This window comes from Epinephelus lanceolatus, chromosome 9, assembly GCF_041903045.1.
Source record: "Epinephelus lanceolatus isolate andai-2023 chromosome 9, ASM4190304v1, whole genome shotgun sequence".
NCBI classification, from domain to species: domain Eukaryota; kingdom Metazoa; phylum Chordata; class Actinopteri; order Perciformes; family Serranidae; genus Epinephelus; species Epinephelus lanceolatus.
Window position 1 is genome coordinate 7,245,529 of NC_135742.1, and position 60,948 is coordinate 7,306,476.

At 39.6% G+C, this 60,948-nt stretch overlaps 1 protein-coding gene across 2 annotated transcripts; it reads right to left on the minus strand.

Annotated features, from left to right (window-relative positions):
- Positions 1–13,594: 13,594 nt before the first annotated feature.
- ypel1 (yippee-like 1) lies at positions 13,595–58,929 on the minus strand. Of its 2 annotated transcripts, none has more exons than XM_033619255.2 (5): positions 58,445–58,929; positions 44,243–44,527; positions 21,440–21,483; positions 17,222–17,330; positions 13,595–13,888 (listed from the first exon to the last, which is right to left on the minus strand). In XM_033619255.2, the coding sequence occupies exons 2-5, from the start codon at positions 44,357–44,359 to the stop codon at positions 13,799–13,801; spliced, it is 360 nt and encodes a 119-aa protein (XP_033475146.1). In that variant the 5' UTR covers positions 44,360–44,527; positions 58,445–58,929; the 3' UTR covers positions 13,595–13,798. The 2 variants fall into 2 exon arrangements, with proteins under 2 accessions (XP_033475146.1, XP_033475145.1); XM_033619254.2 differs by lacking the exon at positions 58,445–58,929 and adding an exon at positions 55,061–55,245.
- Positions 58,930–60,948: the final 2,019 nt, after the last annotated feature.

The window sequence follows — 60,948 nt, forward strand, 5'->3', positions numbered from 1 at the left end:
GGTTACGGAAAATGAATACATACATATATTATAGTAAGTCAATTAAAATAATTAAAGCCATCAGATGCTCTGCAGATTTACAGATATATATTTCATCTCAGATAAAGAGGATAAAGAGGACCTGGAGAGTTAGGCGATACTTCTGTGTGAATTTGTCTTTATTAGTGACATTTTTCACGTTAAACAATTTGCAATTGTTAATGTAAGAATATAGATCAGAGCAGCCTTGCACATCAGTGCAGTTCAGTACAAAATAACACCAAACATGCCACCATGTGCATGCATAAGGGCTCTATATTCATGTCCTTTTTTTTTTTTTTTTGCTTGTGCTACAGTGACAAAACATAGGACAGCAACAAATTAAGCAACCTCTCATATCGCACCTTGTACAAAGTAAAGTTAATTTTATTTTTATCCTTTTTTTTTACCCTTTGATTTACTTCATGCACATTAAATGCACCTATTTTTTGCTCTGTTTACATGTTCATGTTCAGGTTTTCCTGCATCTGTGAACTTATCATTTCAAAACTCTTTTCTGTAAAATGAAATGAGTGCTGACGCTACAACATGATATATGTAATTTCATTTTTGGCTTAATAAAAACACTTGGGGAAAAAGCAACAAATTTATAGCAAAGACGAACAATTGTACACATTAAATTAAATTAAAAAGATAATCTTCTGCATGTATGAAAGACTTTAGTGTGCAGCTTTAAATCTATTCTATTTTTCATTTATCACATTTTTTAATCTGTGAAAGAAGTAAATTAAAGCGTTGTACAGTGAATGTGTGTGTGTGCAAACGGTAAAATCCAAAAAATAATTATAACCTGAAGCTTAGCTAACTAACTGGTTTTACTGCTCTACCGTTCTTTCTCACTGCTTTGGATCATAGTTACTGTCACTCCAACCTCCTGCCCCGTGTCACCTTGACAGCCTGAACATGACGTAATCCAGTCGAACCAGGGTCTACATGTACAGTATGGACACACGGGGGTCATGTTCAAGAACACAGATGGATAAGAAATAAAATATGCAGTTGATTTATTACACAACAAGGCAGGGAGTGTGAGATAAATTAGAGGCTGACAGGCTGCTTTGTGCTTGAAGACAAGCCAGGCACCTCAAGGACATCAAAACACGAGACTGTGTGGGCATCAGAATCACAAGTGAGGAGTCGGAGAGAAAGTGCTGTGCAGAGAGGAATCATCTGAGTATGTACTACTGCCATAGCAACTCCGGTCCATACAACAACTTTATCAAGTGATTCATGTTTTATTCACTTTGCTGCTGCCAGTCTCATTATCTGAGTTTACTGATGATCACAGAGCTCCAAATGAATTTACAGTTATGGATGTTTTCAGCGTACTCAAGTTTCAGAGCTATTAAACATGGAGTCATGAGAACATAAATCAGTTATGAGATCAGCTGTTGTGATGGTGACACCTTCACGGGTCAGTGAAACCAAAAAACAAATTGTCACTTGCCAGTAATGGCATCTAGTCCAGTCAAATTATTTTTTTATAGAGGCTCAAAGCTTTCCAGGCATGATAGATATCTGACAGTCATCTCTGTTTGTATTTCCATGTTAGGCTAGTGTGTACTTCCCAACGTTTTGGAGGTTAGTGTTGTACTTTTTACTCTACTACATTTATTTGATAACATTTGTTACTTGTGTGTATATACACTCACTGGCCACTTTATTAGGTACACCTGTTCAACTGCACATTTCTCTGCATCTTTCTCTCTACCAAGAGAGATATGTATATGTATTTGTCTTATTTTTTAAATTTATATGTGCAAATAAATAAACAATAAACAAAAACATGGTTGTTGGTGCCAGACGGGCTGGTCTGAGAATTTACTGGGATTTTCACCACAACCATCTCTAGGGTTTACAGAGGATGGTCCCAAAAAGAGCTTCAAGATGATAGAAAGGCAACCACTGGTTCCAACCAAGGTGTGCAGAAGACCATCTCTGAAGCAACAACACCTTGTCCAACCTTGAAGCAGATGGGCTACAGCAGCAGAAGACCACACCAGGTGCCACTCCTGTCAGCTAACAACAGGAAACTGAAGCTACAGTTCACACAGGCTCACCAAAACTGGACAATAGAAGACTGGAAAAACGTTGCCTGGTCTGATGAGTCTGGATTTCTGCTGCCACATTCAGATGGTCAGAATTTGGCGTCATGGATCCATCCTGCCTTGTATCAACAGTTCAGGCTGCTGCTGGTGGTGTAATGGTGTGGGGGAGATTTTCTTAGTACCAACTGAGCATGGTTTAAACACCACAGCCTACCTGAGTATTGTTGCTGACCATGTCCATCCCTTTATGACCACAGTGTACCCATCTTCTGATGGCTACTTCCAGCAGGATAACGCACCATGTCACAAAGCTCACATCATCTCAAACATGACAATGAGTTCACTGTACTCCAATGGCCTCCACAGTCACCAGATCTCAGTCCAATAGAGCACCTTTGGATGTGGTGGAACGGGAGATTCTCATCATGGATGTGCAGCCGACAAAATCTGCAGCAACTGTGTGATGTCATCATGTCTATATGGACCAACATCTCTGAGGAATGTTTCTAGCACCTTGTTGAATCTATGACACCAAGAATTAAGGATTAATCTACCTGTGAGGCGACACTACTAACCATTGCACCACTATGCTGCCCTAATGTTCTCAAATAAACAAATCCTAATCCTAATTATCATAAATAATAACGTGTTTCTACCCTTATAAATGAAGTGGTCAAAATAATAGAAACACCTCTCAGTATGAAACAACACGACTCAGCACCGCAAACCGCAGCCTCCAAAATAAATGAATCATCCTGGAGGTAGAATTTATTGCAGGGCTGTTGTAAACTGTATTAGTTTTGGTGAAAGGCATAAAAAATGGTCTGTGCATGTGTGTCTAATAAACTGACAACTGAGCACAGATTCTTAAGGATTCGATGTGATGACATAATCATTTAACTTCTCATATAAAACATCAGTGAGAGGCCACATGTTCTCCCCAACATCACAGAGTGTAACAGCTTCCTGTGATCAAATGAGAAATATTTCTGTGTGACAGCCTTTTTTGCCAGATGCTCAGTTTCAGTGTGACAGTCTGATGTATCCACTCATGCAACAAATTTATGTTTTCTGTTTCTTCCAGCGACCTCAGGCTAGCAGAGTGGGCAGGTGTGAAGCTGGTTACCTTTCAGAGTGAGCAAGAACTAAAGCAGACAGAGGATGGAGAGATAAACAAGCTTAAAGGGACCGTTCACCGCAAAATCAAAAATCAGTGTTTTTCCTTTTACCTGTAGTGCTGTTTATCAATGTAGGCTGTTTTGGTGTGGGTTGCCGAGTGTTGGAGATATCAGCCGTCTTCTCTCTAACATAATAGAACCAGATGGCACTCAGTTTGTGGTGCTTAAAGCGCCAAAAAGAATATTTTGAAAAACTCAACAGCAATGTGTCTTTCCAGAAATCATGACCCAGTTACTCAAGATGATCCACAGACCTTGTTGAAAGCACTTTCATGTACAGTAGGAACTAGAGATGTCCCGATACCATTTTCCCCCTCACAACACTGATACCTGAACTTGTGTATCGGCTGATGCCAAGCATTGTTGTAATGAAGGGAGCAGGTTAAACCCTTTTTGTAAAACATGAACATGCCATACAGAGAATAAGTGCCACAGAACTTTCTTTTATTATTCAGTTGACATTTTGCTAACAGGTAACATTACACTACTGGAAGTCAGCTCTCCTTCTCGGCTCTAAAGCTCAGTTCAGACCAAAGATTCACAACATCGTTTCAGAACGTTGCAGAGAAAAGTTGTGGCGGTGTGAACTGGCCGGTCTGAGCTAGACTCAACCCGGCTGATGGTGTCACCTGCAACTCTGATGGTCAAATCGCCAGCAGCTGGTTTTAGAACATAAAGCATGTCAGCAATCAGCTTGTAGTGAAGTCCGCTGGTCAAGTCAAAATGACTGCAGACGGTGTGTTCGCTTGCTCTGTCCCTGCTGAGCCCTCTGTGTCCGTCCGCACAGTGTGCCTATGTGCTTATGCCCCGCCCACACTCACATTCTCTTTGACTGATTAATCGGCACTGCCTTTTAATATTATTATTACTTATTTATTATGAATACAGTCCACGTGATGCTCGTTTTGTTTCTGTTTTTTTATCATTTCATCTCTACTACAAATGCAGCTGTAGCCAGTATCTCACTATCACTATCCTCATTCATATTTTAAGAAGCTACAAATTATATTCAGCCACAAAATAAACCTGAAAAGCTGGAAAAAAGAGCAGAAGTACAGAGAGTTGTTGCATAGAGATGATACACCGTCTCATCTAGTTGCACTGGTGTGAACCATCAGGTTTTTAGAAAGTTGCAGAACGGTGCATTGGAAGTAGTTGCCTGTGTCAACTCATCTTGTTACGAATCTTTGGTTTGAACAAGTTGACATGACAGCGCGTGATGTAAACATTAATGGCATCCTCCTCAGCTGAGATGTAATGTTAGTTCAATTGTGCTAGGTGACCTAGCAGTAGATGCATGCTTCCCTCTGCGCAGTGATATGGTCGGCAGGTGTAGTTTGGTGTAAAGAAAATAGTTCCTGCATGAAACTGCTCACAACCACGTCTGTGGGTTATCTTGAGTGACTGGATCATGATTTCTATAAAGATACATTGCTGTTGAGTTTTTAAAATGTATATTTTGGCACCACAAGCTGAGTACCATCTAGTTCCATACATTGGAAAGAAGGCAGACATCTCTACGGCCGATATCTCCAACACTCTGCAACTCACACCAAAACAAACTAGACTAATAAACTGCATGACAGGTAAGAGGACGAATGTGTATTTTGATTTGGGGGTGAACTGTCCCTTTAAGGAAACAACAAACCCAACAGGTGAAGATAATTTTTTAGGTGCTAACCTGACAGTGCTATGAAGTAAATATGTAGTCAGTTTGTGAGGTTTATGTTTTGTTTTTGGCACAAAGTCTTTTTAAACTCCATCCTCCAAAAGCTAATGGATTATTTATGGTTTTTATGCATTTCTATTTCTGTTTTTAGTTTTTACCTCATATAATGTGTGAACTTGCGAACCCCCCAAAGGGTGCCCAGCTTCTTTATTTCGCACGCACACTGCTCACACACATAAACAATGAAGAGTTCTTCTCATGATACACAATATTAATATTCAACCTTTCACTTAACTTTCAGCAACTGCAGGTTAAACAGAGTGAGAACAGACTGAGAAGCTCCCGGGAAATCAGAGGTGAGATTCAGTCATCACCTCGAGCCTTCACACTCTTCAACTGAGATAAAAATATGAAGCTGAGCAATTTTATGAGGTAAGACGAAAAACATTTTATCCATCTTGTGTTTGGTCTCATATTCCAGTCCTGGTTTATTTGTGTGATAGATGTTGTAATGCCAGTGAATTTGTTTCTTTATACACCTAATATGTTATTTTTATTACACTGCATCTGACAGTGTCTTTACTTGTTTTAAAAAACATGGCACAGTGATGCAGTGGTTAGCATTGTTGCTTCACAGCAAGAGGGTTCCTGGTTCAAACCCAGGGTGGGGACCCCCTCTGTGTGGAGCTGCATGTTCTCCCCGTGTCAGCGTGGGTTTCCTCCAGGTGCTCCAGCTTCCTCCCACAGTCCAAAGACATGCAGGGTAATTGATAACTCTAAATTGTCCGTAGGTGTGAATGTGAGTGTGAATGGTTGTCTGTCTCTATGTGTCAGCCCTGTGATAGTCTGGTGACCTGTCCAGGGTGTACTCTGCCTCTCGCCTAGTGTCAGCTGGGATAGGCTCCAGCCCCCCTGTAACCCCTAACAGGATAAGTGGTTATGGAAAATGAATGAATTAATGAAATGAATGGTTTATAAACTTTGACACTTCAGATCAACACATCATGACTCATCATATTAGTGACAATAAATTGCCAGAAAAACATTGCACATTATTATGTGGCGGATATGTTGAAGCTTTACACTTCAACAACACTGTGGTTGACGTGGTTGGATTTAGACACAAAAACCACTTAGTTGTAGTCAGGAAAAGATCATGTTCTGGCCAAAAATACCCAGTTTTGGGGCACTGTCCCTGCAGGAACAGCAGCAATATCGCTGCAAAAACAACCGCTTTTCATTCCACTATCTCGCAGGAAACATTGCAATGTTTTGGTAGAAAAAAACTCAACTTTTCATGGCACTGTCTCAGCTGGAAACAGAAACAGGTCGCTACAAAACACCCATGTTTGGTGCCTAAAAAGCTGCTGTGAACACAGCAATGACTCACTAAATCACAACCTGTTTGTTGGTCTCTGACAGTGGTCTGCAGCTTGGCAGGCGTCTTGCCTAGGTCACATGTCATCCACCATACCCTCCATCTCCTCATGACAAATCAACTCATACACCACATCACTTTAATTGTGATACGTATGAAACATGTAAATGTAACATATTCATGGTTTGCGGAAACGTACAATGCCAACATTTTCTTCTGGGCTGCAGTAAGTCTTAGAGAGGAGGTTGTTTTGAATGGTTTCTCATTTGTTTTAGGAAAAATAAATAGAAATACATCAGAGGAATGCAAAAAAGTTGAAACAACTCAAGATGAAAGCTGATTAGTTTTGTTCAGGGTAAATGCAGATGTTTACTAAATCTCTTTTTGGGTGAGGAGGAGGACGTCTGGCTGCAGCTGACTTCTAGGTCAGTAAAAATGAGAAAAAGAAGCGCCATCAGTGGAAACTCTGCAGGTCTCTCTGTTTTAAACTAATTACCTGACAGTCTGCCAGCCTGACACTCTCCACTCTCAGTCTGAGACTCACACATCAGTAGGGCGACCAGTGAATTTCATGCTCCACTGATTGTTTTACATATAAAGGGCATTTTCTGACATATTTTCTGCCAGGCCTGTACTATTTAATCAGACGTTTGGCCTCTGTGGTAAACTGACAAAGTTAATTGCATCTCTCTTTCATACATATCACAACCGACCACTTCCTCTTTTCAGCTCTGTGTTCCTGCAACAACTGCTGATGTTTTGTTTTCATTATGTGTGATACTCTTGTGGCTTTCCACATTTTAATGCTCTCATAATGCAAAACTAATAAAACTTGTGACCAATATTTGGACAGTTTGTTTTTGTTTCTTAAAGGTCAAGTGTGTAAAATTGAGGGGGATTTAATGGCATCTAGTGGAGAGGCTTGAACGTTGACACCAGCTGAAACTTCATCCGGTAAGATTTCCTTAAGTGTTTATTGTTCAGGAGGTTTTTACCAGAAGGCAAATTATTTGCAGAGGTCTCTTCCTCTCCAAAACAAACAGACCCCATAATTTAAAACGCTAAAACAGAGTAAAGCAGTTTTTCGTTACAAGTCAGTGTTTTTCTGATGCTGCTCATTGCAGAGATGCTACCAACATGAAAATGCAAATGGCCCTGTCTAGAGCCATTCAAGACATATTTGTTCACTCTGGGCTACTGTAGAAAAATGGCAGTACAACATAGTGATCTCTGTGGACGAGGACCTGCTCCCTATGTAGATATAAAGGGCCACCTTCTGGGGTAACAAAAACATGCCGATTCTTATTTTCAGGTGATTATAAATGAAGGAAACATTCTTATTATATCATATTCCATTTCTGTCGATTAATCCCCCTAAATCCCACACACCGGACCTTTAAGGTAGAATTAGTACTCAAGTACTCAAAAGAAAAATACTGTTAAATTGTACTCAGTACGGGGCGTCGGTGGTTTAGTGGTAGAGCAGGCGCCCCATGTACAAGGCTGTTGCCGCAGCGGCCCGGGTTCAACTCCAGCCTGTGGCCCTTGGCTGCATGTCTCTCGCTGTCTCTCTTCCCCCTTCACACTTCACTATCCTATCAATTAAAGGCAAAAAAAATCTCAAAAACTGTGAAAAAACAAACAAAATTGAAGGTACAAATAAGTGAAAATATTCACATTTCCAATTTTATCTAAAATCTTTCTCCATATATATATTAGATTTTTCATATTTGAGATTTTACCTTTTTTTTTTACCATTTTTTTGTGTATATATTTCAAAGCAAGATTCATCTGAACATGAAACATAAAATACATGTCTAAAGATAAAACATTTATAGATAAAAAACATTTCTTTCCTAATATTAATCTTTTCCCAAAAATGAACGATGACTTCACGCAATCCACGACTTAATGCCATTGAAAATTTATTGTGATATCTGATAGTTTACATTAGAGTGAAAACAGACATGTGACATGGCTTTACTAAGACAGAATGCAAAGCAATGTAGTCAAATAAAAAGCATATAATATTTGTTTTTAAATTTAGGAAAAAAAAATAATAAAACAGGCACGACATATAGCCATTATAAATACAACATGCTTTAGACCTTAAACTGTAGTTTAACAGTCCTAAGAAAAGAACTTGTACAGTCTTTTCCCCTGTATACCCATCCTGCCTTTGATCAACATCCTTTCAGGTTTTCAGAAAGTAACAGAGCTCAAAAAGTAGGTAGCCAGTGTCACAATAAAAACAAAAATAACAATTAAAAAGTAAACAGTTTTTTTCTTTTCAGCAGCAAATATCTACATTTTTTTCTTCCAGGCTGCTTTGACGCTGTTAAGTTCAGAGAATCAAAACATTCTACAGAAACACAATGTCATACGCGACAGGATTTCTCCACTTTAATTTTGGTATAGCAGTTAAAATCTCCAGGAGTCGCTCGACCCCTGGTTTCCTTCCTGCCCACTGACACATGACACTGATGCATTCGATAGAACCTGGTTCTTATTTGGTACAACACCGGCGGTGACACTGGCAACTGCTTTTTGTTGATTTGAGTTAGACTGACTGATCGAAGGGAGAGTATAGAGGCTCTGCAAGCGACCACTGCTGACGCCAACGTGGAGGTCCTTTGGAGGAACTGGCTGTGTGCATGTAACCAGTAACAAGTCTGTCTACTGTCGGTCCATTCAATAACGATTTAAGCTGATGTGAATGGCCTGGTACCACATTGTTTTGTTTCCAAATTTAGCTACCAGTGCCTTTTTCTTTGCTCCATAAGTCTTTTTAGTTTTAACTTGGTAAACTTTACCAAAACGGCTGTGTTTCAACATTTTCAGTCAGATATGTTCATCATATCGGACAGTGGAGGCTGGCTGACCAGATAAAAACTGCATCCAAATTCAGAGGCTGCAACCTCTGTGAAGGATGCAGCCCTTGAAAGTGTGTCCTTCAGAGGAGCTGAAGGCCAGTGTAGCCTCAGGGACATAAAACCAATGATGCATTCAGGCGCTCCTCGTCTACTCCTCAAGTCAATTGAAAATTGACAAAATAAGCACAACACAAGGTCCATTCTGCAGCTGTTCTGGAGCTTTCATTGGATCACACAATCTTCTTCAGCAGATAGAGCTGCCCAGAGGAGTTACAGATGTTCAAATTTTCATTCCTCTGAGCACTTTACAGACTTCTGTGGCCCTGATCAGACAGTGTGCATGGTGCACACTGGACTGCCCTAATCAGACAGGACACTTTTTGCAGTGTGCTGCCTCTTTTTTTAATATTGCTGCTACCGAATCACCTCTCCTTAGCTTAACTGCTACGGTGACGTAAACTCGCAGATCTGTATCTTAAAATCCGCATAAAAAATGGACAGGCAGAGGGCGCTCAGGGACTGGACACTGTTACATGTTAGAAAGTGGCTGAGGCAAATTGTTCAGGTATTTTTTACAGCTTACCTAGGGCAAAGACGACAGTAAGCTAATGTTAGCTTAACCATATGCTACCGCTTGTTGCCATCTTCACCACAGAAGGCCCATCTCTGAGTTATTCAACCCTAGGCGTTCAAAGCGTGCCCCCAAAAAGGCAAAGCGCCTGGAGCAGAAAATTATGAAGCGCTCAGCAACGCAAAAGCAGTGGGATAAACGTCTAACTATTATTGCAAACAATTACAAAGACTCACCCCAGGTTGCTAAAACGTGCTCTGTCTGATCGGGACCAAGCCAGACGAGTGCTCAGACAAACTGTATATTTGAACATCTACACATGTCAAACGCTCCATAACAGCTACCCAATGGACCTTGTGTTAGATTATTCCAACAACTGCTGCTTCCAAGGTCAAGAATGAACTTTCAGTCTCAGTAGTTTTCAAGTTTATCACCAGGAAATGGCTGACAAAGTGGTGAATACCAAGTTGTAAACTCAGGTCATGAAATGTAGCCAGTTAACCAGCACTGATGACCACAGGAACACAAATAACAATGAGTTCATGTTGTACTTCCCAACTTTACGAACTGACAAAGATCGCTTGAATGCATCATTAAAGAGTAACGAAACACCAGGCTGAGAAGTTTTGTCTTCTCCTCTCCAGCATCACTGATGGTTGTAGTCCGTAATGTGCTCAGTTGCACCTGTAACCACACCCACCAGTGATGTCATGGGGTACTAACACACCCTGGAGTTCACTTCTACATCACTGCAGCCAGGTTAGTGAACAACAAGACTTTCAGCTGCTGCGCTGCTCTTTAACAATGAATGTGCAGTTGAACTTCCTGCATTTGAAGGAGTGTTTAAAACAGAACAGACCTTGTTTGACCTGTAAAGAGTGTAGAAATGCAAACTTCAAGGGATGCAGTGACTTAGCCCAGGAAGCTAACGTTATCAAAACAATCAATCACATAGATTCAGGGAAGTAACAGTTCATTTTCGGTCAAAACCAGCACAGAAATTCAAAAGTTCTCAGGAAATACAATCAGATATTCACAACCAGTGTTGCAAAAAAAAGCTAAGGACCTCCAATATGGCCGCCAGAGGGTTTGTTTCATCGCCTGAAATCCCTCTACACAGGAGACACTGACTGTGGTGGCGAAAGGGTCTTGGTAAAGGCTCTCCCTGCGACATGGTGGGAGATTCCAGCTCGCCCTCAACGTCTACATGGCTCAGCAGAGACCTAAACATCGGCCCTCTAACGGGCTCTCACCACACAAGCTAAATAAACAAGCTAACAGAAAAAAAAACAGGGATAAATCACTTCCAAACAAACTAACCTGGCTCTCGACCTCACAGATCACCGGGAGAGAAACCAAACAGCTGCGAAAGAAAAAAACAAAAAAAAACAAATGGACAAAAAAAAACACTTCCAAACCAAAAAAAGAGGAGAAACAAAAAGAGAAATAAACTGTCTGAGGAAAAGAAACTAAACATTCACTTTTGTGTGCAGGCGTGCATGTGGGCTAATACACATGCATGCACACACACGCACACACTCACACCCAAACACACACACATACAGACGCACACAGCCAGAGGTACAGTGAACAAAAGTGCTTCAAGTTGGGGAAGTAAAAGAACTAACCCAGTAGAAATACGTATAAAACCTTAAATATGTTACTTTATGTACAAAAACTGTAACACGGGCCAATATCTCAGCTGTTTATGTCTTTATATTTTCAAGTAGGTATCACTGCTAACTATTAAGGGTTTGCATTGTCAACGTTTTTAGGATAAAAGGTCGTGTGATCTGACTGACCTTGCCGGCAAAGTAATCAATCACTGCTGATTTTTTTTTTTTCTTTTAAATCTCTCCCATCCCGCCCTGCCCAACCTCCACCTCAACCTGCTGCCATCTTGTTTTATCCTTCCAATAAAAAGTCAAACAACAAGCCCTGGGCATCCTGCACACTCCGATCCTCCTCCTCTATGCTTCACTCTGAGAAATAATATACTGAATATCTGTTTTTGCACCTCTAAATCTTAACGTAGAAAATATAAGTGTGTATGTATACCAAGTCTCTGTTGTCCAAAAACAAAACAAAACAGGGAAGAGCTCTATGAGGATTTTGGTGTTGTTGTTTTTTTGAGGGCCACTTTGAACCAGAAAGGGGGGGAAGACACATCGGTTCACACAAAGGTTTTCGGAGTTATGCACTGCACAACAGAAAAATAAGAGGGGAGGCTGATCATGTTTTGAAGAGGCACAAGATTCATACGGCTTAGAGGCAAATCACAAAGAGAGGAATCACACACTCTAAGAAGGAGAGACGGATAAGCATTTAAAGTGCAAAAGACCTACAAGAGCGGGAAGGAAACGACGGGATTTCTACGATAGCAGCAAAGAATCATCGGAAACTACACTTTTCTCAAGCAGAGAGGAAAAGCAGAATTTGTCGATGTAATTCAAATTAAATGATCTAGAAGCGTCTTTACAGTCTTAATGGAGACAGCGTAAACCCCTCAAACTGTCCAGGTCGAACTTTCTTTCCGTCTCCAACAATCTGTCTGTGAGAAGGCCATTAAATGAAAAAAACAAAAAACAAAAAACAGACGAGAGCGAACAAAGTTTTTGCCTCTAAACTGAGATGAACCAAAGGCCTCTGCAAAGTGCAAACGAAGTAGCATCGTTCAAGTATGTCACTGTGTAATGCGTGACCACACACACACACACACAATGCATATACACACACGGTCATATGCATATATACATATGTGCATGACAGCAAATATATATTCAGAATCCATGTTCCAATATCTACGTACTACGAACATTTTCATAGTATTTATGGATATGTCATCATAGTATGTGTGTGTATATATATTCATATGCAGTTGTGTCTCTTATTGTTTCATTACTAGACAATGGAATAATACAGTCTGCCCTAATGCTTTATGACATGTGGCCACTGATGTCAGGTTCCCAGTCTAGAAAGTATTTCTGCTTCTTCTCATGTCTTTTTCACTTGTGGTACTGCTGCAAAATGGGACCAGCCACAATCGCACTTAGCCAAACACTACAAATATTTATATATCTATATATTTATATGTATATATATATATATATATATATATATATCCATTTATATCCAACAAATAGGTGCTGCTTCCAATGTTTTTTGGGTGCTGAAAAGTACCAGAAAAGGGGGGAAATTAAGAAAATTCGTAAGAAAAAAAAAAAGATTAAAACGGAAAAAAATATCAGGAATAAAATCCCACACTACTGCAATCCCATCCTTTGCCATTTTTTTTTTTTTAAAAGCAAGATGCTGCTACATATTTGTAACTACAATAAAGTCCCTTTCCCCTCCGCTCCTCACCTGTCCCTGATTGCTCATTTGGACATTAGCAAAGAAAAGCATGCTCAGCTAAAGGCAGAGATACAACGAGCCAAAAAATAAAAAACAACTAAAACAAAACATGACAGACTTGACAGGGAAATAAAATGCTAACCAGTAACATCCATCTGCCATCAAACCAAAACCTTACCAAACCCAGAAGTTAAAACTAGAGCAAATAACATTAAAATAATTATCATCCGTCTCGCTGGGTGGGCGAAATAAAGAAAACAAAGATGTCCCATCAGTGAAGTCTATCTCCGTTCGCATAGTGGTCGCCATTATCACCACAATCACTTGTAAGCGTGGTTCGGTGGGGGGGGAGGGGGTGAGAGTGAGCGGGTGGGAGGGTCAAACCCAAAAAGGTCCGGCGCTGCGAAGGAGAACACACAATCTTTAAAGTAACGACTCCTGTGACGTGATTTTTCAACAGTTGCTCCACTTCCTCGTCGTCGGGTTTATTTTTTTTTTTTTTAAATGTCATTTGTTCTGTTCAGTTTCACGATGAGCAGGTGGGTGTGTGTGCACGTGGAGGAGGCAAGGGGGTGGAGGTTGTTTTTTTGTAAAGGGGGTTCGGGAGGGGGGGCAGGGTGGTCGATGGTCGTCGCTCCACGCAGTTCAATAAAGAGCATTCCAAGGTCAGAGAAAGAAAAGAGGAGCGTCACTCCCATCCGTTGTCCTTGATCATGTGAGCCAGCTCGATGATGAACTTTCCCTCTTTGTACTTTTGACTGCTCTCAAACGCGTGTTCCTGGTAAAAATAAAAACAGAAAAAAGAGAAAAACTTTAGTGACAAGCAGCGGTGGACTGTACATTTACTCAAGTAGTGTACTTGAAGAAGTATTTCACCACTGGAAAGATTGTCCTTTAATAAAACTGGGCTGTCTATGAAGTAGAGAGACGCAAATACTTTTGAAATTGGTGCTACATGGGGCGTTGGTGGCTTAGTGGATAGAGCAGGCACCCCATGTACAAGGCTGTTGCCTCAGCGGCCCGGGTTTCGAATCCAGCCTGTGGCCCTTTGCTGCATGTCATCCCCCCCCCTCTCTCTCCCCCCTTCACACTTACCTGTCCTGTCCAATAAAGGCAAAATGCCCTAAAAATATCTTTAAAAAAAAAAAGAAATTGGTGCTACATGACCAGAGAAAACAGAGATAAAGTGCTGTGGCATTCCCTTTGCCCAAGAGCTAAAAAACCTACAACTCCCAGAATGCACTGCGATGCACTGGACCAATAAACGCTCCTGCTGGTTGGTGATGTAATGCAAGCCCGTCTGTTTGCCATAATGGCTGCCGGCTAACAAACAATCTCGTATTACAGTTTAACGGTAAGCTAAAACAAAAGGCAACACAGTGACAGAATTTTGGTTCAAATTTGATCAGAACTGCTTAGATTTACTGTTTGAGCTCCATTTTTTTCAACCACCATTTTCCCTATGTAGGAAACAGTTCACTTCCTGTTCACAAACTCTCGCTATTACAGCTAAACAGTGCACTAAAATATATTTCTAAAAATATTTTAGGCCAGAAATAGGCAATATAGTCACATAATCTTGGTTTATATTCGATCACTCCTGCCTAACTTTTGATCTGAGTTTGGTCTGAGAGAGACAGAGAGGGGCAAGTCCATCTCTTGAGCCACTTCCATACTCTTTGTGCTCACGGTGGCGGCATGGACCGGGGCAAAACGAAAATGGGGAAGTACATTAAGGCACTGGTTCAAAGTAGGGAAGTTTACCACAGTTTATTTACACATACTACCTGCAGAGTTCTTATTTTATTACCTCCATAAGCAGGCTATGCTATGTTTTGGCTGGGCGTCCATAACTTGCACGAAATGCATCCTGGTACATGTAGGCACTACTGGCATGGCTCCTCAGCTTCCTCAGCCTATATAGCACACACTAAGGAAATAACTGCTTCAGTTGACTACATTACCGTCAACACTGGCTGGACATCAACATAAAAGGTGGCGAATTGTCCCTTTAAGGTCATAACAGTATTTAAGATAAAAAATATTATGAAGAATGCAGTACAATTTTATCACCATAGCCACATTGTGGATTTAATCTCCAACTAGTGTATCCAACTCTTTTTTCAGTTGGCATTTTAATTTCAGGGAAAAATTTAAGACTACAAAATACAGTCGTTTAGCCATGTATACCAGTAAAAATAATCTAATAATTTGAGAGACGCTATAATCACTTAAAATTCTATACAAAGGCGATTTAATGTGTCAAACAGGGTTATGCCCATTGTAGCATTTTCAGATGAATTTGATGAAAAACAACAAAAATCTTAAGGTCCTCAAGGTCCTCTTACAGGCTTTTTCTGGCACTTCAACCCCTCAGTTGTTAATATCCCCTTTTACACTGTTAAAGGCGGAAATATCGCGCCATTATGCCGCCTGGCTGTTTTGTAAATAAGGTACGATTGCGAAATGGGGGGAAAGAGTGGTCTCGCCGATTATCTGCCACAGGAGGAAGTAACAGCGCTAAAATGGTGTCTGTATAAACAGGACAGCCATGGGCAGGATGACGTTTCGACGACGTGCTGTGCATGCAACCCACCGCGGGAGATTTAAAAGGCAGCAAATAGCAGTTAGCAGCTAACTCAAACAAGAAAAAAAGCAGCCAAAAATGTCTGCAGATTGGAAAAAACAATAAGATTCAGGAGCTCCTTACCCTCCGAGCAGAGGACGAGATCAGCTGCTATATAACAGGGACTGTGAATGATTGTTATTGCCATGTTATGTCATTGTTTTTGTTTATAAAGTGCTGGTGATGCGTATGTTATGTCACACCAGAGGCCGACGCTGATGCTGCTATCATTTGGATCTGTGTATAAAATGGAAAGAGGAGATTTCATCGCAGCCCTTTAGCGCAATCTCTGTGTAAAAAGGGCTAATAAGAGAAATCTCCCTTGGCCCCATATACAGCATTTTGTTGTGTATTTCAGTCTTGTAATGAATGATCTCCATGACAACTGAGCAAATGAGATGTGGTTGAAAGCTCCTGTAATTGAATCCTAAGTTTAGATTATTGTTGTCAAACTGCTGTTTCGAAAGTAAGTATTAATTTCACTGATTTCTGCGTCATTTCTCCCACATAGAGAAACGCTGTGAAATGCGTCTGTGGTCTTGAAAAAGTGTTTTAGATGCTTTTATGTAAATTATGGAGAAAACTCGAAAATGCATTTATTTTAACACTGCAGAGGAGGCACACATCATGTAATAAAGTATGCAATAACCCAGCAGTGAATTTGATTTCGAGTCAAATAGGCAGAAAGACAAATATACATTTATTCATCCGGCCTCATTATCTGAGAGAAACAGGAAGTTTAGAGCTGCAGAGGAAAACAAAAAGCGCTTTTTAAGAACTGCAAATGAAGCTTTCCTCCAGTGACCAAATCACCTCCTTTCAAATATCTCAACTTCCTGTCTGACAACACATCTCCCGAAGTGCTGTATGATTTCCCGGCATATGTCCCGGTCCTGCTGGGCTTCAGGAGAATCAGGATGTTGTCGTGGGTCTGTGTCTTTGATTATTTGCTCAGCTCTGCTTTGCCTTGTAAACCAGCTCTGCTCTGCTTTGCTTGCGGGGGCCTTTCAGAGACTCTCTAATTGTTTTTGTCACTGAAGGAGCGCCTTTAAGTGAGTCCCTGTCTCATACTTTGTTCAGTTATTTTACACCCTTCTATAGTCTTTTCAGACAATTACTGGGACAAGCCTCTTCAAAATGGCCTGACATTTAATCACTGTAGACTCTCAGAGGTACCAGTCTGGCTGTCTGCAGCCAACCTTTCGGCACTGTAATTATCTCGCGCTCTAGGAGACCACAGAGTGCTCAATCTCTGAGCCTAAATACAACCCTGAGCAAAAAAAAACTGTCACCATGGCTTTAAGAAGCAATGCTTTAATGAGAGCAACCTTGTTCCTTTGACCTGTAATAGCATCATTTGCCCCCTTGCAAAGCCAAGAAACCACATCGTGGTGCAACAACAGAGCAGCTGGCGTTAAGTGGTGCATCAAGAAGCATTAAGGGGGGAGAGTAAAAGGCCTTGGGTGAAAGTTTAAGGGGACTTACATATTTCCAGCCCAGGGTGGTTTTACAGTTTTCACAGTAGATATCAGCCACAGCATGTAAACCTGTGAGGAGTACCCGCTCCTCAGCTGGCCCGCAGCCAACATTCACCCTGCAGGGAAGACAGGAAGTGGAGAAAAGGTCATAGAGGTCAGGCAGAGAAGAAGAAGAGGAGCTAAAATTTTTCACTTAAAGGTCCAGTCAGTGTGTAAGATTTAGGGAGATTTAGTGGAATCTAGTGGTGAGGACTGCAGATTGCAACCAGCTGAAATAAAAGTTACGTGGACTGGTTAGAATTCCTTCAGTGTTCACTGTTCAGGAGGTTTTTAGCGGGAGCTGAATTATCCGCAGAGGTTTCCTCAACTCTAAAACAAACAGACCCGGTGATTAAAGCCGGTAAAAACTCTGATTAAAGCAGTTTCACGTTACAAATGAGGGTTTCTCTGGTGCCGTTTAGCATGTCGGACAAGGGCTGTTAGCCTAGCACCAGCTAATGTGTGCTCATGTTTTCTCTTTGACAACTTAATATCCAGATATTGGGGAGGTTATTACTGACAGCTGAATTATCCACAGGGGGCTCTTCCTCCCCAGAACAAACAGACCCAGTGTTTTTCTGATGCTGCTCATCATGAAGGGGCTTCTATGGTGGCTGACATGAAACCGCAAAAACGCTAATGGCCCTATCTATCTTTGTTTTTCTGTTCTGGGTTTCTGTAAAAACATAGCAGTGCAACATGGTTTAAGGTAGAAGCAGTACACAAGTATTCAAAGTACAAATACACATTGTGAGGCACAGTCCCTGTCGAAGTGTACTTGGTATATGTTAATTATCAAAAAATTGGGTGAAAAAATGAAATAAATCTCCCAAAATTGAAGATACAATAAGTGAAAACATTCATATTTCCAATTTTATCTCACTTATTCTCCATATATGAGATATTAGGTTTTTCATATATGACATTTTATCAATTTGGGGTATTTTTTTTTACACTTTAAACTGTTAAAGAAATTCCACGTGTCAAAAATACATTGCCATAAAGCTTAAAAAAAAAACTGCTTAGACCTCCTAAAAGATGACATTTTTGAGATAATGTTTTATCTGACAACAGTGACATTTTTAGAGCTTATCTTATCTTTTATATCTTCACATAACTGTAAAAGAGGAAAGTATGAAAGTCTCACAAAATGGAAAAACGACATTGCCAATACTTTAAAACTGTACTTAAATACCGAACTAAATAAATAAACACTTATTTGGTGAAGGAAATTAAATGTTTTTTTCTGGATTTTGTTGTATATTTGTACTTTCTTACTGAACAATACACCACTCCCTCCTAGTAAACACTGTGCTCCTGATTAAAGCAGAATTAAAGGAAATGCCACTGACAAATAAATCATTTTATGTAACTGAGCTACATGAAGACATCTGCAAAACTCTTATTTTTCCACCAAATGTATCTGTTCTTAGGCTACGTGTCTTTTTACCAGCAAAGCACCAAAAACATTGTTCAGTAGATTTCACATCGGGCATGATTGGAATGATTTATTTGGACTCCAGCGCCTGTAGAGTGCTTCTTTCACTCAGTTCATTCTGGCAGGTAGGAACAATGTAATTCAGAGTCGAGTGGCACAAAGCAGTTGCAGCGTGACACCTGAAAATGTCTCAGACCTCCAAGGGGGGTGAGAAACTTCTGTGTGGTTCATGAAGAGTGAGAGCCAATGCCCGAGAACCGACCAAGCGAGAAATAAACCACTAAAAGTGGCTCATGGGTTTAAAGAGATGGATGTTAACCAGCAGCTGCTGTAGCATCGACTGACATGAATGTTTTTTGGATGTCTAGGTTCCATTTAACCATCGTTTCAACAGCATTTCAAGGACCTGAGTCACTTTAAAATATAGTCATTTTCATGCTTTTGAAACATTTATATTTAACACAGATTCAGCCCAGTTTTAACATAAATGTCTCGGCCTCTTTTGACCTGCAAATCACCACATCGGTGCTTACTGGGTACATGTGGCAGAGACTGGAATCAGACTGGTTTTGATTCCCTGTGTTGCTACAATATCTTTGCTGCCCCCTCTGCTTTCACACTGGCAATTAAGTACTTAATTAAAAGTGTTTCAAGGTAACCAAGATATCCTACCCAACTCCACTTAAAAGAGGTGGTCCAATTTTGAAACTATGCACATTGTGGCTGCAGCAGTGCACTAATACCATGTCTCATAGGTGTTTGGACAAAGAGGCACCTCAGTTGGATGCAATATTTTTTCCGAGGGTATAAGAAGTTGAGATATTGTAGACTACAAACCCACTGCCATATCATGAAGTCAGATACCTTATATTATATATTACATCCATGGATTGCTCAGTACACCCTGGGTGCATGTCTAATAATACTGTCCAAGTGCGCAAAGAATAATCTATACATTATTTATTACGCTCATGGTATTCCACTCATTATTTCGTTTGCTGATGGGTGAATGACAAATTATTCCACCGTGCATAACCTCTGGGCTCAGTGCTGTTTCGCACACAGCAACACAGCCTCTGATTTGTCAACAGGCTTCCGCTAAGGGCTTATTTGTTCTAAATGCTAGAGATGGAGATGTACAGGGACTTAAGTTCGTACTCTGCGCTATTATGTCTGTATTTGCGCACGTTCTCTGAGAGCAAAATGGGGCAGTACCACTGGTGATCGTGGAGGCAGTGTAGCATAGTTCAAGTGAGATATGACCGTAGGAAACAATGAAGAAATTTAAATAATGACAGAACAAATTGTTAATATAGACTACAATAATATATAGTGAAAATAGTGCACAGAATTTTCTTTCCACATGTCAAGATATATATACTGGCTGCACAGACCACCGCTGTTTTCAATGCTGCCTCCGTTTAAAGGTACAATATTACAACGTCCTCCATCGTTGCCTTGTGTGTTGCGTGTAACTGTTGACTCTGCCCTCTAGTGCCATCTATTGGCTGTATCTATGCTAACGTAAAGGACACGTCAGTATGTTTGAAACGGATGTATCTATTTTCTTACGTAAAGGGAGTTTAAATTAGCCTTAATGGCTAAGGAAAACAACTCCTTTTAACATGGATATATAGATAAATACTCATAAAAGAAATTCATTGTGGCATTTATTTGTTTTTTTTTAAAACACAGGTGATTCATGCTAGATTTATTTGTTTGTTTTTTTCAAACACAGGTGATCCATGCTAGATTACAAAATGTCTGAAAGGCATCTGATCACACCAGAGCACAAAGCTACAACAGTGATAAAGCGGAGGCCATTTAAAGAGGACCACAGCGTTTCAGAGATACTCTAAAATTGGTTAATAGGGTATTTTGATGTTGTATACGACATCAACGACCTTAGAGGGTTTAGAATTTATCAATAAATTACATGGCATCTGATTGGTGCACAGACTTGCGTACTCCCTGATATCTAATCCAGTATTTTAGGTAGTGTCAAAGGCATTGCCCACACTGGTGTTTATATCGGAACAACTCTAATTAGAGGAGGGGTGGTGCATTTACTTTTTATTCTATTTCATTTACTTTTTTACTCATATTAATCCTTTTTCTCCAAATTTGGAGTAACCTATTAATGAAGTATCTTTGAGCAAGACACCAAACCTCAAACTGCTCCCTACATGGGTGTATATATGGGGATTTTGGACAAAGATTGTGTAGCGTTAATCCAATGTAATATAGTTTGTTGAAACAGATACTTAAACATGATAATTGGGAGTAAAATCTGTAGTGACAGATGTGAATTTTACAAGTGTATCCCTTGGTTTAATTTTTGTGTGGCTAGTAAAGATACCTGTGGCTCCACCTGCCTGTACATTGTTAAAATTTTGTGCATGTGCATCAAAACATAATTTTGACATAGGTGTGCAGTCACTGTGTCAGCAACAGTAAACAGCTGCACAGAGAACAACAGCAAACAAGGGTGAACGCAAAGCAGTAGGTGAAGGTAAAGCGGGGACTTCTGATCTCTGGTTTAAACTCAAACAAGCACACCCAGTGTGAACACGGTTTATGACTCCATCCAACAAAGTAGCTGCTTGTGAGTCCACGTAACTTTTATTTACAAGCCCCGGATCACTTGTAAATAACAATGGCTGAACCTGAATAAATGCACAGAAAGAGCAACAAAGCAGAGTTTTCCATTCTGGAGAAATAAACTGTAGGTGTGGGTCTCATACTTACACTGAATTAAACAGGTAGGCTCTTCCTTGACTGCCTTGAAATGACTGAAACGAGAAAGAGAAACAGAGAGAGAACAGCATGTAAGTAGACGATACAGAGCTGCACCACACCACTGAGTACAAGAATGTTAGCAACTGACGCCCTGGGGTGCTTTTCTCCCAGCAACTGCTGTGCATACTCGTTCTTCCACCTTGTTGAGGTTCCCACACACAAGTTTGGCTGGAGGTAAGAAATAAAATGAGGCTCAGAGAGGCAGAGATGTCTGAGCAAGCCTATCATCAACACATTAACTTTAATGATGATGAAAGAGATGTTTCCTGAGAACTCAAGTTGGACTCTCATTTCCTTGTTGCTCATTGTTACATCATACAGAAGAAATAAACTTCAAGATTTCTTACCAGTACTTCACTTAATGCAAAATATTTACTCGAAAATCATTTAACAAGCTGCTGGCATGTTTAGAAACCCTCAAAATGCAGGTGGGAATTTTGGTTTTGAAACTATACTTGCCAAAATCAATGAGATTAGACAAAATCTAGAAAGTCACATGTTTCCCTGCTGCAGACTAAAGACGTCAAGCTTCATTGCTGACAAGCAGCATTACAGATATTCAGTGTATTTGCACAATGACAAAGCAGCTTCTACAGCAGCGTCTAACAGCTGATATGAGAGGAGACTTTGATGCCTGAACAATGACGAGTCTGAGCTTTCTGAATGAAATGTCAATAAAAACACAGCCAAGATGCAGTTTAGTTGGATATTAAGTAAACTGTACGCACACACACACACACCAAGTACAGTACTGATGTTTTAATGATTCTGCAAACCCTAAGTACATGCTGAAAAACCTGTTAGCTCGAACGCACGGAGGGAGGAACAAGTTATGTTAAAGGTGCCCTGTGGCGTTTCCTTCTAAACAAATATTGTTCTGTTTACATTCAGTGTTTCTCACCAAAATGCAGTGTGTGTGTGTGTGTCCTTGAGGTGTAACAAACACGTTCAATGCATTTGCTTCCAAATGAGGCAGGAATTAAGATGCATGTCTCTGCAGATCTACACAGAGAAAGGTGTTATGGGTAATCGCATTTTGCAGAAAAGTCATCCTGCACACCAAAATCTCGTCAACTCCAGCCAGACAAACTCAAAAATGACACTTTTCCTGCATGCAGGGGAAAACTTGTACTTGTTGCGGTTGAGCTAGTTTGGAATATTGTTATGCCAAAATGAAATTTCTATTGTACGAATTGAATGTTTGTTCCTGCATTGTGTGTATTGGTCGTGTTGTATGTAATCACCACCTGCAGACACTGAGCTCAACCTCTAAATGTAAAAAGGTGAAAAAAAGAAAAGAAAAGAATTAGTATTAATAATGAGAAGAAAAGGAAAGAAAAAACAAAAGAAAAATGTTCCCACTAAGGGAGCTGATGGTTAGATAAAAACAAAAAAAAATCATAATAATAATTATAATAATAATAAAAATCATGGATTATTTATCTTTTAATAAATAAAAAAAATCAAAATGTATTAATTTATTTTTAAATAAAAAATATAAAATAAAAATATATATATGTATGAACCTGACTTGTGTACATCCTTGTTTGCTTATTGTCTTCTCTCAGGGCCAAGTGCAACTATTTTTGGTTGCACGTGCAAGCGAAAATCTGTCATGTATGAGTAAATATTTTTAATGGTTGCAACAGTGCACCTGACTTAGCAGGTCTGTCACTGTATGTAGCATTGTTTTCTTCCCAGACCCGCCCTAGTCTGCCTCTAATTGGCTCTGACTCTGATATTCTTCTTCACTGAATGCTGGTAGGGTGAATGTGTGAAATCACACCCTGAACTCCCTTCAAGCGACAAACCAACCTTAGAACAAGGTAATTCAAAATTAAGAAAACTATTAATTGAATTTGTTTGTCAAGAAAATGCAGTGCTGCCTGTTACACCTGGCTCTAGCCCTGAAGGCCCACACCTGACATAACTTGTAGTTTTAACTTGTAGCACTTTGAGATCTTTTGATGAAAAGGGCATTATAAATAAAATGTATTATTATTATTATTATTATTATTAATTGGCAGAGGTAACCGCTCCACCACCCCTCTCCCCTGTCCCCAGTAAGCTGCCAACACAAAACATAATGTAAATAGTCTGCTGTTAACAAAGACAGACAGGACTGTGTGGCTCATTTAAAAGTTTGAAAGATTTCCTCGGTTTGGACTTGAAAAAATGTCTCTAAAAACAACTTGTTGAAATACTATGAAAATCCCTGGATTTCTATGAAAATGGAGCACTCTATGAAAGTACCGCATTTCATTCTAGTAAAAAAATAAAGATCATGGACTCAACCTTTGCTAGTCGAAACCTGAAGAATTAATGGTCAATTTATCATGATATTTATCATTTAAATATTTTATCTTATATTTAAAGTACAATCAGACAGGTGAAACTATAAATAACAGATTTATAAGTTGATACAAAACACAAAATCAATCACATTGTCGTGATGAATGCAGGAGGTTAAATAAAATCTGTCTCTATAAATATCCTGCTGCCCGCCTGCTGCTGAGTCCACACATGACGTTACTGTATATTAATGTAAACAGAGCAGTAAAGCCGTCACAGTGGGTGACGACAGAGCCTGCCAGGCTTCTCTCCTCCGGCCCCGTCATCCTCGGCCGGCAGACAGGCCCCAATCGGCTTTGCTTTTTCCATTGCAAATGAGTGCGGCAGATAAGTTTGTGGCTGCGGTTGAGGGCGCTGAGCTAATACCGCCTAATAGGAGCACCAGCTGCCTCCTTCCCCTCCGCTGACCACAGCCACCACCACTCCTACCACCACTGAGGCTCAGGGGACGATTTGTTGGAAGCATTTGTCAAAACTGTAAAAGTTTTATTCGAGATAATAGGTTTGGCTTGGAACTCATTCAAGAACAAGTAAAAAAAAGAGGATTATTATTATTTTCTCTGCTCCCCTGGTCTGGTCACTGTAGGTGTTGATGTCTCACTGTTACATCCTCCCAGCTCATTGTCTGTGTTTGAAGTGAAGTCTGCACACACGGACAGTCCAGAGCCACAAGACATGTGACCTTTAGCTGCGAGAGGGAACTAGGTCGGTCCCCATGGAGTCAACAACAAGTCCTCTCCACAGTGTTTATAGTCCAGGGAGGGGAAGGAGGGGGTTACTCCATGTGACAAGTGCTGGGTGTCATATCTGAGCTTCACTGTGGCTCAGCCATCAACTTAACCACTGGCAAAAAGGGACGGCTCCGTCTCTCGCTGCCCTTATCTGTTTCCCACAGTCTACTTTTACTTTGGCAGCGTTTTTGTCTCCCTACCCGAGCTGCTGCAGCAAGCTTCACTGTACTGTAGATCACTGGGCTATAAAAACACATAAGGAGGCATGAGGATGCTTGTCACATAGTCCGTTAAGAATCTAACAGCAAAATCCTTCAAGATCAGTAAAAAAAAGACAGGATCATGTTTTTTGAATGCAGACAGCAGCCAGACAGCATTTGGGGGCTGCACTAACCCCCTCCAGACTCCCAACAATCCTATTAGACGGCCCAACAGGATCCTGCAAGGATTGTTTCCAAAATGTAAGAGCAGAGAGAGTCAGACGCAGGCTGGAAGTACTCCCACAGGTTTTTTTCCCCTTTCTTTTGCTGCTTAATAAAACATGAGCAAACGGGGAGTGTGGTTACTGAGCTCGTTTTCCTTAAGCTGCTGCAATTGCTTTTGTTTTAAAATGCTTGTTCCCAAGAAATGAATTCTACAAAGCAAATCTCAAAATCCCTGAATCCTCTTGACCACACGGGACTGAAGGGAACAATACCTCACACAGAGAAATCCGCTCCTTCAGCCAAACACACAAAATACAAATCCAACCCCGAGAGGCAAACATGCTTCAGCAGCGAGTTCTGTGACTGTCTCGCAGACAAACTGCATCTGATTTCACCAAATTTCACAAAAAAAAAGCAGAGGACGGGTGGAGGCATTTTGGCCCTTGTGAAATAAAGATTAACTTAGCTATTAACAAACCTGCTGAGGTCAACTTTTACCATCTGTCTCAACAGATGCCCGCCTGTGGTAGGTGAGGGTTCAACTCCAACTTAAATGCCCAAAACCAAAAAGCTATATTTAAATTCAATTTAAGGGGAGACTTTTAAAGGATTAAATGTCTGATATTTACAATCCTACACTGTGTTCTGCATAAGTTTGAACATTTAAAGGTCCACTGTGTAGGATTTAGGGGGATATATCGGCAGAAATGGAATAAAACAAGTGTTTCCTTTAGTATATAATTTCCTGAAAATATGAATCACTGTGTTTTCGTTATGGAGCAGATTCATTGTCCATGGAGTCCGCCATGTTGCACACCATATTTCTACAGTAGCATGAAGCAAACAATCCAAATACTGGCTCTAGATAGGCCCATTTGAGTTTTCCTGTCAGCCACTGTAGTTAGCTGTCCCCTTACGAGTGTCAGAAAAACAGATTTTTTTAATGTGACACTGCTTTATTCAGTATTTATACCAGTTTAAATCACCGGTTCCATTTGTTTTGGAGAGGAAGAGACCTCTGCAGATAATTTGTCTCTTAGTAAATCTACCCGAACATCTAGATTTTAAGTTAGCACAGAAAAGAGGAGAGCCAAGATTAGCAGGTGCTAGGCTAGCAGGCCATCTCCTACACGCCAAATAGTGTCGTAAAGACACTGATTTGTACCGTGAAACTTCTTTATTTGGTGCTTTTATGGTTTAAATCACGAGACAAGCAGACCTTTACTGATAATTCTGCTCATGGTAAAAACCTCCTGAACGTCTGGATCAGAAATAACCTGAGCACATTTCAATCCCCCATATCGGCTACTTACTGAGACATTTCACTCTGGACTAAAGTGATGGACCAACTGGAGGCCCTCTGCTAGTGTAGCTACGATATAGTTTAATAAAACCTTGCTGACCTTGAATACGCTTGGTTTAATTATGATATTAAAAGAGAGAGTGGTGAGGGGGCAGTAACAAATCGGCTGCCACGGTTACGTCAGTCACATGTAAACCATCAGAGTCTTGGCAAACTTCCAGCTGGAAGAAGAAGAAGGAGAAAAAACCCCAAAAGGAAGTGCGTCTGTTAATGGCGAGAAAAGAAAAGTGTGATCAATCCATTAGAGGGGCTTCCATCAGCCTGATGGGTGGGACGAAGCCAAGGTGCTGAATAAAACACTCAGCCTCCTCCTCCTCCTCTTCCTCCTCAATATTCAGGCTGCATCGTCCCGCTCCAGGACCACGTTCACACTGCAGGCCTCTGCTCTCCAAGTGCCGCTCACACTGCTATCTGATTTCAGGGTGGTGCTCCTATCTGCTGTAGGATGTAACCCATATTATCTGATAAAAATATGAACTGACGGCGATGGTGAAGAGATGCGGCGTGCTCAGGATGACAATGACAACAGATGTTGGATCTGATATTGTGGCTGCACTTCTTGTTTTCAGCATGTTTTGGGAGAAGATGTTGACTGAAATGAAGTCAAGCTGGTGATGGTGTTTTACGTGATGGCCCTCATGCTAACGGAGCCTCGTCCAGTTGACCATTCACTAGTTATTGTACAATCAGGAACTGTAATGGGACAGTGTGAGTGGAGCTGTAATAAGACTGATACTCAAGGAATCAATTATTTTCTGTGGGTTCGACTGCTCTAAAGCTAGCATGCCAGGCTAACTAGCTTACAGTAGAGATCTAGTATTATTGCCAAGGCTTAAGGAGCATAATCAGGGTTCACACGGATTCTTAAAAAGTCTTAAAAGGCACTGAATTCATTAATATAAGAATAAGGCCTTAATTAGCATTAAAATGTCCTAAATATATTGTTCAAAAGTCTTAACAATGCTAAGAAGTGGGATTTTATGAGTCTTTTCTTTGACATTACATCATAAATTCTCAAAGTAATTGTAACATCTATTTTTTTAACAACTTAACAAATGCCTCTTTCATTAAGGTCATGCAGGTCATGATAGCTGAACCTAGACACTCATATTTAATTTCCAACTGGGATTCTCAGCAGAGAATAAATCGTCTGCTTGCTATCACTGGGCCCTGGAAGACATGGGGAAGTGTGAATCCAACAAAAATCGGCAATTCAACCAAGATTTCGCAACATGGCTGAAACCAGTACAAGGCAATGCTCATAAGGCTCGGGGTATAAAAAGATTTTCAGACTCAGCAGGATGGGAATCAAGGCAGTGGAGTCCCACATGCAGAGTGAGAAATAAAAAAAACCATCAACAAACGCCAAGTGTTTCCTCAGTTTTGCTCCACTCACGTCTCCGCCACAAGACAAAAAGCTATATTTTATGTTACAATAAACATTTGCGCAAAACTTTCCCTAATCCTCAATAATTAATGTTGGTTCCTTTATTTTAAATTTTGGATTTTGTAAAATCGGTCTTGATTTAATTCCAAGTAGCGTTAAAAAGTCTTGTTAAGTCTTAAATCTACCATGCCTTGAGCTGTAGCAGTGGCGTAAGGAAGTTACGATGGGCCCTGGTGCATGCTATTATTATGAAGGTGGTAATCACTCATAAGGGCCCATTCTCCAACGAACGCACTGTTGGAGGGCCCACTGTCTTTATTGGCCCCTCTACCCCACGGGCCCCAGTACAACCTCACTGCCTGCACTGCCTAAATTAACGCCCCTGAGCTGTGGGAACCCTGATAATATGTGCTATCTACAGTATTCAAAAATCCCAGAGCTGGAACATTCACTGTGTGGGAGCAGAGATGCCATTAGCAGCTCTGTCCTGTTCTTTATTTGGATTGGGGAACTTTACACTCGTTAGCAACTCTTTACCTGAGACAACCAGTTCATCCTTTTCTTCAAACCCTTTTCTCTCTTATAGGATTCTCAATTTTAAACTGGAGATGCAACGCCAGGTAGCTACAGCTGATAACATCTGCTCATTTCAGCTGGAAAAAATTCTGTACATTTATATTTTTTGGCTAGATACATGAAGCCTGATTTTGTTTATTTAAGCATGAAATTAAGGACCCATTGTTGCAAAAATTCCCATGAATTTTGAGTGGTAAATCCGCCACTGTTATCATTACTATAAACGTTGCAAATGTGCCCTCGTTTTTTCGTTTTATGCTGCTTTTTGCTGATTATAAATAGGGAAAAAGAACAGAACATCAAGACTTTTTAGCTGCAGTGTGAATGTAGCCGGATTAAGACGAGGTCAAGGTTGTGTGCGGCTGGAAGGATGAGTTAATTGTCGTTCAACGGTAAATTATGATTAATTACTGGTTATTTTTCATGCAAAAATGCCAAAACAGTTGGTTGTTTCAGCATCTCTAGTGTGAGCATTTGCTGATATTTTCTGTTTTATGTCAGTATAAATGGAAACTTTGTGCTTTTAACTGTTAGTTCGATGAATAAAAACATTTGACATTTTATAGACCTAACAGCTAATTGATTAATAAGGGAACTAATGGTCAGGTTAATCCAACATTGCAGCAGCTTCAATAACATCTATTATTAATTGAATGTTTTTCAGGGAGTTTTAATGCAAAAACAAAACTTTACCCAGTTAGATCTCCATCAGTAAACTAGTAGTCAGGAGCTTCCCATATTTAGTGAAGTGGTTGAGGGCAGGAGGGGATGAGGGTGGAGGGACACTGTGCCTGTCATACTTCCTTCTGGCCCGTATGCTCAGGTTAATCCTCTCTTTCGGGCTGCTCCATCTGCATCTTTGCTCGCCGGCTGGCATGCCTCGAAGACTCGGCACATAAGCTCGTGGAGGGGAAACAGTTTTTTATACCTGGCTCAGGAGATTTCCAGCACTCAAACTGCAACTGTGGGGAGAAATCTGCCAGAACCTGCAGAGCTCCTCCAACACCTCCCTTTGTTGCACGGCTCAGTAACTCGTTTCTTCTTTTTCTTACTCTGAGCCGAGTAAAAAAAAAAGAAGTTAATAATAAACGTTGAGCTGGAGCTTCACTTTGCAAATTTCACATGAGATGAAAATCGAACACGGACAGGGCGCGTGGCCCTTGGCAGCGTGTAGTGGAAAACACCAGACTACGGTGTCATCTTCTCCTAAGTAACATAATCGGCTTAGAAGGGTTGATGCTGAGGACTGGTGATGCTGCCTTGGACGACTGAACACACAAATGCTAACGTGGCGTGGCAGAGAATAGAGACCTTATTAATAGATCTGTGGGCAGTGTGCTCAAAATCAATATCAAGATATTAATTAGAACAATTTTCAGATATTAATCTATATTTTGATGTGGAAAATATGTTTAAAATTAGCTCAAACAATTGCTCAAACAGAGACTGTATTAACAATTTTATTCTTTAGTTACAGCTTCTTGAGGGTACAGTACGCAGGAACAGTTACTGTTTATCACCAATGAAAGTGAACGCTAACCCCAGCTTTGTCCACTCAGTGTTTCTCCTCGCTATATTTGCTTATATTTGCACTGTGTCCGCCATTTTTGTAGCTTCCTGGTTGCTACCTTCCTACAAAGACCCGATCTAACCTGAGCACTGTGCCTAAGTATGTCCAAAACACTGCTAAATGATGAAAATAAGAAAATACGGACAAAGGGCAGAGTCTCTGCAGATGAATACACCACCACACTCCTACAGGGGTCATTAGTGATGACAGAGATTACTTTTGTATGAGTCTACACAAGGAAAAAGGAAAATCCTGAATAGTGTGCCTTTAAATGTAAGTATTTGCTGCTTTTCTCTATTTTATATTATAATTAATTTAGTATCTCTGTGTTCTGTACTGTCGCTCGAAGAAAACCTTAATTTTGAAGATGTCATATTAATTCATGGGAGCTTGTTTTGCTATTTTTGACATTCTTAAGACTGAAGATTTACTTGAATAATCCAAAAAAATATCAATAGTGACGAGAAGTCCTGATCAAATTGACGTTGAATGCAGTTGATTGTGTTCCACTATTATACATTTTACGTCAGATTAAACTTTAAACACATGAATAATAGCAGCGGGGGGCTGGAGCCTACCCCAGCTGACATTGGGCGAGAGTTGTGTTAAACCCTGGACAGGTCGCCAGACTATCACAGGGCTGACATAGTATTATTTCTTTTACAAATACAAATTAAACTTAAGGTAGTCTACTAGAATAATATAATAAATTGCTTTTTCAGTCCACTAGATACATTTTGCTGCTGCCAAAAAATGACTGAAGTGAGAAGAACAGACTGAAAACTTGATGAAACAGATGTTGACCAAGTTTCCCTTGGAAAAAAAAAAAAGGAATATATTTTATCACAATACTATATCGCAACATATTTAAAATTGAAATAATACTGATTTGTCCTGTGGGTTTGAATGTGGACTCTCACATAAGCTTTATGTTGTAAATGGAGTTTGCTTACAGTGTGTATTTAAAGGTTCTGCACTGCAAAACAGGTTTGCCTGGTGTCTGGATATAATTCATTTCATTTTTACTGCTTCTAACCTGTACTGACTTTATTTGGATTTCCTCATTGCTTCCTGTATCATCTTTAGTGTCGTTAGAGTTATATGTTTCTATGTATTTTCACATTGGGAACTTCAACTGAGCAGTTAATGTGTAGTTGCATTAAAACAATATAAAGTGTACACAGAGATGATGTCATTTACCTGTTCTTTAAGAGGTTTAAAAAGTACTATCTCAAAGTACTGAGTAATATTTGTCGATTTAACTTTGTCAACTACACCAGCATCAAAGCAACATGTTTACCCTGTGAAACCTCCGGCAGAGAAGACAGACTGTCCAAGGAAGATCCCTTAATTAAATCCACTTATTATTTAAGTGGATTGTTTCGACTAATTAGGTCATTTGTCAAGAGTCACCGAATGGCATTGGCCCAATGAACGAGGAAACACAACCTAGTCGACACTTCACTGCAGTGGTCTTTGAGTTTTTAATGGTGAGCAGGTTTTATGTCACTGACCGGTTATTTTTATTATCAGTGAATCTAATGATTAATTCCTCAATTAAATCCGTTAATATTTGGTCTATACAAAACACACAAAATAATTTTCTGTCCATCAACAAATTAATTAACTTGCTAATCACTTCAGCTCTAGTTCTTGTTCCCGCTTTTGATTTTATGTAATTTAATGTAATATAACGTAGAAAGTTTTGACAGTAACTTCATTGCAACTCATTTGAATTGGTATTTCTGGCAAGACTTTTCTTAAGAATACACAATTAATATGAATAAAGACAGATTTTTATCCACTTTTGCCCATAGGCTAACATTACTGAGACCAACCCAGTCACCAAAAAAAAAAAAAAAAAAAAAAAAAAGTTAGCATTATATATATATATATTATAAAACTGCAGATACGTAACACTTGTACATTATCATGTAGTGCAGTGTTTCTCAAATGGTGTGCTGTGATGCCAACCACACATTATTATTGCAATATTCAACTGGACCTACACAAAATGTTTTGAATGAATTTTTAATTGACTGTATCAGTATGTTGTGCGCAAACTCTACCTAAAAAATATTATGTCGCTGTTTGCGTGTGGAAAATATAAATGTGTGACACATCCAAAGCCCTGATTGACAGCCAGGGTGAGGGATAATAGCATTTTAAAGGAGAGAGCTGTGAGACGTACAATGGATCGCTTTATTGTACGGAGGAAATGACACCAAACACCAGCAAAGATGACCTTCCACCGAAAGAAATGGGAAAAAAAAAAACGGTCTTATTGTCTTATGTCGTGATAAGAGTGATGTCAAATAGAAGCTATTGTGCACAGATATAAATACAGATGTGCCTTGAGATTTCAACTTGCCCTTTGGTGTGCCTTGGACACAAAAAGTTTGGAAACCACTGATGTTTAAACTTTACATTTCAACAATGCTGTGGTTAATGTGAGGTTATGTTTAGGCATAAAAACCACTTGGTTATGGTTAGAAAAAGATCATGTTTTGGCTTAAAATACCCAGCTTTGGGGACACGATCCCTGCTGGAAAGGTGGCAATGTCTCTGAAAAGACACCTGCTTTCTGTGCCACTGCCCCTGCTGGAAACACAGCAACAGGCCGCTAAAAAAAAACACCCATGTTTGGTGGCTAAAAAGCAGTTGGAAACACAGCAATGGCTCGCATGATTGTTTTTTTTGTTTGTTGGTCCTGAACAGTGGTCTGCTGCTTGGCAGGCATCTTGCCCAGGAGACACACGTGCACTCCACTTCCTGATGGCAAAGTCAGCTTATACTGTCACTTTAGAAACGCTGATATGACATGTATGAAATGTGCAAATGTAATAATATCATGGCTTGCAGGAACGTACAATGCCAACATTTTCCTCTGGTGAATGGACTGCTGAGAAACTGTAACCCAAGCATACAGATAGGGTTTGCATTTAATGTAATTACCAATCTTCTTGCTTACAATCCAACGATTTCAGGGAAAAGTTTGTCCTTAGCAGTGACCTCATGCTGCACAAGTGGGTTTAATTAACATGTCCAACTAACTACATAGCTTTAAGAGCATATTTCCAAACCTGTGCAGTACCTGTTCCTTTAAAATATCTGAGAAACAAATTCTCCTAGTTTGTTTGTCTGGTGGACTCGAGCTTTCTGCAAAAGTCTGCACAGCCAAAGCATAATGAGACACAAGCCGGAAAGCCAACATTGCACTGAGGTGAGACATTTGCCAACAAAGCAGATTACAAACAGGGAAATCTGAGGTACAAACATGCAGAGATGGTTTCACTACAGCAGCGGTTTACAGACTGGCTGTGGAGTTACATAATAGCGGAGCACAGTGAAGGCTGGATTTGGATGCTACACTGCTAGCACAGCATGGAGAAGTTTGTCCCCTGACACGTCTTGATGATGCATCTCATGATCAGTTTAGTGGCTAGATGATGCAACTGTTTCCTCATCAAACACATGGCCTTTGGTGTGTGATATAACACCCTCCTCCTGAAGGTTTATATATTTCTTTTTTTTTCTCCTTACGTTGGCAGTCTGAACAACTCTTAAAGACAAACACCAAGTGATTACAACATTACTTTTAACCCAATCACATGTTGCAAGAGTTTATCTGACGTAAAAGGTTGTAGCAAAGGAGGTGCTCATGTTGGGTTTTTAAAACTACTTTAAAGTTAATTATCTTCTAACAGGATTATGGAGATTGCTGAACTATTGACTGACATCTTAGTGTTGTCTGAATGCAAATATCACATCCTCCACCTCTCCCTAACTGTAACAACCCAAGCTTAGCTTCATGCTAATAAACATGACCATATGTTGGAAAGTATGGCTTTAAATCATACTGAAGTTTTAGTGTCTAGACATACAGCAGAGGACAAAGAAAATATTTAAATAGCAGTGTCTTAAAAGTGAACCACAACACAAGAGGAGTTTAAACTTATATAAATAGAAACCACAAATTAGCTTCTAATGCAGCTGACAATGTCAAAACTGTGGGGAACTCCCTTAGATGCAACTTCTGTGCAGCTATAAATCTAATTTAAGTGCATTTCCCAGTGCATAAAGCTCACTGGTGCTACTGGTTCTCCAGCATTCCTGCTCCAGTGTCAGAAGGAAAATGTGGCGTGACACTGACAGAAACAAACACAAACACCCTTTAAACATCTTCAGCCTCTCCCACAGTGACCTCAGAAGCACCGACGCCTCACATCATAAATATCTCGCTCTGATCTTATTATCTGTCACTTAGAAAGCAACAGTCAGAGCTCATAATAAGTCACACTGAGGAAGACAAATGTGCAGCTGAAGAATAATTACAAAAGAAAATAAAGTGGGGAAGAAAAGCTGGGTTTTGGACTTATTTGGGTAAACTGAACAACAGTTGAATGGCCCCAAACTTACAGCTTCTTCCATCTCCGTTAATTCCTGACAGCAAGAGGTAAAAACAAAATCCTCTGTCAGTTACGACCATATGAACTCGAGCCCCTCTCCCATGGAGTGCAGCAGCAAAAGGGCGGCCATGTTACATTCAATTCAGTACAATAAAACACAGAAAAAATACCTGACGGCAAGAGGTAAAAACAAAATCTTCCATCAATTACGACCACATAAAATCGAGCCCCTACACAAATTAGGTGACACGTAAAACACAGAAATTACTACGAGAGCAATGACGCTAACCTCTCCCATAGTGTACAACGGTAAAAGGAGAAAGATAAGGCGGTAGACACCCCTTTATATTATATATATTTAATATTACAAATATACATTTGACTTTGTTACACATATTTTTCTGCCCTTGAACCAGTTATCTGAAGCATCTAAGACCACAGGTCATCACTACAGCAATCATTCCCCAGCATTGAGCCCCCAGCTGACTCTGAAACCATCCAGAAAAACCTCATGTACAAGCAGACACTTTTGACAGCTGACCTGTAGTTGGTGTTTTGGCACAGGCGTATCACTGCGCTGCATCGCAGCCAATAATCTGTAAAAGCATTTCCCTCTATTCATCTCCACTACATGCTCCTCTATTCATTCCACGCCACATGGAACCACAAGAAAGTGTTGAACTTCAAACACGTGCTAACCTGCAGTGATACAGCCCAACAATTCACTGTTCAGTCATTCAGACGTTTAATAGTGTGTTTCTATGAAGACTGGTACTAAAAGTATGTTGTAGCTTCAATAAACTAGCAGCCATTGATAAATAAATTCATCATCAAGCATTGTTTATTCAAGGAAAATCGACTGAGCATTAAACTCTTTCACATTAGTGCCCTGAATTTATATTCATACAGGCTAGACGGATACATAATATATGATAACAACTGCAATAAAATGATGAAAAATATCCATAAAAATAAATAACTGGCAGCAACATTTGTCAAGAATGATAAACAGCGATAAAGACTATCAAATGACAAAAGATTTAACATAAAAAAACAAATAAATAAACAAATCTGCCACGAATGAAGAATATATAACAGCAACAGCAATAAAATCAGTAAAATGTAGAAAATAAAAACAATAAATAAATAACAATAAAGCAGGAACACTGCATAAAAACCACATCATCTAACATCCACTTAAAATGATCCAAGGATTTGTACTTGTCTGATTTCGATACCTCTTGTAACTCCATTTATTTGGTGTGAAAAAACTAAAAGCTAATTTACAGAGCTCAGAACTGATCTGAAGAGTTTCGAGGGACAAAAAATTCCTGTGAGTGTGTGTGATGAGAGATGGATTTGAGAAGGGTAACTTGCCTAGCAATATCTTATAAACAAAAAGCAGGAAGTGTCTTTCCCTTCTGTCAGTGAGAGAACACCATCCCACATTATGATATTGATATAATCACAAAAACTTGTGTGATCATTGTCAAATTTTTTCCTTGGATTGCTGCTAAACTGAGTTCTAACATTAGCTAAGAGGTAATGAGCATTTCTAAACAATAAACACTAGGGGTGTGCCATATCATCTTGTTCACGATAATACCGGCATAATTTTTAGTATCATATGAAAATAATCATACCGTGATATTTTGACTTGTTGACATGTTGACGTCATACTGTTACCTACGGCAACAACAAACATGGCTGAAAGCAAAATTATTACTGACCCCACGGTGGTTCCAAAAAGAGGAGCAGCTTCAGCAGTGTGGAATAAACTGTGGCGTCCTGAATGTTTTATGAACAGCCCCGGACTTCTCAGACTCTTTTAGTGACGTGCTGCTCAGAGGGAACTCATTCAGCGGCTCCTCTGGCAGCAGCACAGCGTATCTCCCTCTCCTCTCTCGCCATGCGCACACAGGAGTCGGTGTCATCAAGTGATTTTGTCATAACCGTAATGTACACCTACGTAACTCGGTATATGTGAATGTGTGATAGTTGTGGAATCATAACAGCCTGTCACAAGTTACAGTGTGATGATTAGAGGAGAAATGGCAGAGCATAAAGGTCCAGGTGGAAAAAACAACAACTCAATCATTTAGGATTTTACTAAAAGAAGGAAATCACCTGATGATTTACATATATATAGATCCCAGGGGACATAGAGTGTGCCAGTAAACCCGGAACTCCGTTAGCGCTTTTAGCACTTCTGGTTCTCTCGTCTAAAAGTCAATACGTTTTTTGAATGGGATTTTGGTAAAATGCCTCAAATAAGGTCTGTGGTTAACAAAAACTTATGCGAGTTTCAGGTTTTGTTCTACGACATAAAACACGTCAGTAAATACCCTACTTGTGAATTTTGAAGCTTTTACGTGTCGTAAAAAAGGCGGTTGCTAACAAGATGCTCAATACTACAAACCCTGTCGGGGACATTAAACGTCATCACCCCTGAACAGGCGAGAGTGCTGGCACTCCGCCATTACAGCTTCTTATTTAGCTTAAACAGTCTGATTTCCCCATTAAACAATGTTTTTAAAATAAAGCGGTTGAAATCAGTTGAAAGCTTAGTGGAGGTGACGTCAAGAGTCATGCGACCGTGGAGTAGTCATGTAGTCCGTTGAAGCCTAACGTTAGCTTTTTAATTCTGGCGATCGCATTTAAGCTTCAAATGCGGTATGAAAGGTGTTCATATGTGAAGATTATCTCGCTGAACAAAACCTGTAAGTATCATAAAGTTGTGTTAGCCACAGAGCTTATTTTCTGACATAATCCAAAACGCAATGCAAAAATCACATTCACTTTCTCTTCCGGGAACCAGCGCGATGCTAAACTTCCGGGTTTTGACATCAGCCCTGGCACACTCTATTGTTTGTATTTGGGAGCTGCTTAAATGTGTAATTTGTGGTAGATCATCGAGCCATGATGTCGGGCCGGCCCAAAAAAGTCCTGGACACAGAAATGGTGAACATGTGTAATGTGTTCAGAAAGAAATCTCTGATTTTACTTTACCAGGACTTCACATGATAGAAAACCGCTGGTCAGAAAATACTTGTTTTAAGAAGCTGTAACGTGCATTTTCCAGTATTTTCTGACATTTTATAAACAAATAATGAATCAAGACAATAATCTTTGGCTTTATCACATCAGTGCTGTATTTAAAAAATGCATTTTATTTCTATGTATATATTCTATTTCCGCATATTTTTTTGTTACTTTTCCTCAACAATTTTCTTCTTTCTTCTTCTTATAAATCCGATAAATTGAAAACAACTCTTTTTTTCAACTTTTAATTTACACAGAGTTTCACACTGGTCTTCGTTTTGCTGTGAGCATGCTCTTTAGGTTACCAATTCTCCTTTCTGCAAAACACTTTGAGCCACATTCTCTGTATGAACTCTGTCACATATATTCAGTTTCATTATTATCATTACTGGTGTTTTCTTCCTTCTTTTATGTCGCCTCTCAAAACCCATGAACTTCCTGATTGCAAACAAGAGGATGTGAATCAGACAGGAGAAAAACAGTTGTCTGGCAGTTCAAGGCTTTAAATTTGTATCTTCTTTCTTGTATCTTGCATATTTCCTCTGCATTATTCTTGTGTTTGAACTCAAGGATATTTGTATGACGCTTGGTTTCTAACCTCTTATTCATTTTTGTTTTCCACATCCAGTTAAAATTTGCTGCAGCAACAATTTAACTTGCTGTACAGGCCAATAAAACCTCCCTGTGTTTCATCATAAAACAACTCACACTGCCTTGTCACACAGTTTCTGCTGTGAGACAATTAATCCGCATATCTGACACAGCTCTGGACAGGTTAAGTGAGGCGCAGATAAATGAGAATAGTCCCTCTCTTTGGCCAGCGGCTCATCGGCGTGATTAACGACGGCCTTTAACAATTAAAACCCTGTGAAATCCTTGTTGTGCAGACTTCACAACTCCAAAATTACCATCTTGAGGCCTCTGATCCTGCTGAAAGGAACAACACAGTCTGGTGGTAGAGCTGTTTACCGAGCTTGTCTTCCTGCTTGCACTAACAAGCTGCGTGCTTCCAAATCTCTGAGCTGCAGGAGGCAAATGGATTTCGACATGGAGATGGCGAGCGCATAGATTGATCATCTTTGCCATTTGAATAATCAGCTTAGAGCGTAGTGAGAGTGCAACACAAGGGGAGCACACTGTCACTGTCTTATTATAACACATAAAGGTCATTGCTTCAGTCGCTGCAACTCCGGTTCATCTGATAGTTTATAAACTTTGCTTACTTACAGCTCACCAGCTGTTGATTTACAGTCGGCATTAAAAGCAGCACTGTGGCAGCTGTGCATGTTTGTGGCTCCAAATGTCAGCAACTGTTTGGACAATGTGGACTTCAATACCCAGAAACCCTGCAACAAATTGATACTGTTATGCCTCACAGCAAAAGAAACCAGATAATGTAATTCCTGTTTGTATTTCACTCAGGTTCAGATTCGTCACTCCGTGGGTGGATAAATGACCAGACCCGACAGGACAATTTCACTTTGGGGAAATGGGCTGAATCGTCAGCATCCTACCGTGTGATCTGACTGTAAAATTAGTTTTTCTGTGTTTGTTTTTGTCTCTGCTAGGACTGATAATTATTGAGGACAGGATGTGGGAGGATTTATGTGTAGGTGGGCACAAACCTATCAATAGTAGTTTATGATGGGGAGAATTCCACTGGGAGTTAAAAATTAGTTTGTTTGTTTTTAAAGGACCAAACTGGTGGTGTCGACTTTTGATAAGAGCTCAACGGCAAGTGTGTGATGATAAAAGATCCCTTACATATTTTGTGTCCAGTGTCAGAGGGATGTTTTTAAATATCAAAGAGGAGATTGAGAACTGACGTCCTGCTTATGGCTGCACAGTATGAGGGACACATGGGCTATACGATAACGAATGAATAGTTGTTGTTTTATTGTGGATTTTTGTATTATATGTTGTATTTGTTGCATTTTCAATGTGTTTTGATTGGCTGATTGGCTAACTGGCGCGGAGAAAATGCCATATGTATACCATATATACGATTATTTTTTTGGCTTTTTGCCTGTATTAGATAGGACAGTTCAAGTGTGAAAGGGGGAGAGAAGGGAGACGACACCGCACAGCTGCTGCAGCAAGGACACTGTCCCCGCACTTGGGACACCGGCTCCACCCACTAATGGTGCCCTCAGACCTAGAGTTGTCTCCTTTGGTCTGAATCAGGGACTAATTTTGTCACAAAGTTGTATAATTGCCAAGAGTTGGTTCGTGTACTCACGGCAGCATTTACAAGTGGACCAGGTCAAATGCCTTGCGTGAGAAAGCTGCTCTTGATTGGTCAGAATTTCCATGTGGGAAAAATCCAGGAAGTAAAGCAAACATTGAAGAAAAGTACACTTGCAAGATAAATGTGACACTTTCTAATGTCACAATGGAGGGACAACTACGCAGGTTGATGCGATAGAACAAAACCAAACAGGGCAGGTGTGAAAGCACCGTAAGCCACCAGAAACTCCAGAAACTCAATTCAAATCATCTGATCTTGGTGGTAAGTCTTAACTGGATCAAAAAGACCTTTAAACTCAGTGATATCATATCTTATGTTTCCTTTACATTTTTAAGCCAATTTCTGATATATGTGCAACATTAAAAGAGAATTAATGCTCATCTCCATCAACTGACTGTGTGAAGATATTCAAGAGCTCCTGACAGGGTTTCACAGCTAATCCAGCAGCAGCACACCCCCGACATCCACTTTTATCATGTCCGGGGCTTTCTGATGGAGTAAAGGCTTATAATTATGAGTGGCAGCAAGATGTAAATGTTTTGTCTGCAGCAGAAGAAAGAGAAGATGAAGTACTGTGACGTTAAGGTCTCAGTACAGTTTCCATCAACTTTTATAGCATCACCTCTTTTTTGATATGCCAACTTTTCCACAAAATCTATCCGCAAATGTAAAATCTGTGTAAAAACAAGTAGGCGAAAATGCACTTAAAGGCTGAAACAAGTCTACACACAATCATTTTGCACTTGAGACTTCCTGTATGATAGGCCACAGAGCATTATGTTCCAAAAGACCTTTTAACTCAGAGCTCAATGTCAAGATTTGTTCCCAGCAATACTGAAAATCTTTTCTGGTGCATCTTTAAGGCATTTACCACTGAATATTACTTTGAGAAGAACTCATTTAAAATTCAAACCAGCACAGCCAGACACTTTCTGACACTTATAATAAAAATGTCATTTGGATTCACTTCAGGTCACAGTCTCACAGAGATGAGATTCTCTGACAACAGTCTGACAGAAACACTGCATTAAACAACCGACATGTCTTATTTCTGAGAAACCAGAGGAGCAAGAACTCCATTGTTTAAAATGTTTCACTCTTTTTACAGTTTCTTAAAGCCAAAAATTTACCACCTCTGTGTAAAAAACCTTCTACAACATCTATTACTGAAATGTTACGTCAATTGATAAAAAAAAAAAAAATCAAGAATTTTACTCATATTAAATGATTTACCAAATAAAATACCAAACATTTTAAAGTTTCAGTATGTGAATATGCAGTTTATTTCCATCTTATATCATTGTAAACTAAATGATGTTCAGTTGCTGCAGACGCTGGCAGAGGTACCGTCTCAGGGGCTGCTGAGTCTGAGGCTGAGGACACACCGCGATTCAAGGCTCGAGCTAATGTTAGCTACATAAACTGAAGGTCCATAAGCTGAACTATTAGCAACTTTTTCTCTCCATCTCCGCAACACTTCACCAATATTGACACGTATTTTACTTTATTAATTGTCAGACTCGCTTTGATAAGTCCGCCTTCCTTTTTTTGGTTGGCTTTGCAGTGTAGGCTGTTGTTGCCAATGCTGGAATAGCAACTCACTGCAGGATTCTTCGCTATTAACACTATCCCAGCCAAACGCTTTTGCCAAGATTTTCTGCTACTTGTGACAGAATGCTTTCCTGCCTTTGACAAGATATTCCGGCAATCCGTGTTTTGAATGTTATAAGATAGGGAGCGCTGCTACACATCTTGCCGTGTCCAAAAACAAACCAAAAGGAAGATCCGCTGGAAACCGGAAGATGATGTTGTTTACAGAGATGTAGCAGCTTGAAAACGGCACGAAAATGCCGACGCCGACGGAATAAGTTTACAGTTGCACAAGCCGTGGAGATGTTGATGGACTCGCGGACAAGACGACCACAGAGGAGACAGAGACAACTGACATGTACATTTGTACAACAGCCAATAGGAACTCCCTCTCTCTGAAATGACCTGTGATTGGCCAAAGTCTCCCGTCTAGGGCTAAATTTCCTAAATCATGAACGCAGAGCCAAAAGGAGGTGCAGAAGTCTACTGCTCTCACAGTCCACTTCAAATACAGCATGCTCAAAGTCTATTATGGGATTTTTGCCCAGTGACTCCAAAATTAAACAGCCTACCCCAGCTTTAATAATCCATACTGCTGACCTGTTTTTTGGCATTGCATATATTTAATATATTTTGGATTTGCACTTTTTCCTACTTTGTATTGCAGCCGCTACACTACAGTTTCCCTCAGGATAAATAAAGGTCTTATCTTCTTATCTTATCTTACATTAAGCAATTTGGGCACTGAGAACCTGCCATAAGCACTTATGCTTATTTTCTGATAATAACAGACTTATAAAAATAAGTTAATCAAAAAATAGCCCATAGATTAATACATAAGTCATTGGTTGTTGCCCTGAGGACACCTTCGAGCTCTGTGTCCAGCAGTATTGAGTATCCCTATGACTGGGAGGACACAACACAACCAAATAAAAACAAAACAACGACCATGCAGTCCATTTCCTTGAGTTCATAAGAAACGTGGGCAGTGAGGCAAATCTGAAGCCTGATTGTCTTGACTTTTTATCTCATATTTTGAAAGTAAACCTCTGAGGTCTAAGTGAGACTCAGCGGCAGCACTTTAATTTTTTCTTTTTTATTTTACTCAAAAACAGCAACAGAAACAAAAATAGCCGAGACAGTCATGCTTTAAAAGACTGACCGCAGAAACCGACTTCAGTAATAACACCAGCAGCGGCTGTCATCGAAGCCTCTGAGAATTTATCAGTAGAAATAAAATACAGATGCAAGAGCAGACAGGTACACGAGCTTCGAAGATGCAATAAGGCAGGTGAGCATCAAATAAAATTATATTGCTGTCAAATCCAAAGAGACATTTGCCACAACTAATACCAGAGGACAACACTCAATCACTGCCAAGAATTCACAGTTTAGCCGAGCGGAGATTTATTCATTTCCAAAATATTACAAGGACGCCGTCAAATTTTTATCATCATGACTCATAATGTCGTGCAAAAGATGATTAATGAGACCGAGATAGGCAATATCCAGACGAGTCTGGAGATTTATCAGCGTTTGATTTGAATAATGAAAAACTGGATAAAATTGCCATAAAACTTTTAATGCAACAGCTGAACTTTGTAGTAACCTGACAAACTGGAGAGCAAAGTGCGCTTATGTTTCTCAGCCTGCTCCTAAATGAGTACCACTAATTTTGAAGCTGCTTTAACAGGAGAAAAGGAGTCACCACTCAAAACAAACACACAGAAAGACCACTTTGCAGCTCTGCTTTTTAGCCTCTGTTTTTCAGGTAATACAGCACATTTACTGTAACTGTTTTCGAACAAACAAGTGCCAATAACCATAGTGTACACTAACCACCCAGCGCCAAAAAGCAAACACACAAAGTTAGTGACTAGCTGGTAAACATATGGAGCATTTAGCAACTAAAGATCCAGATATCATTGTCAAGAGTTGGTGGAGACCAAACCAGAGCTAAAACAACACTTCACACTAACATTGCTGCACTTGTGATCCTTGCAAATGAAGTAGGAGATGTCAGATACTGTAATTTGCACACTACTGTACTGCAGCTGGTGAGCGAACTGCAAGACATTCGGAAATGTGCTAATGCCAGTCACAACTGTCAAGGTAACCGCCAGTTAGCAAGGTAGATAGCTTGGTCGCTAATAGAACAATAACACTGCATTTCCACTGCATGGCATGACACGGCTCAACTCGACCAAACCACAAAACTAAGCCGTATAATTGACAAAGTGCAGACGATCCTCAGTTTGGTTGCTGATCGAATGTTAGTTGAATTTCAGCCATTGAAATGAATTGACTTTGGTGTGACAACATAATTAATGTGTCTACACTCAGTTTATCAGTCTTTCTACTACCCAACAGCAACAAAAATGATGGCATTGTATGCTTCTGCAAACCACAGCTACATTACATTGTACACTATTATGTAGCAGATACGTTGAAACTTAACATTTCAACAACAATGTGGTCAGCGTGCCAGGTTTAGGCACAAAAACCACATGGTTATAGTTAGGAAAAGATCATGTTTTGCCTTAAAATACCCAGTTTGAGGGGCCAAATAGCAGCAGGAAAAGCAGCAATGTCTCAATTAAAAAGACACTTTTCATGCTTAAAAAGCAGATGGAAACACAGCGATGACTTGCTACATCACACCCGGCTTTGTTGGATTTTTTTGCCTGCAACAGTGGTCTGCAACTGTCAGGCGTCTCACCTCTGTGTCACGCCATCCACCAACTCTTCCGCCTCCAGTTGACAAAGTCAGCTCATATACTACGTCATTTTAGAAGCACTGAAATGTAACATATTGGTGGGTTGCAGAAATGTACAGTGCCAACATTTTCTTTATATCTTTTACATGTATGTGTTACTTTTCTCCAAATGACCTTCATGAAGGCACCAAATATGGCTGCTGGGAGATTTGTGACATGACTATAAACCCCCCTAAAGCCTTTTCATGTATATGAATATAAACAGACCAACTGAATGTCATGTGAAATGCTGCAAGGTGACAGGGACAGGGACAGGGACAGGGAGGACTGGAGCTGCTGTACCTTTGAGATGAGCTCGTCGTGGTTGGCCAGGTGTGCCCGGCAGTGGATGCAGCTGTAGGTGCGATGGCAGCTTGGCAGGTAAGCCTGGAAGGTCTTTGACTTGGTCATCTTCACCATGTCAGTGGGGCAGGGCTCCTCGCTGGTGTCAGGGCTGGCACTGGAAGAGTTGCAGCTCTGCTGGACTTGCTGACAGAAGAAACACTGGAAGATGCAAGCAAAAGCCGTCGTTGTTGTGGAGTGGGTGTGTGGCACGCTCCACACAGACACCACAGGAGAAAATCAAACCTGCAGGGCCAAACGGAAAGAGAGGAGATGCGATGAGAGACACGTCCCATACTTCCTATTTTTAGAGCTCATGATCTTGATTGCATTTCCAATATAAACACAGCTCGTTTGCTCGAGCAATCATTTGATTACAATTATCTAATATATGATTACAATCGCATGTTGTTGACTCCCAACATGGCTGTGCGGTGATGTAACTTAATGTCATGACACGCCAAACAAACCCTTGTTTATGTAAAAGCCACACAACATGTTTCACTTGGTGACAAACGATTTCAGCATTCATAGTTAATGTCCTTGTCTGTTCTGTCTCACTGGACCGATGCATGCAGGATGAGATTTTTGTTATCCTCCGAGATAAACGTTCGGTGTTTTTATTTGTTTGTACGGCAGCAACATCATTTATTATTTACAGAATCCCTCAAAGGGCAGATTTGTGTATCTATAAATTTGTCTTACAGACTTTGTTTTCATTGCGAGAAGAGTCTGTGTTTAGTTTTGCAACAACAGTTTCATAAATGTCCAGCCTTAATGCTTTTAACTGTTGGCATCTATACATCACTGTATCCAACCAAAGTCAAATTTCGGAGTTTATTTAACTGTGTTCATTCACATTTATTGTTGCATTACATACATATATTGAGAAAGTACAACCTTGAACTGTAGGTAATAGTGAGATTTTACAGACATCAACTAACGCATAACAGTCAAAAAAGAGGAAAATGAAGAAATACAACATAAAGATAATTTTTTCAGTAGTTACATATATTTTTTATTAATTTCAGTAAGAGTAACATATTCATTGGCATGTATCCATACATTTATCTATTTATTCTAATATTATTTGTGTAGTTTTGGCTGTTATTTCTATTGATTATGATTAAGAGATTGTTCTCTACAGCAAGTCAGATGTGGAGAAGGAACATGATTGTTTAGACAATCAGACAGGTTGTAAACGAGTATGAGAGCTGAAACGTTAGAAGGAACCCCCCAGTTAATTGAGCACGTCAAAGCTGAACCAGGAAGTCAGTCTGCAAACTGTAACTCATGTTTACAACAAACAGTCTGAGTAATAGTTTCACTGTTTGCCTTCATTTTCCTTTACAAATAAGTTTGGCTAACCTCAAGAGTTTGTTTACAATTTGCCGGATCATCTGACTGCTCGTGTTTGTTTTTTGCCCCGCTGGACTTTTTTAGTGACCTCATTCCCACATCTCTGCAGTGATGAAAGAAGTACTAAGATCTTGTCCATAAGAAAAAACACTGTTAGACCTAAAAGTCATGTATTCGAAATCTTACAAAGTAAAAGTACAAATGTTTTAGCATCAAAATATACTTAAAATACCAAAAGTACAAGTTCTTTTTTCTTTTCTAATTTGCTTTTTTAATTTATTAGCATTGTTTATTGTTGCTTATTTCCTAATATTGTATATGTTTTTGTGTGTTTATATTTTATGTATGTATATGTATTTTTTCCCTTTTACCTTATTTTTTTGGCATCTACACATATGTTAAATAATCCTCAAAAATACAAAAAGAAAGTGCAAAATCTGCAGAAAAGCTCATATCATTATAATAATTGATGCATTAATGTGTTAATCACCTAACTGTTGCAGTTGGTAAAGGTGGAGCTCATTTTAATGGATTTATATACTGCTAAGTAGCTCAACCTGTAAAAATACATTATAATTTATAAGAGGATTTAAATTTTGTACTCATAATCTAAATCTGTAAAGTGATGGACACCGTAAAACAAATATTTGCCTAATAAATAGAGAAAAGCAAAAGTATAAAGTAGCATAGAATGGAAATACACCATTTAAGTACCTCAAAATTGTACTTGAGTAAATGCGGTACGTTAAATTCCACCACTGGATCTGAGCACTAGTGAGTACAATGTTATCATATCCAATATCTAATTGATTTTATCACAGCAACAATATGTCTCTTGAGCTGTATGCTCTATGAGTTGAACCTGGGTGTTTTGAAAGATGTCTTTTAAATCAAATGTTTTATTATATTATCATTAATATAAAACTATAGACAAAACTAAGAGAATACAACTCCAGTTGTAATAAATTGGAGTTGTATTTTAAAAGTTACAAACAAGCAAAAAAAGGTGAGCTCTATTATAAAAACACAGAAAATATCTCTGAACAGAAGCTTTATCCTGTTTTACTGCCTGCAGGAGATTCAGCGCCACAGAAACAAATGCATACTGGTTCAGTTCATCTGCAGGACAGACTAGAATAGACGATGAGACAATGCAGCCAAGACACAATGAATGAGGGACTCCGGTTGACAAAAACATCTCTGCAGGTGTACAACTACGCCAAATATGCACCAGAACGTAGACCTGCTTCACCTCCTGCTGCTGTCTGGACTTTGGTGTGGCAAGAAATTTGATTCCAGCTGATCAAATATGACTCATGCTTACACCCATACCAGAAATGTGCATATTTAATCTTTTAAAGCTGGAGAATCAAACCGTTTCCTCAAAAATAAATGTCAAGACGTGCCTCATTATTAAAAATTACAAATAAATCTTAAACGCTGCTGCCTCCATGCTGCCTTTTATGACCCTTTTTATTTATCTTGTCTATTAAATTATCATTATTAATTGTTTTGTTTGTGTCCGTGGTTCGCAGTGAGTGGGAACTAAAAGGCTGTTCCTGTAAACACTGAGATGATGGCTGTTTGGTGTCTTTAAGTGGACACTGAGGTTTGAGGTCTGTTCATAGAGTAAGCCTGTTACTTTTTTATTTTCCTATTGTTTGTTACTGTTATGTTCCATCTTGTTTATTGATCTTTTTTATTAATTTCTGTGTGAAGCACTTTGTGTTGTTCAGAAGGCATCGTGGAAATAAAGCTGAATTTGATCTGATGTGATTTAACCACATCCAGCTACAGTAACAATTTTACTGAACCTGTTTTAAAGTGTTTTACTTCCTCTTATCTATTTTATTTTTTTTGTAACATTTTTATTTCCTGTGTGCATTAATCTTTAATTGTTTTACTGTTGTACTATCGTAATTCTTTAGATTGCACTAACCTGTACAAAATGAAGTTTAACTACTTGGTAACGCTACATTAGTAGTTTTTTTTTGGCCACTCATGGACAGCAGAACAAGCTATTAACACAAAATCAGAAAAATTATGACCACAGACTGTAAAAATAATAGATGTAGTTTCCGTGACGTCACCCACTGGTTTATGGACTTCTGTTTTTAGCATTTCAGCTGTTGCCATCTTGGGTTTTTTGGAAACAGAAGTGACCATATTTGGGCGAGAGGCTGGCACTGTGGAGGAGCGAAAAGTGGATGTAACTGAGAAGCTGAGGACACTATGACAGCCTGTCACTCAAAGACGCCTGCCCTTAATTATGCGTAACTTTAAGCCTGAATAAAATGTAAACAAGTGAGTTACATAAAGATTCGCCCTCTGTACAGTTGCCATGAAGAGGGAAATTAGCCATAGAGACCAAAACAGTTTTTGTAACAGGCTGTGAAAATGATTTTTTTTCTGCTACAAAGTTTGGAATTTTAATATGGGGGTCAACGGGGATTGACTCTGATTTGGAGCCAGCCTCAAGTGGCCATTTGAGGAAGTGCAGTATTTTGCGCTTCCATGTTGGCTTAATTTTTCAGCCCCAGATGTTGCCGCTCAATGATGACCTTATACAGTTTCCAAAGATCCTGTGAAAAATAATCTGGCTCTCTAGCTGCTCAATGCTCACCAGCTGGTTGTTAACTTACTTAATTTACCTGTCTGCTTGCAGCGCAAAGTTTAATTCACCACTAAAAAAACAGAACAGTTTGCTGACTTTGACACTTTTTAAGATTATTTTTTGGGTATTTCCCCTTTAATTGATAGTACAGCTTAATACAGACAGGTGAGAGAGAGAGAGGGGGGATGACATGCAACAAAGGGGGCTTTTCAAGCTGCATAATGACTACTCTTGATACATAAAGTACGCTATATTTTGCTAAGTCTACTTTAGCTAACTTTTGCAGGATTATATTGCACTAGCTTTTTATAAATCCATTAACATCACTCCATCACTAAGGGAGCGATCACACTGAGATGAAACGCTAGAAACGCGACGCCAGTAAAACCATTGTTTTCCTACGATACAGCGCGTCTGACTGGCGTTCAAGTGCCTTTTTAGACGGGCGTTTTTCCAGCATCTTTTTAGACGCGCGTTTTTGTAGACGTGCGTTTTTAGACGCACGTAGACACTGAAAAGTTAAAATATTTTCAACTTTTTTGAGCGTCAGACGCCAGTAGCTAGTGTGCATTGAATAAGCGCTTCCAGCGTTTCAAGCGTCTTTGAAGCGTACGCGTCTCTAGCGTCTCATTTCTGTGTGATCACCCCCTAAATTTGAAGCATCTTAGAGACTATTAGCTAGTTTCAAACTACTGATTTCCTAAAATAGGTTGCATCATGAAACATAATAAATGTTTTAGCTGTTCACTTCAGTTATGCATATATAAGAAACCCCTAGCGCTGTCCAAGGTAGGATCACAAAATAGCATACTGTTAAAGTTCAATTAATAGCCCGGGCTATTATTTGCTTAAATCACTGAAATCAACAGGCCTATATTTGGGACAGGCCTTTAATTACTTTCACACAAAACTGTCAGCCAAAATCAGGAAATATAATCAAATTGTTTATTTAAACCAGTATGAATAATACTTATTTAAAAATTAGGCTTCAGATTATAAATCAATTATGAATCGCTCATTTGATGTAGCTCCGACAGAGGATTATGGCACCCGGTATACCGACACAACGCCACTTTATCCTGTTAAAAATGGTACTCACAACTTGGATTGTGTTGTTATGAAAACCCCTTTTTTTTCCGAGGACCCTTACGAACTAACTTTAAAAAAACTTTATTAAATTAAAACTTTATTAAAAAATAAATAAACCACACCAGACGTCTAACTGAGACTGATGTGTAATTGTGAAAATGTGTAGCCACATTTAGCTAGTAAAAGGGACAAGACGTTAAATTAAAGTTACACATTCCAAAAATTTGTTTCAGAGGGGCAAAAAAAAACTTTCGGAAATGTAGGTGTTGTTTTGTGTATTTAGTGTCTACACACATGGAGCAAGCTGTGTTTTAAAGTTTAGAGTATTCAGACATTTTAGAATGAGCAGGAAATAGCCAGTTTACGCTAACGTGAAATTAGCTATTTAGCTAGTCAAACTGTTATTGACATATTACTTTGTAATTAGAGGCACATTTGTTATCTTCGTTAAACTGTGGTTTAACATCTTTAAGAGTAACATCAATATTAGACAGCATTTGTCAAGTTTCATAAAGTTTCAGGCATTTTCTGTTTTACTTTTCACTATAACTGTCATATGTTAGCAAGCTAACGTTGCCCTGCTGAAAAAACCAGCATGGACCAGCATAATGTCTGCTGGTCTGATCGATGCTGGTTTTTTCAGCAGGGTGGCTTTGTCAGTTAGCCACACAACAGTCAAAGCAGCAGTTAGTGGGTGTACAAATTAAGGTAAAACTAATCTCTATGTTACAACTAGCTTGTGAGGTGCAACATGTTTTAATTTAATTATGCATACATCACAATAATAGTACTTTAAGTGAAGGTTGTGAGTACCTGGCTGCAGTGACCGCTGAGTGAATGGCTGCACTGCTGTCATGGATCACCAGTGAGTCGACTATGTTGTGTTTTGTTGTTGATTAAAATTAGACTGGGTGGTGCCATGTATCTGCTGAACCACAGAGGCTTTCACTTCTTATATTTATATTTACTACAGTTAGACTATTAGAAAATATATTTTCTGTGCACCTCATGATCTTTTATTTCCCCCAGGCACAGACCAACCAGACAGTATAATTAGTATTTTTGGTTGTTTTGTGACTCTTTGTAGTTCCTTTGCATCTCTTTGTAGTTATTTTGCATCTCTTTAAGGTCATTTTGTCTCTCTCTGAGGTGACTATGTGTCTTTTTGAGGTAAATTTTATGTCTTTTTTTGGTCATTTTGTCTCTTTGATGTATAATGTGTCTTTGTTTGGTCATTTTGTCTCTCTTTTAATTTCTTTTGCATCTCTTTGAGGTCACTTTGTGTCGCTGATGTATATTTAGTGTCTTTTTTGGTCATTTTGTCTCTATGACGTATATTGTGGTTTTTTTGGTTGTTTTGTGAGTCTTTGCAGTTCCTTTGTATCTCTTTTAGGACATTTTGTGTCTCTTTGACGTATATTTAGTGTCTTTTTTGGTCATTTTGTCTCTTTGGCGTATAATGTGTCCTTTTTTGGTTGTTTTGTGACTTTTTTGTAGTTCCTTTGTATCTCTTTTAGAACATTTTGTGTCTCTTTGATGTATAATTTGTCCTTTTATTGGTCAATTTGTGTCTCTTTTTGTTTCTTTTGCATGTCTTTGAAGTAATTTTGTGTCTTTTTGACATATAATTAGTGTCTCTTTTGGTCATTTTGTCTCTTTGATTTTTTTTTTGGTTATTTTGCATCTCTTTTTTCTCTTCTTATATTTAGTGTCTTGTTTTGGTCATTTTGTCTCTGTCACATACATTTTGTTATTTTTTGGTGATTTTGTGTTTCTTTGTAGTTGTTTTGTGTCTCTTTTTAGTTCCTTTGCATCTCTCTGAGGTAATCTTGTGCCCCCTGATGTATATTGTGTCTTTTTTGTCTCTTTGACGTGTTTTTTTGGTTATTTTGTGAGTCTTTATAGTTCCTTTGCATCTCTTTATGGTTATTTTGCATCTCTTTTAGGTCATTTTGTGTCTTTGTGGTTGTTTTGTGGCTCTTTGACATATATTTAGTGTCTTTTTTGGTTATTTGCGTGTCCCTTTTAGACATATTGAGTCTTTTTTTGGTTGTTTTGTGACTCTATGTAGTTCCTGTGCATCTCTTTGTGGTTGTTACGCATCTCTTTTAGGTTATTTTGTGTCTCTTTGAGGTATATTTAGTGTCTTTTTTGGTAATTTTGTCTCTTTCAAGTACATTTTTTTCTTTCTTTGGTAAATTTGTGTCTCTTTTTAGTTCCTTTGCATCTCTTCAAGGTCTTTTCGAGTGCCTATGTTAATTTGAGTGACATCTTGCAGGTGGCAGCCAGCCCCTGACACTTCGGGCCCATGGGCCTGAGCCCGTTCAGTAATAGATCCATTGACAATAATGCATATCATATTACCGAATTATAATAAGTGATGTATACATCACTTAAGTGGCGAAGGTGGGGATAAATTAAATTACTTTGTATACTGTTGGGTAACTTAACCTGCAAAGATGCATAAGAATATATTGGTTGATTATTTTTTATATTCATTATTTAAATGTACAAACTAACTAAAGCTGTCAAATAAATGTAGTGGACTGAATAGTACAATAAATGCCTCGAAATCTCTGTCGGCCTGATTTTGAGAAGGTCATTCATGCTTTTATTCCATCTCGGTTATATTGTTGCACTGCACTGTACTCAGGGTTAAACCCAAAGACCATCTCACGCCTTCAGCACGTACAGAACGCAGCTGCTCGTCTTTCAACAAACACCACAGAGACAAGATTCCATCACTCCTGTTTCAGACTGTCTTCACTGGTTACCAGTCAGTTTTCGAGATTTTACTGATTACCTTTAAAGCACTTCATGGTCCAGCTCCCAGCTACATTTCTGAGCATGAGTCATGGCCTCAGATCCTCAGGCAGAGCTTTGCTGCCTGTTTCTCACAGCTCAAAACTAAAGGTGACCAGGATTTTAGAGTCAGGGCCGTCCGATCTGTAACTCCCTGCCTGGGGATCTGAGGCTTTCAGAGTCAGTGGCATGTTTAGAATTACTTGTCAAAATGCACCAGCATTAATCATATCTTATCTTGTTATAGCTATTGCTTTCAATGTTTATATTAGTTTTGGGAATTTCATTTTCATTTTAATGAGTACTGTTGTGTGATTTAAAGGTCCATTGTGTTGGATTCAGGGGGCAGAAATGCAATATAATACAATAAGTATGTTTACTTTAGTGTATAATAACCTGAAAATAAGACTCATTGTGTTTTCGTTACTTGAGAGCCGTTAATATCTACATACGGAGCGGGACCTCATCCGGAGAGGCTGCCACCATAGTTAGCACCCCCTTCGCAATGAGCTGAACAGCATCAGAAAAACGCTCATTTTTGACATGAAACTGCTTTATCCTGTGTTTTTACTGATTTAATCACCTGATCAGTTTGTTTCGGAGAGGAGGAGACCTCTGCAGATATTTCAGCTCCTGTTAAAAACCTCCTGCACGTCAAGATCTTAAGTTACCGGAGAAAAAAGGTGAGCACACATTAGCAGGTGCTAGGCTAGTGATGAGCTGAACAGAATCAGAGAAACTGATTTATAACCTGAAATTGCTTTATTTTGTGTTTTTACCAGTTTTAATTACCTGATCTATTTGTTTTGTAGAAGGAGAGGAAAAAAAGGGGAGCACACATTAGCAGGTGCTTGGCTAGCGATGAGCCGAACAGCATTGCAGAAACGCTGATTTATAACTTGAAATTGCTTTATTCAGTGTTTCTACCAGTTTCAATCACCTGGTTTGTTTGTTTTGCAGAAGAAGAGACCTCTGCGGATAATTCGGCTCACTGTAAAAACCTCTTGAACAATGAACACTGAAGGAATCCTAAACGGGAGTTAGGTGAAGTTTCAGCTGGTCGCAATCTGTAATCCTCACTGTTAGATGCCACTAAATCCTACACACTGCTCCTTTAATGTCATTGCAGTTCTGAAATGTTTTTGTTCCAGTTTTAAACATATAAAGCGCTTTGTTTTTAATGACACTGTATAAATAAAGCTTATTATTCTTATTAAAATGTCATAGAGTCACAGTGTAAAGTGGCATAAAATGGGAATACTTGAGTAAAGTACAAAGACCTCAAATTGTAATTGTTTGCTACCTGATACCTGATGATCTGAAAAAGTATTTGTAATTTATAACAAAAGGACAGACATTGTCATAGATGACCTGAGTGTTGAGTTTAGGAAAAAAACTCTTTGTCTCATAAATACATTGTCTCTCTCGGCCCACAGGCTCGACGCTCACTCTAACCACCAACAAAAGCGCAACAAAGGTTCCACCTTGTTAAAAAAAACTGCGACAATAACTCTGCTGCATCCCTGAGAGTGAAAACACAATGACAACGAGCCCCAGAAGTTTCCAGTCGAGCTCAATGTGCTGCAACAGGAAGAGCAGCAGCGCCGAGACAGAAGCCATCAGCCAGACGAGAAAACAAAGGAGCTTCCGCAACTCAACAGGAAGCAGCCGTGACCTGACGTGAAGCATGGCTGCTCTGCAAACACACACATTTACACAACTGGGAAGGTACAGAGAGGTGAAAACTGGCGGCCTGCAACCCGGTGACCCCCCCCCCCCCCCCCCCCCGGCCAGCCATATTCACATACATATACTGTATAATCTGCACAGGTGCCTGAGGAATAATCCCTGCATGAAAAGGACAAAATCCCCTTTCTGAATTAGCCCAGTTTAACCCGGCTGCACGTGCACGAGGAAAGGTAAACACACACACACACAAACGAGATTTGAGTGTGTCACACTTCAGCATCATCACCATTAGTGATTATATCAGCTTTGTGCAGTGCATCACTCACACACACACACACACACACACACACACACACACACACAGACAAAAGCATGCTGTTATTTGCATTAAGACAGCATGACACGACGCACACACTTGACTTATTTTTCATGAATGCCAAATAAGGACAAGTAAACGTCTGTGGAGCTTTTTCTTTGTTTGTTTTGATCCCCTGTGAAGCCAAGTTCCTCACTTCAGAGCGTCTGACAGCACATGGTCTTATTTGTGTTCACTTTTTATGCTCTTATTTGAGCATTTTCTGTTTATTTCTTCAATTATAACAAAGAAAAAATACTTAAAAAGATGTCGTGAATCCTACAAAATCATCTCCGGGCACTAGAATTTGTGCTTTCTTTGTTTCAGCCTTCCTCATCACATGGCCATGAGTCAAATTTTGATTTCAACGACGCTGTTTTAAAGGATAAACAGAGGAAAATGAAAAAATAAAGGTGATATGAGTTGAGTAGACAGGTAACCCAGCAGGAACAGCTGATATTCAAACTGAGCAAAGTGAAAACAAAGTGGCAGCACACTGTGCGTCTCTGGTAACCACTAACAGGAAGAAGTGTCCAGACAAAAGACTCGCTCCACTCACCACTAAATCTAACCCGCAGAACAGCACATTGAACGCAACATGCGGTTTTAGACATTATTTTAATACTCTAAATGACTTAATCTTGACATGACATGATTTGCAACCCCCCTCCTCCTCTTCTAAAATGTGTTTATCCCCAACAAAGAGCAACGACGCCAGCTCAAGCGCAACAGTGTCGCTACCAGTATCTGGCTGCTTTTTTCCCCCCCGATTGTTTGTTTTTCCGAGCCTGATGCAGTCTGTGAATCCAGCACGACACCAGAACCAGGTTTTGTGAGGTAAACATTGCCCTGCTGCTGCTGCTGTACTCACCACCTGGATCAGAGCTGAGCAAAACGCAGCTTGGTGGAAAACTGCCTGCTGAAGAGAGAAAGATGTTTTTCAGTTTGTTGTCTTTTTTAAGTTAAATAAATGATTGTCGTCGTCCCAGGCTCTGGTCCATGTGTGACGCTGCCAGATGGGAACTTATTGTTGTGTCCTTTGGGTGCTGACGGATCTCATTTTTCCCAACACGGGCTTTTGTTGTGTCTTTTGTGTGCGTAATGGACTGGCCTGGTTACTTTGGTACGGAAACGTCACCACGTGGGAGGGAGATGGAGCTGTGATTGACAGCCAGGGCTGACCAATGGGTGCCTGCGCTGCCTTCAGGCTCCCGTGGGAAAGATGGAAACCAGGTTTTAAGTAGCATTTGAGGTGAAAATGAAATGTTTTTATTTCTTTATCCTTTTTTTTATTTGTAATTCGTTTATTTTTCTATGTGTTTTTAATCATTTTATACTTGTTTGATTGCTATTTAATTATTTATTGCAACTTCCTCATCTTCACTTGCACACATGTATATAAATATACATATATAGGTGACTGTAAATATTGTTTTATTTGATTTTACTCTATGATAAGATAAGATACACCTTTATAAATCTCACAATTGAGAAATTCCAGTGTTGCAGCAGTCAAGAAGAGAAACAGTCAGATTAAAAATTAAAAAAAAAACAAGGCATGCAAAAGATACAAAAATACAAGAAACAGCAATAAATAATAATAAGCAGTGGCCTAAATATTTCTATATATGTTCTCTGTGTGTATATTGTGAAAAAGCAAGTTTGCATTTCATTGTCCACACTGTGTTGAACTCAGAACAAAGACAAACTTAGCACATCTATTTCCAAAAAGGTGCGTAGGAGAGGGACAATAGAACACAACTTTTAGAAAAATAAAACTACCGCACACTTGCAAAAATAATGATTTTAATGCTGAAACATTTCGGTGACTACACCTCGATATGGTTTCCCTGATGACGGTCTAGTCACCGAAATGTTGCTGTGTTAAAATCATTATTTTTGCGAGTTAGACAGTGTGTCTACAAGTTGTGTTCCACACTGTGTTGTAAAATGACAAATTAATCTTCAGCCTTTAATCTATTTGAGATTATTTGAGTGTTAATACACTTTGAAGTTACTATTTATGTGTAATGTATAGGCCTATCATAGCTATTCACTACCATTTATTTTTGACAATTTTTGACTAAACTTAACCTTATCTTAAATTACAGTTATTCCTTGAGTAAATAGCTACATTTACTTCAACTTTATGATATTTTTGGTTGTTAAATTGAGGTATATATTTGTGTTTTTGCTCGGGTTGGGCCTTACGAAACACAGTAACAGAGCTTCTTTTGTATGCTTGCTAAAAATAAAAGGTCCTTTAAACTTGTTCCCCACATGTGTTTCACTTCAGGTTTCAGGTTGTTGATTTCAACAACTGAAACTTGTTGCTAGTGAAGTCCAAAATACATTTTATTTTTTGTAAAACATGAAGTCTGATGCATCACATTTAACGTGTTTGAGCATAACAAGCAACAAATTAAATAATATATTTTGGTTTCAGGATAACAAAGCTCTGAAAGTTGTTTTGTTATTGCTGAAGTGCTTATTTCCCATGCGACGTGAAGGCGCCACTGAGAGGAGGAGGGAGCGCGCAGATACCCGGATGTGTAAATAAATACAAGATGAGAATATGAATCTGAATCCTCTTCTTTCTCTGATATGAAACATCATTAGTTTTGATTGTCATCCTCAGTTTTCAACATGCAGCTCTCTGTAGCAACCAGAGGAAAAGTCACGTTTGGTTTCTGCACGTTTTTGGTGCATTTTTCACTCAAATTACAATTTGCATGATAAATATTAATATTTATCAGTCTGTGGAAAGATTAAGTGACAATATGAGTTAAAATAATTTAAGAAAAAGCACCCTGACATGTTTTATGAGGATGTCAAACACAGCGGATGATGCAATCAGATATTAGAAACACCAAAAAACATGGAAAGGTCAACTTCAGTCCTAACTGAGCACCATGGAAACACTGTGGGAATATTATAGGATGCTTATTCCTGAAAAACAACCACACAGCTCTCTGAGCCAAAACAAGCCTGGCCCTATTAGCTAATTTTAGAAACAGATCAATAGATTCCTCGAGTGTTGCTTTAGGCTTTGACATGTGAGCCAGAGCCGAAATTCTTATTTTATTTAAAAGATTAAAAGACACAAAACAGTAGCCTGATCGCCCACACCACCTCCACCACCACCACCACCACCACCTCCACCTCCTCCTCCTGCTGCACTGTTTATGTGTCAGTACTGCATCATCCTGACACTGAGCAGAGCCACATCTGAAACATAATGCCATGAATGATGACATTAGTTTATGAAAAAATGGCTAAAAATAAACATTAATCTGGTTCCTACCTCCCAAACAAAAGCCTGCCCTCGTCCTACCCTTGCTGTCCTGACGTCGAGTACGCGCGTGGACTTAAAGACAACAACAACAACAACAACAACTCATGGACTGTTTTTTTTTTTAAACTGCCTTTTCATTGAAAAAGAAATATTCACAACGCAGCACGAGCCACTGTCACTGTACAATACCCGCCATATGAACGCATGTAAACACAACATTGCACACTGCAGAGATGCACTCGAGAGGTGCAGGCTGTGCGCGCGTGAGCGTTATGAAATCCATCCTTTCACGGTGTTTTCGTCGCCTGTTCACGTGGCACCATAAGCCCCCCAAAAACACTGACCGAGATCTGCAGCCAGAGAGGCACACAGATGAGGGTGATGAAGGCGATCATACACGGAGATAGCGCACATCGTGTCCGCTGGAAGGAGTCGCACGTCTTTGGCTCTTGAATGTAACTCGAGGATCAAATTGCAAAACGTGTCTCATTAAAGAAAGGAGACATTGTATCCTAATTATTAATTTAAACATGTAATTATAAGCCTATAAATCCTACAGTGCTGTCATCCTGGAGGAGCAGGGGATTTAGGAATATCATACATCACGACATTAACACCGCTCTTTAAGTTTCTAGGGAGATATTAGTGTTATGCAAATGTTATAAATATGTCATCAGAATATTTGAATGTTTTTCCATGCATTGCATAGTTTAGTGGCTCTGCTTGCATCCCAAAACACAAGAAGCCGAGTGCTACCATGCATTTAAGCTATAAAATATGAATACATGAAAACTATAAATGCATTGGTGCAACAGGAAACAAACACCATATAATAACAGCTATAAACTCACTACACATGCACACTTATAAGTCTCTGAGAGGTTATAACAGCAAGACTATCAGTGATTATTCTGACAAACACACGCGTGTCCTCCAGCAGGTCACTGGCGCTGCACTCACCCCAAAAACACTTCGCCTTCCCCCCCTCGGAAACCAAAACAACCCGCTGAGGAAATCCGTCTCTCCACTGGAGCTGCAGGAGTCTGGATGTCAGTAGAAAACATAAAAAACACAAAGACGCCTTCACCGTCCCATAAAGGTAGCAGCAGCCTGTCTAGGTCGGGCCGAGTGCCATTAAAAAAGTCTCCAAAAACATCAATCTCCTCGGTGGATCTTCACTGCGCTCATGAGCCACAGACTTTCTGCGTTAGACCGTTAAATGTGCAGGATATCTCCGCAGGTCCGGTTTGAGTAGAGTCCCATCCGTGAGGCGGGTCAGAGTGTGTGCATGTTGGAGCAGCTCGCAGCTCGTTGAAGGGTTTTAACCTCTATACCTTTAGCTCTCCGACACCAGCGGCAGGACAGGCCGGGCTGTCCCGTCTGCGGCCTTATTTATACTGAAATCCTAATTAGCTCCGTGATGCGCAGCGCGCTTTGAATAATGCACAACAACATTCGCCACCCCGGAAATGTCGGAGAAGACTTTAAAGTGTTTATATTCTCACTGGGACTGATTATGAGAGCTGGTTTGGGTCGTAAAAAATATATAAAGTGCAGAAAAAGCGCTGTTTTATTACAATAACCGGTGTTGCCTTTAAGCGCTGCAGGAAATAAGAGCACTGAGAATCGAGTGCACAATAACAACAACGTGGAACATGTCTGAACAACTTCAACATGGGAAATTTGATTTGCAGCCAGACATTTAACCCATAAATCACAGGGATACAACGACGAAGCAGCAACAATGTACTGTCAAACAATTCAGGATACACTTCTGAACACAGACATTTGAACTCTGAAAATGTTTTACCAAAATGAAAAGTAGAAACACTTACTTGTATCTGAAGCTTTCCTCCACATCTGGTTTTCATATTCAGTGGATGAAGTTGCTCAGTTGTCATCGAGAAGGTTTAGTTGTCACGTTTAAATCTTTATGGCATGTTTGAGGAAACATTTAACATGGTACACACACACACTGAACAACAACAGAAGTAGCCCGTTACTTATTTTTAGATTGGCCAATTTACAGTGTTACACAGCCTACGTGTATTTTAGGCTTTAAAGTGAGTTGGGAAACTTTAAACATACTTTGTCACGATGCGATTTACTTGAATATATTTATCAGTTATACTTTTTAATTGTATTTCTGGATGGTGAAAGCAGAAATCATGGATACCATGTCAACAGCTGCTAAGACTGTGTATTAAGTTAAAAAAAAATCACAGCTTTTAATTCAGTTTTTGACTATTTCCCTTTTACAGTCTCCAAAAAGTTTAAAACCTAATTTGCTGGATGTGTTTTAGCCGCAGCTCCCACACAAAACAACTAAAACCACGTCTTCATCCTCAAAGTCTCTTAAATTTGATCTTCTGTCAGGTACGTGAAGGCAGCAGTAGCCTAGCTACACAGCCGGTTCTACAAATAGCGTCCAATCAGCAAGAAGAAGAATCTCCGTCCGGCCAATCCGCTTCGAGGGAGGGCGGGGCTAACGCTCCACAGCCAATCAACCCGAGGCCACACTCTGGACAAGCGTGCACGCGTGGCTGGGGGTTGTTTTCGGCTGTGCGCGCCACCGACACAGACGTATGCCAAAATCCCCAAACCCCACAGCGCGCATGCGTGACCGCATTGCAAACACGTGGGTAAGAAGAGCAAGTAAACAAACCCCCCGGAAATCAATACAGTTGATTGATGTTTAAATCACATGTTAACTGTGGTTAAATCACATGTATTTATCACAGGGTTAAAATATTGTTTAAAATATCATATTTTATAGAATAATTGTACAAGTTTTTTTTTTTTTTTAAATTAACTTAGACCTCATTTTATTTATCTACTTTAACTGTATTTATTCAAATACTGTATGAATAACAAAATATATTTTACACAAATACAAAGTGTTAATGTTCGTAGCTTTTTAAAAAAATAAAAATGCATTTAATTTGGATCTTTTCATGGCTTGTAGGCTACAAAGAGTGAATGAAATTAATTTATGAATCACACTGTCAGGAACAAGGACAGACTGCAGTGGACGTTATTAGCCAATACAACAGCGCCCCCTGAAGGACACTGTGGCATTAAGCGTCTACAGCACAGAATGAGTGAGATAACTCAGTCTGTTGAACATGAGGACTTGTCCATTTTTAAATGTATTATGTATTTGTGTTAAAATTAGTCTTCAGTATAGAAGTAAAGCAACAATACTCAGGTAGGCAGCCTGAACCGTTGATACAAGGCAGGATGGATCCATGACACCAAATTCTGACCCTACTATCTGAATGTGGCAGCAGAAATCCAGACTCATCAGACCAGGTAACATTTCTCCAATCTTCTATTGTCCAGTTTTGGTGAGCCTGTGTGAATTGTAGCCTCAGTTTCCTGTTGTTAGCTGACAGGAGTGGCACCTGGTGTGGTCTTCTGCTGCTGTAGCCCATCTGCTTCAAGGTTGGACAAGGTGCTGTTGC

Excerpts from the sequence above, each read along its gene's own strand:
- ypel1 (XM_033619255.2), bottom strand. The coding sequence starts at position 44,359 with ATGGTGAAGATGACCAAGTCAAAGACCTTCCAGGCTTACCTGCCAAGC. Across the intron at positions 21,484-44,242 it reads ACGACGAGCTCATCTCAAAG|TCATTTCAAGGCAGTCAAGG; the intron begins GTACAGCAGCTC and ends TTCTCGTTTCAG. Across the intron at positions 17,331-21,439 it reads GCCTACCTGTTTAATTCAGT|GGTGAATGTTGGCTGCGGGC; the intron begins GTAAGTATGAGA and ends TCTTCCCTGCAG.